The 72,089-nt window shown below is 36.8% G+C and overlaps 2 protein-coding genes across 3 annotated transcripts; one reads left to right on the top strand and one right to left on the bottom strand.

The window, feature by feature from the left end:
- Nucleotides 1-10,817: 10,817 nt before the first annotated feature.
- Nucleotides 10,818-12,827, top strand: LOC137947824 (3-ketoacyl-CoA synthase 1-like). The gene has a single exon (XM_068793619.1). The coding sequence runs from the start codon at nucleotides 10,879-10,881 to the stop codon at nucleotides 12,514-12,516; it is 1,638 nt and encodes a 545-aa protein (XP_068649720.1). The 5' UTR covers nucleotides 10,818-10,878; the 3' UTR covers nucleotides 12,517-12,827.
- Nucleotides 12,828-40,094: 27,267 nt separating this feature from the next.
- On the bottom strand, nucleotides 40,095-57,809 carry LOC137948546 (putative threonine aspartase). 2 transcript variants are annotated; one of them, XM_068794630.1, is made up of 11 exons: nucleotides 57,576-57,809; nucleotides 56,685-56,735; nucleotides 56,152-56,272; nucleotides 55,858-55,942; nucleotides 54,835-54,916; nucleotides 54,448-54,580; nucleotides 53,588-53,751; nucleotides 52,361-52,524; nucleotides 41,582-41,702; nucleotides 41,396-41,500; nucleotides 40,095-40,615 (listed from the first exon to the last, which is right to left on the bottom strand). In XM_068794630.1, the coding sequence occupies exons 1-11, from the start codon at nucleotides 57,732-57,734 to the stop codon at nucleotides 40,520-40,522; spliced, it is 1,281 nt and encodes a 426-aa protein (XP_068650731.1). In that variant the 5' UTR covers nucleotides 57,735-57,809; the 3' UTR covers nucleotides 40,095-40,519. The 2 variants fall into 2 exon arrangements, with proteins under 2 accessions (XP_068650731.1, XP_068650732.1); XM_068794631.1 differs by having other exon boundaries at nucleotides 40,528-40,615; nucleotides 41,396-41,513.
- Nucleotides 57,810-72,089: the final 14,280 nt, after the last annotated feature.

Here is a 72,089-nt window from a genome sequence, read left to right as displayed (position 1 = left end):
TGCACAAAAAACAGATTCTGAAATTTTTGCAATTTAATATATATAAACATTTTTATCCAAAGAAAACACACGAAGGTGAGTTGACATACTGGTTATTTGCGCTAAATTAGAAAAATTTTGTGTGAGTTCAAATCCCCGCGGGTGCAAAATTTGTATTTTGAGAACTGAGTCGGTTTGGTTCTCTCTCGCACCCAACGGATGTTACAGTGCGTCCAAACCTTGCTGTAGTGAACGGGCACTACAGCGTTTCCCATTGGGCATTGCGGCGTTTGCCAAGCACGCCCGGTCTTCCTCCGTCAGACCCCCCCCCCCCCCTTTCCCATAAGATGGCGTTGTGTCGCACGTCGTTGCAGCGTTTCCCAACAGACGTTGGGAGGGGGGGACTCTCTTTGGCTTCCACTATCAGACGTCGGCCGATGCACAACCCCAAGACGAGATCCGTAGAGAAGGTTTGCACAGCGCCGGCTCTCTGTGTGTCGCTCCTAATAATCTAACAGTAATGTATTGCTCTAATACCATTTGTTAGAAAAACCTTATTCTTAAATCCTAATCCAGAATTTACATCATGCCAAAATATTATAATTGGATCATTTCCAAACAATCACCTACTTTAGTGGAATTCTACGGTAATCGATACGAACGAATGATTGATTTTTTTATCTTCCTCAAATAAATCTCTTTATTTCCTCAATGGGACTGTCGTCTCTCTTCCGGATGGGGAGAAGAAAAACCGTCTGTGATTTAGTCTCTTGTGGACCATAACCATAATGTATCTTCTTATATAGGGTTCCCATAATTCCCTATGGTATTTACTCAATTGGCTCATATTCCTTAGTGGACTTAAAAAAATTAGTTCACTTAATTTCGACCCATTCCATTAAATAGTAAATATAATTGAATAATAAATATGTTGCCCAAATTAGAATAGGAAACGTGAGTTTCCTAACATTTTAATCTAAGAAAAAGTAGCACGGCCATGGAAACATCTAAACCATGAGGTTGGTCTAAGATACTGAAGAACTACTCGATGCATCATGAGCAACTCAAACCTTAAAAACCCAGAGACGCCGGCCGCCACACAACCCCGAGACGAGTTCCGTGGAGAAGGTCTGGACAGTGCCGGTTCTGCATAGCGTCCGCGCTCTGTGTGTCGTTCTTCGCAGAATTAGTTCAGAAATCCTCATAATCTAACAATAATGTAATGCTTTGATACCATTTGTTAGAAAAACCTTATTCTTAAATCATAATCCAAAATTTACATCATGCTATAATATTATGATTCGGGATAAATACCTGGATCCTTTCCAAACAATCACCTACTGTAGTGGAATTCTGCGGCAATCGATACGAATAAATGATTGATTTTGTGATCTTCCCCAACTAAATGTCCTTAGTTCCTCAATGGGACTGTCGTCTCTCTTCCGGATGGGGAGAAGAAAAATCGTGTGTGATTTAATCTCTTAGGGACTATAACCATAATGTGTCTCCTTATATAGGGTTCCCATAATTCCATATGATATCTACTCAATTAGCCCATATTCCTTAATAGACTTAACAAAATTAGATCACTTAATTTCGACCCATTCCATTAAATAGTAAATATACTTGAATAATAAATGTGTTGCCCAAAATTAGAATAAATTCCTAACATTTTGATCTAAGAAAAAGCAGCACTGCCATGGAAACATCTAAGCCATGAGGTTGGTCTGAGATACTGAAGAACTACTCGCATCATGAGCAACTCATATTATTTAAAAGGCAAACGATATTATTTAGAACGTAAGCCTCAAATCAAGTACTATCTGAATTCTATTCTGGCTTTTGTAATTCCATGTTGGTATCATCTCGTATCTGATACTCTCGAATTCACTAGCAAGACGGAGTATTTACCTTAAGACAATCAGCTTTCAGGTTCTGCAGCTGGAGAAACTGAGCATGGATCTTCCAGCCGTCTACACGCCTCAGAACCAATTATTGAGAGCCACATAAAAATGGGAACACCGAACAGCATGAGCCCCACGGGCACCATCCACAACTTCTTGTTGGCTTGATGGTATCGTTTGCTCCAATAGACCAGTATGAAGCTTCCTAATAGGCTTACGGAAATGTAGAAGAAGACCCAAGCAACCGAAGTCTTTGCGGCCTGCTTTTTCACCACAAACTCCTCTCCCATAGCCTAAGAAGACACGAAGCCACGGATAAAGTCGCCTCTCTCTTCGTTTTGAATAAATCAAACCGCCCAGAAGAGGAAGATTGTTGGCCTCCTCCAACCTGCTGTCTCCCCAGTTTGGGATCTCCGTTGATATGCAGAAATCAGTTATCTATTGCTTAAATAAATTAGATATGATTAGACAGTTTTTGTATTCTAGGTTAAGTTTTTGGTAGTGGTCAGTCAAGAGTCCACTAGATGAGTATAAAATAGAGTTCTGATGAAGGCTCCTGCTGGAGCAGTAAATTTGCCTCAACGGTATTGCATTGACCCACCATGAGAGTGATCGGTTAGCCAGCTATTTCAACAATAGTTTTAATAAACCTACTCACTTTGCCTTGGTTATTACCCATCCAAGTTAAAACAGTGGCTCGTGTGAGTTATCTGTGAAATAGGAAAAGGAGAGTGGCTCGTGTGAGTTATCTGTGAAATAGTAAAAGGAGACGAAGACAACAAAAAGAACTAAAGATTGGCTCAATATCTGAAGTAAAATATTTTGTTCAAATACAGAGACTTTTATCTTTGTAGGTCTCTTAAATGCATAATATACTTTTTGTGAAGACATATTGAGGATACATAAAAATGAATAGTCAAGATAAGTTAATACCATTTTTCGACACTTTTGGAGCCCGATAATTGTTCTAAAGAAATTACATCAAAGAGTTTGCTATAAGCAAATATCTATTGCAGCTCTGTGGTACCTTGAGTTATTGAACACATCACAAAACTAAAACATCCTCATCAAATGTTGTATAAGTTTTCCAAATATCTAGCCAAATAAATGGGATTAAATCAGGTTGTTGACCCATTTTGGCACTATAAGAAGACCCAATGAAGATTGGCAAAACTACGTAGCCAAGACTGCAATAAGAAATTAACATTTTTGTTGCAACACTATGATATATATGTCCTTCACCTATTTAAAGTTGTTGATTTCAGGATTTCATACTATTAAGATCTTCAATTATAGTTTTGGATGAAGAAGGAGAAGAGAAGAAGAGAAGAGGAGAAGAGAAGGAGGAAAGACGTGAGGACGGCTGAGAGAGAAAGAGAAACAGAGTGAGGTGGACACTTAGAGGAGAGAAGAAAGGGAGAGAATTAGAGTTGTAGAAATATCCAAATCCTTCCCCATAGCCTTTATTTATAGATATCAAGAGTACATAAATTATAAGTATACCCTTCACCCTAGAGAGAGTGAACAAGAGACAAAAAATATAAGATATTAACAATAATGATACCTACACTTGTCTATGTTTGTCAACACTCTCCCACAAGTTGGTGGTGAAAAAAATCGTATATCCATAGATTGGTATATACAGTGGAGAGGGTTTTTGAGTTCACTGACTTTTTGAACATATCAACAAGTTGTCTATGAGTTGAGCCATGTTTACGACTTATGATTCATGCTTGTAACTTTTCTCTCACAAAGTAATAGTCCACCTCGATATGCTTAGTTCTCTCATGAAAAAATGGATTAGAGGCAATGTGGATCGTTGCGTGATTGTCACAATAGAGTTCCATAGGGCCTTTTTGTGGAATCCTAATTCTACTAGAAGAGATTTAATACATAGAAGTTCACTTACTGCATCTGTTGTGGCTCTGTATTCTATTTCTGCATTGGGCCATGTAACCACATTTTATTTTTTACTCCTCCATGTAACAAGGTTACCTCCAACTAGTGTATAATATCCTGGAGTGAATTTTCTATCATTCAATGATCCAGCCCAATTCGCATCGAAAAAATTTTCAATATTGAGATGACCATGACACTTATATAAGAACCCATGTCTTGGTGTTTTCTTCAAGTACCTAAGAACCACTCCAATGCTTGTCAATGAGACATCTGAGGTTTATGCATATACTGACTGACCACACTTACTACAAAAAAAAAATATATGGTCTAGTCACAGTGAGATGGATAAGCTTGCCAATTAGCCTCTGGTACTTGCCCACATCAACTTCTTCTCCCGAGCCAGCAAATAGTTTTGTATTTGTCTCCATAGGGGTGTCAGAAGGGTGACCACCCATCAGTTTTTGTTTCTTCAAGCAACTCAAGAACATATTTTCTCTATGATAATATAATATCATGTTTGGACTGAAAAACCTCAGTATCGAGAAAGTACTTTAAGGAGTCCCAAGTCTTTCGTTTTGAATTTTGTGTATATCTTTTTTTTATTTGACTAATACTATCAATATCACTACTTGTCAAAATAATATCATCCACGTATATAGCAAGTAGTATGACTCATTTCTCAGTATGCTTGACAAATGCGGAATAGTCCACAAAGCAACCTTGTGAACCCAAATTGAATCATTGCTTGACTAAACTTGTCAAACCAGCCCCACGAAGATTCCTTTGACCATATAATAATTTTGAAAGGTGTCACACTAACTCCTCCTCAACCACATATCCAGGTGGTTGCTACATATAAATTTCCTCCTTAATACCACCATTGAGGAAGACATTCTTTACATTTAGCTAAAAGACATGACATCGAAAATCAAAAGCGAGAGATAATAAGAGATGCACCGAGTTGAGTTTGGCAACTAGAGAAAAGGTTTTCTCATAATCAATCCCATAACATTGGGTATAACCTTTAGCCACAAGGCTGACTTTAAGGTGAACCATTGTGTCATCTAGATTTTGTTTGATAGTGAAGACCCATTTACAACCCACTAGTTTTTTTCTAGATGGTAGGAAATAAGGTGTCGTGTTTGATTCTCGCAAAGGGTTTTCATCTCTTTGTCCATGGATGGTTTTCATCTTGGATTCTATAGGGCTTCTTGATAAGATTGAGGAATAGCAAGAGAAAAAAGACGCAAGAAACCGACATCAAGATGGTGATAACTGATGGGTGGATAAAAAATGAGCAATGGGGTAAGATGTAGAAGGTCGGGTGTAGGCCGTAGGTCCTTCCGAAGAGCAATGGGCCAGGTATCAAATGGAGGACCAAAAATAGGGGGTGGAGAAGGAGAGCTTACCTTAGAGGAATTTGGAGACTCCACATATATAGTGTCAACCAATGCTTCAAGGGGCAGGGTAAGTACATCAATACAGCCATGAGTTGTTGAGTCATCAATTGGAAAAATAGGTTTAGGAAACTCATTGGCAGCAGAAAAACTAGGTGGGGCACTAATTAATGGATAAAAGGGTTTTGTCTTCAAAGAATGTGACATCACTAGAAATAAACAGTTTTCGAAGAGACAGATCATAACACACATATCATTTTTTAGTACGAGAGTATCCCATAAAAATACATTTAATTTCCCTAGGGTCCAATTTAGTAGTATGGGGGAAAGTATCATGAACAAAATGGGTACACCTAAAACTCTCAAAGGAAGAGAGAATAGTTTATCACCAGGAAAAAGATGTGAATATAGTGTCTAATTACCAACCACTGAAGAAGGTAACATGTTAATAAGATAACATGTTGTGAAGATGGGATAGGGCCAGTAGAAATTAGGCACATGCATGTGTTGTAGTAGAGCACAAGCAAACTCAAGAAGGAGTCTATTTTTCCTTTCTGCCACCCCATTTTGTTGTGGTGTGTAGACGCAAGATGTTTGGTAAATGATGCATTTTTTCTGGCAAAAAGATATTGGAAGTTCATAGATAGATATTCCTTGGTATTATCAAAGTGAAGAATATTTAAGGTGGTATTAAATTGAGTACACATCATGGCACAAAAAGACTTAAAAAGCGGTAAGACTTCTAATCTTTCTTTTAATAAAAAATGAGCAGGAATTATGGGAAATTTGCAGCAATTAGCGCAGTCCAATAGAGTGATTAGTAGACAGCAGAAACAACAGATACAACCTTGGATAATTGTTTGAAAATAAACTTCTTACAGCAATGGAATCTTTGATCATCTTCCAAATGAGAGCTAACAAAAACATCAACTTTTTCAAAGATTGCAGAGAATCCCGACAAGATAATGTCTGAAAAAAATGTCTTCGCTAGCTATACAAACCAACATAATAAATCAGAGAAGGATAGAGATAATTGCGACAAAAGATAAATCAAACCAACCGAGTAGATAGCAATAATTGCAGGAGATAAACCAGCCAGCCGAGCAGAAGAAATCAGAGCAGTAGGAATGTTCTCATTGTAAACATAAGGGATACTGATGCCAACTGCAATCCCAAGTCGGGTGGTCAGGGAGAACAAAAGAGCCTTGGTTGCTATTGCTCTGGACTTGAACTTTGCTTGAACAATACACCCTCCAAGTCCCATGCCTTCAAAGAACTTATGAAAACTCAAAGATGAAACAAGAGGTTGAATTTCAGTGGGGCTCTCAGAAGCTCCAAATGAAATCCCAATTGTCACTGAATGCACCACAATCCCCAACTCCAGCACTTGAGAGATAACATGGTGACGGGTAAGATCTCTCTTGCGGCAGACGGCAAGGCGGACCCATGAGCATGGCCGTGAGCCCCATGTGTATGCATATGAACATGACCCACATGTTCCTCGTCTCCTTGCTTTTCTAGTAAAGCCTTGTTGAAGTGGGTCAGATTGAAATACCCAGTAGCAAAAGAATCCACCATTAATGTTCCAATGGCGAAAAACATGGCTATGAAGCCGCTGAATAGGAACTTTCCCCATGGAATCTCATCCAAACAGTGCAAATTCAAGTTCTAAAACTCATATGGAAAATGGTGATCCAGAGCAGTCGCTAGAATCGCCCCTACAACAAAGGCTTTGATTATGAAAAAGACATCTTTCTCTAAACTCAAAGTTGGGATCACTTGACCCAGAAATGACAAAGACACTATGATCGACCATATGGAAACAGTGGTGGCAATTACCAGCAGCAGAGAGATAATCAACCGGAGAAACCGAATTAGCAATATGAGCAAAAGAAAAAAAAAGTTCATGGAATCCTTAAACCATACATGTGAGTTCTGAAAATCAATGCTTTGATACCATGTAGATTTTCAAGACACCATGGATTAGCACATGGAGAAAAGGAGAGATGGTATGTTGGGGAGAAAACAGGAGGGAGAAATAGGTTATGGACTTGTGTCCTGACCCTTCCCTTGAAGATCTATTTATGGATGAATGAAACTATAATATTACAATTATGCCCATAAAACTTAAACTAGTTTCATCATTGCCATCTTTATGAGATGACTCTTTATTTACGATCATGCCACCACTGTGTGGGCCTTCTTTGGTCTATGGGCTTGAACCCATTGTCCAACATTTTCCTTTCTTTTTGTTTAGAATTTGAGAAAGTTTCAACTAGAACCAATAAAATCTAGTTATAAAGGACCAACTAGAACTAGAATCTAGCAGCAATCTCTTGGGGAGATTGGAATTTTAAAAGGTGTGTATTGAGCTACACGTGGCTTCAAGAGATGCAAAATCTTTTTTTTATATAATTCTAGCTATTAGAGTTTTAAATAGTGGATTTCCCAAACAAGGGTTCTTGGGCGGTGAATATCAATAGGGGAACATCGATAATAAAAATTCTCTTTGTCTCCTATGGTGTGTGCATGTTTGCTTTAAATTGAAATTGCATTGATGCATGATTTTTTCTCACACGCACTACTTAGTTTTAATTTGAAATTCTCAACTCACCCCCCTCTTGAGAAGCCACCTGGGCCAACATCAATCTGATCCAAGAGAATCATACCTAGTGTCTTGAAAAGTTTTGAAATTGTGAAGATAAAATTATTTGAACTTAGTGTGAAGACGAATGTTTGTAGTTTATTTCAACAAATGCAAACTTAGAGTTGTTGGATGAGGCCAGGTCCAACCCAAAAAATGACTAGCCAAGCCACTTATGAGGCCTATTGTTCAAATTTATAACCCATTGACTTTTCTTCTCATTTTTTAGTGTGGGATTTTTTTCCCACTCAACACTCCTCCCATCAAGGCTTACACATAAGGACTTGAGACATGGGCGAAAACCTTCTAAAGGAGCACACAGACTCCCACTTCATGAAGCTCACACACATAGAAACTGCCTACCTCATAGAATCCACAACATTGATAACTTGGAGAGCACAAAGTGGGTTTTAGCCCACACACACAACTTGCTCTGATACCATGTGAAGTTGAATCCAAGGCCCATCCCGAATTGACTACCCTAATCAGGAATTTTTTTTCCAACTAATAAAATTAAGATCTTTGTACTCACTAATATCTATGTAGAACTATTCTTTAATAAGAGTCATCCTCCTCCAAATCCTTTGATAGATGGTTTATTGTTATTTATTATTTTTTTAATTTATTATTTTTTATATAATTATAAAATTTTCAATAATTTTTAAAACTTTGTGGGAATTTTTTGTAAATATTAAATTGATTATTTGATATTTTTATATTTTTATATTTTTATTAATTTATATTAAATATTAAAATATCAATTTAAACAAAAATAAAAAATGATATTTTTTTAGGTTTTTCTAACGAAATTCAAATTTCACTCGAAAACAAAAAATAATACAAAAATTTATAAAACAGCCTATACCAGCAAATTTGTAATGAATTTAAAAATTCACTGCTAGAGTGTACTCTCTGCTAGCAAAATTTTAAATTCATTTTGAGAAAGTGTCTTCTTCGCCAACGAATTCATAAAATTGTTGGTAGGTATTTTAATTTTTGGCAGTGAAATTACAAATTCTTTGGCCGTAGTTTTACTAGTGGAAACGAGTAAGCAAATTCTATTAGCATTTTTCACTGGGAGCAGTTCTTCTAGTGAACTTTGGATTTTCTCCAAGAAAAAAATTGCTTGCAATTGGGATGTAGATCAATGGACAACAAGCAATGACAAAGATTAACACCAGGACGAAGAATTTGACTTGACCCTATTAAGTTGTCGAACCTAATAAACACCTTACACTGTGTCGGTACGCCATGGGTGTTGGAATGGGGGCAGAGCCCCCGCCAAATCCACGATATATTGACTGCTATTTTATTAAGGGTAGTTTAGAGATTTTACACTTGTAATCCGGTTACCCTAATTTTCTCTTTATATTTGGGGGCGCCGTTATTAGGGTTTTATCACTCGGAGTACTATCATCCGAAGAGAATCATCCGTTGCGGCCTGAGAGAGGTTAGAGAAAAATACTTGTAAGTGTATGTGATTTCTCTTATAAACTATTTCATCTTCATAGTGGATTATTGCAGTGATGGAATACAGGATAGACGTAGTCTCACCTTGAGGCAAACCTGTATAAATCTTGTTGTCTTTTTGTGCTTGTTTTTTCTTTTCTCCTGCGATTATTATTATTGCTCTTGTTAGTTGAAATTAGGGCATTTAATTCCTAACATACCCACCTTAAAAACGTAGTCTCGGGTTTTCTTCCTCACCTTGAGGGACATGGACGGGGTTGAGAAAAAAATTACATAGATTAAGGAGGTGATGGGTTATACCAAACCAGCCGAACCCAACCCGACCTTAACCCGGCAGAGAGTATCCATCTATGCCAACGAATTTGTAAATTTGTTGGTACAGATTTTAATTTCTGACAATAAATTTAAAATTTGCTAGCAAAAGTTCTACCAATTGAAACAAGAGAATTCTTCTAGAGATTTTTTTCGTTGGGAGAACTTCTCCCAATGCATTTTGAACTTCAATCAGCAAATAATCCATTTTTCTTGTAGTATCCTTATGAGTTATCAAGTTCTATTGTCTTTAAATGAAGGGATCTAAGATATGAGAAGAGAACATATGTAGATCAATGGACAACAAGCAATGACAATGATTAACACCAAGGAAAATCATAATTCCATGATCAAACCCAAAACAAAATGTCTTATACTTCATATATATATCTAGAGAGACACCAGATTAAACTACAAAAAGTAGATGTTTTTCTTACTAATTGTGGTGGTGGTAGGTTGGTTGGGAAGGATCGGGATCCGACCTTAATTCTAACCTGACCTAATTAACTTACATAGTTTTTTTAAAAATTATAATTATATAATTGAAATAAAAGAAAGAACATCTTTAATTTTTTAAATATTTTTATTTATTTATTTATAAAATAAATTTTTATTTTTATTTTTATTAGATTAAATGAATGATAGATTTGGTGATGGACCAAAGCGAGCTAGCTTGGATTGGCATTGACTAGTTTAAGAGGAAACATTGATTTATCCAAAGTCCTACTTGGGAAGGGCGAAGGCTGACCTTAATGAAGTATGGCCTTGGGAGTCCTATGCATCGTTAATGAAGAGCAACCATGCAGGGCGTGGAAAAGAAACGTTAAAGAGTACAGGACGATTGAGGAGTTTCAAGGATGAGCAGAAACAATTCATAGCGCGACGGAGCATTCATTCGGTTCCATTCAAAGTCGGGGCCCAGGATGGAAACCGCGTGGAAAGCTCGTATCGTACAGTGACCAATATCTGAGAGAAGCGAACAGCTATAGGCAACGAGCATCCACACGTACGTGTGTCAAAAGGCTTTAAAACGCAATTTCCGATTTTCTCTTTGGTGGTTGAACGATCTGCCCTTCTCTGAACTACTCCCATTAAATGGTGCCCATTAATCCAGCTTTCTTGTAGCCAAGATACACCCCTTCCATTATTTAAGATTTCTTTATTTATAGAGGGACGAAAAGAGAAGAAAAAGTATCTTTCGATCCATTTCAATGGTCTCTGCAATACTCTCAGAGATCGATAGATAGAGCGATACTTGTTCTTAATTCGTTATATGCGCTCTGAGGGAGAGAAAGAAGAGATGGAGAATATAGACATGGATAAAGAAAGCCTCACGGCGGAGATGGCGTTCAGGGATTCGTCTTCGGTGGTGATAAAAATCCGGCGAAAATTGCCGGATTTTTTACAGTCGGTGAAGCTCAAGTACGTAAGGCTTGGGCTTTGGTACATTAGCAGCCGTGCAGCGTATGTGGCGCTAGCGGGGCTGCTTCTGTTGGTGGCCCTGGCGGTACCCATGATCCGGCTCCGGTTCCAGAGGTTTTCAGCTGTCTGGAACCAGTTCAATCTCGACTTTGCTACCGGTTTAATTTTTGTAGCGGTAGGGATCGTGCTGCTCACCGTTTACTGGCTCAAGCGGCCGGGAACTGTGTACCTTGTCGATTTCGCTTGCTACAAGCCTGAGGATGAGCGGAAGACGAGTAACCAGGAGTTCCTGGACATGACGGAGAGCAGCGGGAGCTTTGAGGAGGAGACGGTGGAGTTCCAGAAACGGATAGCTAAGCGCTCTGGATTAGGGGATGAAACGTACCTGCCGTGGGGAATTACGTCCCGGCCGCCTAACCTCTGCATGAAGGAGGCGAGGCGAGAGGCGGAGGCAGTCATGTTCGGCGCCCTCGATGCTCTTTTCAAGAAGACTGGAGTGCGGCCACGGGACGTGGGGATTCTGGTCGTCAACTGTAGTTTGTTCAATCCCACGCCTTCCCTTTCGGCCATGATCGCCAACCACTATAAAATGAGGACTGATATCAAGAGCTTCAGCCTTGGCGGGATGGGATGCAGCGCAGGCTTGATCTCCGTCGACCTCGCCAAGGATCTACTTCAGGCGAATCCTAACAGCTACGCCGTGGTGGTCTCCACGGAGAACATCACCCTGAACTGGTACTTCGGAAACGACAGGTCGATGCTGCTATGCAACTGCATTTTCCGCATGGGTGGTGCGGCGGTGCTTCTTTCTAACAAGCCGCGGGACCGGAGAAGGTCCAAGTACCAGCTTGTCCACGCGGTGAGGACGCATAAGGGGGCAAACGACAACAGCTACCAGTGCGTGTATCAGAGAGAGGACGAAAAGGGGAATGTGGGAGTGTCACTGGCGAGGGAACTGATGGCGGTTGCCGGCGACGCACTGAAGACGAACATCACAACGATGGGGCCACTTGTACTACCCCTAACGGAGCAATTCAAGTTTTGTCTTACTCTGTGTCGGCGGAAGCTCTTGGATTCCAGAGTGAAGCCTTACATCCCAGACTTCAAACTAGCGTTCGAGCATTTCTGCATCCACGCGGGGGGTCGGGCAGTGTTGGATGAGTTGCAGAAGAACCTGCAGCTAGCAGAATGGCACATGGAGCCGTCAAGGATGACGCTGCATCGCTTCGGCAACACCTCCAGCAGTTCCCTTTGGTACGAGCTCGCCTACACCGAGGCCAAGGGCCGAGTCTCCCGTGGCGATAGGATTTGGCAAATCGCCTTCGGGTCCGGGTTCAAGTGTAACAGCGCCGTCTGGCGAGCTCTCCGGCAGATTCCACCGGCTTCCGCCTCCGGCAGCCCCGAACAGCCCACCACTGATCAGTGGCTCGGCAACCCTTGGGTCGACTCCATACACAAGTACCCCGTCGAGATTCTGACCAATGCATGAGATTAGACGTCTCTTTCAGCAATTCTTCTCATCCACAAGCTGTGATTATTTGCAGATCACAAATGTACACTATCAAATGTAACTATCTGCGAAGAACACAGATGAAATGGCTTTTTTCTTTTTCTTTTTCTTTTTCTTTTTCTTTTACCTTTTCTTTCTCCCTCTTAAACTTTCGAATTGCCACTGTGTTCGATTCTGTTATACAAAAGTAACTGTATCAAGTAATCGAATAAGGATTTATTCGGTAGCTATCCTAGTGAGTAGTGATCACTAAAGGTAAGAGACGGAACTTCATGTTTTTCACAGCTGAAGCTTTTGTTTCAAGGGACAGAGGGAAGGGGACGCTGCCCTCTCTTTCCCTTTCCACTGCCAGTCGTGTCAGTGGAGGGCGAGGAGGGGGCCGAGAGTGACTCTCTTCTTGGTAAGAATGGCAAGATGGCCTTCTGCCATATGAGATGGACTTGCCTTTTGTTCATGGGGAATAGCTTTCTGCTACTTCACGGAATTAGCAGATTTCTAACCCATCCTTGGGTTATCTAGGTGATCTAATTTTTCGTAAAATGCAGAGGTAATCGAAAGGAAGAAGTAAAGATTCTTAACCCAAACGGAGAATAGAAGAGATCAAATAATGAGGCAACGATTGAGGTAAGTAGGAAGGAATAAGATAAGTCAGATCAACCACTATTGCGTTGCAACACTGTTCCAGTCTACTTTTCTTAACCCACACGGACAGGACAACATTGCTCTTCTCATCTCTCTAGGAAACGTCTTAAAATTATATGTAATTTTATTAAAATAACTAATTTTAATAAAATATTTATCAAAATAAATCGGAAACTTAATTTTAAAAATACTCAACTTTGGTTAATTAACAACCCAGTCATAAAGTCTAATGGGACACATCAGCATTGATCACCACGTGGTGTCACTTTATCTACCACATCGCCAACCAAAAAAAAATCTGCCATGTCATTGCCGTCAGCCTTACTTTTTTCTCTCATTTTCTTTTTACTATTCATTTAAGTTCCTTGTAATTTATAATATATTTTTTAAAATTTTATTTTAGGTTTTAAAAAATCTTATTTGATGGTATATATTTTATTACCTTCTATTTATTATAATAAAAAATATATAATTTGTATATTAGTTATTAAAAATCTTCTTCTAATAGAATTAACACCTTTCATTATTGATTTAAGAAATTTTATAATTACAAAAAAATATATTTTAAAAATTTTAATTATTTTTTAAAAAAATTGGTGCTTTTTTTACCTTCTATTTATTATAATAAATATTTTTTAATAATTATTAAAAAAATCTTCTTCTAATTTAATTTTCACCTTTCATTATCTATTTAAAATAATTTTAATTTATAAAAAATTATAAAAAATTCTTTTAGTTTTTAAAAATCTTAATTTTTTGGTACATGCTTATATTACCTTCTATTTATTATAATAAAATAATACTTTAATATTAATTAATTAAAATCATATTCTAACCTAATTAACACCTTTCATTATGGATTTAAAATATTTTCAAATTTAAAAAAAATTATAATTTAATAAAAATTCTTTCAGTTTTAAAAAATCTTTTTTGGTACATGTTTTATTACCATATATTTTTTATTGTAAAAAAAATAAAAAATTATATTAATTAATTAAAAATATACTCTAATCTATTTTATAAGATTTAAGATATTTTTAATTTAACAAAAATAAATAATTACTTTAGTTTTTAGAAATCTTATTTGTCTGTACATATTTTATTGCCTTCTATTTTTTGTCATATAATATCAATTTTTTATTAATTAATTAAAAATATATTCTAATCTATTTAGCATTTTTAATTATGGATAAAAAATATTTTTAATTTAAAAACATTTTTTTAAAAATATTTTAGTCTTTGAAAATCCTATTTGTTAGTACACGTTTTATTACCGTCTATTTATTGTAATAAGATATAAAAATTTATCTTATATTTAAAAAATCATTTTCTAAGCTAATTAATACCTTTCATTATTGATTTAAGATATTTTCTAATTTAAAAATAATTTCAGTTTTTAAAAATCTTTATTGTTAGTACATATGTTTTTACCTTCTTTTTATTGTAACAAAATATAAAATCTATATATTATTTAATTAAGAAATTTTATTCTAATCTATTTAAGACCTTTCATTATCGATTTAAGATATTTTCAAATTAAAAAATAATTTAATTAAAAATATTTTAGTTTTTAAAAATCTTATTTATCGATACATGTTTTGTACCTTATGTTTATTTTCATAAAATTTAAAAAAATTATATTAATTATTTTAAAATCATCTTATAATATGATTAACACATTTCATTATCGATTTAAGACATTTTCTAATTTAAAAAAATTAAAAAATATTTTCTATTTAAAAATCTTATTTATCGGTACACGTTTTATTGCCTTCTATTTATTGCAATAAAATATAAAATTCGTATATTAATTATTGAAAAAGTCTTATTCTAATCTATTTAACACACTTCATTATTGATTTAAGAAATTTTTTAATTTAAAAAGTATTTTATAAAAAATATTTTATAAAAAGTATTTTAGTTTTTAAAAATCTTATTTGTTGGTACACATTTTATTATCTTCTATTTATTGTAATAAAATATAAGTTTTATATATTAATTATTAAAAATCATCTTCTAATTTGATTAACACCTTTTATTATCGATTTAAGAATTTCTAAATTTAAAATTTATTTTAGTTTTTAAAAATCTAATGGCTACTAATTACTTTACACCCGTCATCGTTATCATCCATCAGATGTTTGTCTACCATGGTATTATGTCCTGACATGGGATCGATCAAGCCATCGATGAAATCTAACTTTGGTCCCCTTAACTCAGGCTGGTTTGAACTCGAGTTGGATCAAAGAAAACTTTGAAACAACTACATACAAAGGCAAATTGAACACCTGTCTTACCCATCCCCTCCAAATCCACATCATAGGTTTCCTTAAAGCTAACTATTAGACACTGTGAACAAAGAAGATGTCGTCCAGATCTCTTTAAAGCGTTCTTTATATACTAACTATTAACAAAAACCACTGCTTTTCAATTTCACTCTCATCACTTGATATGTCACTATATGAGTCTCCCACAGCTTCACTTTCTTCACTCAAGTTCTTATTTACATAGCATCAGATATTTCTTCTCACACTATGTTTGTGATATAAGATAATTAAGTAAAGCATATGAATCATGGTATAAACTAAATCGATATCCCTTCACGGGCTCTTTGTCTTAAAACTTTTTTTTTTCAAGTAAATCTCCACAATCATAGGTTGATTACTTGAAGCAAAACTAAATAATGCAGCCAAACTTTGATCATCTTTCGCACCAGAGCTAGTAAAAGCTCCATGACCAAGTGGAAGTTTGGCCTTAATAATCATCGTGTGAGTATCACTATCTCAACTAGTGACTTTGTACATCCTCACTAATAACTCACTAAAGTTAGTCAAAACTACAATCCTTATGAATCCTGATTAACCTCCATCATAGCCACAAAAATTCCAAAATTCTCCTTCAATTTCCCACTGTGTCGACAAAGCACATGAACAACTGACGCCATATTATCTAAAAAATCTATATGCATTAGTAAGAGTTTTTTTTAACTTAATTCCCGACTTCTTAATAAAATAAATAAATGTCTAAAACATTCCACAAGGTAATGAATTGAACATTCTATAACACATCAAAAAATTTCATGAACAAAGTCATAACACTTCTAAATTTTACCAAGCTTACATTTAATTGGGTTCTAACTATTCAACCTAGTAACTACGACACACACAACAATGCATAAACAAGAAACAAAACCACTCAGTTTGGTTTGAATTGGACTTAACTCACTCTTCATACACACTAGTCCTATTTATGCAAAAAATTACCTAAGTCCAAACTCATCGAATACCCCTGGTAGAGCCTCGTATGACTAGTTCTATTCATGCAAGAAACTGCCTGAGTCAAATTCGTATGACTAGTCTTAGTGATGGGAAAAATTACCTAAGTCCCAATTCATCGAATACCCCTAGTAGAACTTCATATGACTTTGTAATCACTACGAACCGTACTTTTTTGGTGATGGGGGTTGGGTTTCGTTAGTTAATAGACGCCCGTGCAGATAACTCAACCTAGTTTGAATTAGATCAAACCCACTCTTCATACCCACTAGGGCTATTTATGTAAAAATATCCCTAAGTCCAAATTCATCGAATACCCATGGTAAAGCCCCATATGACTAGTCCTATTCATTCAAGAAATTGCCTAAGTCCAAATTCATATGACTAGTCCTAGTGATGCAAAAAAACTACCTAAGTCTAAATTCACCGAATACCCCTAGTAGAGCGTTATACAACTTTGTAATCACTATGAATTATACCTCATCAGTGATGGGGTTGGGTTTCGTTGGCTAATGGACACTCACGCAAATGACTCAGCTTGGTTTGAATTGGACTAAACCCAACCTTCATACCAACTAGCCCTATTGATGCGAAAAACTACCTAAGTTTCCAAATACCCCTGGTAGAGCCCTGTATGACTAGTCCTATTCATGCCAGAAATTGTATGAGTCCAAATTCGTATGAGTAGATATGACTTCGCAGTCACTACTAACCGTACTTCATCAGCGATGGGGATTGGATTTCTTTGACTAATGGATGCACGTGTAGATGACTCAGCCTCGTTTAAATTGGACTAAACCCACTCTTGGTTACCCAACCTACTCGTAATCGAACTCTTTACCCATCCTAGTAACTAGGGTAAACACAAAAAAAATATAAACTAAAAAAACCATGTGATGGATATTTATAATACCCAAATCTCCTCACCACATGGCAAAATCATTTCATAGAACTTTCAAAATATTTCAACAACATTCCATAGCACTTAATAAAAATTTTAAATGCAAAATCCATAGCAATTGAACTAGTCTTATTTATGCAAAAACACCTAAGTCTAAATTCACCGAATACCTCAAGTAGAGCTCCATATTACTTCCCAGTCACTACAAACCATAACTCGTCAGTGATGGGAGTCGGGTTTTGTTAGCCAATGGATGCCCATGCAGACGATTCAACCTACTTTGAATTGGACTCAACCCACCCTTGGTTACCTAGCCTACTCTTAATCAGACTCTCTACCCATTCTAGTAACTAGGGCAAACGCAAGGGTTGGAAGATAAGCTCGAAGTATAGTTGCATGATGTAAATTATCTTTGATTTTTGTTCATTTTCTTCCCTTCTTAGGGTAAAGGGTAATGATATAATTATTAAATTTTTCATAATTATAAATACATGAGGGGGAGATTAGGTAAGTCACTTAACCTAATCCTCCTTCCATCCTCTCTCAAACTCTCTCTCTCTCTCTCTCTCTCTCTCTCTCTCTCTCTCTCTCTCTCATGTTGATTATCTACGGTATTATTATGGGATCCTAAACCCAACAACAAGAAAACATAATAGAAAAAAACAATATGGTAGATATTTATAACACCCGTATCTCCTCACTACATGACAAGATAATTCCATTGCACTTCAAAAATTTTCAACAACATTCCAAAACAGTTATAAATTTTTAAATACAAAATCTATTGCAAGTGAACGAGTATTATTTATGCAAAAACACCAAGTGCAGATTCACCGAATACCCTTGTAAGCACCTCAAAGTGTTTTGAATTTTTACTTTTAGCACTTATTTTGGATGAATGAGAATTATGGGTTTGTAATTCATTACCTCTTATTTAATGGCATTAAGAGTGACATGTGGGTAGTTGGGAGGATCTGTCTTGTGCTTACTAATATCACATTTAACTTTTACGGATATCAGGGAGCATCAAGTTGCACAACTCTTTGGCTGGTCGTCTCAAACTCGATGTCCATTAAGATGAACGCGACACATGACAGACTAAAAGTAAGATAATTCTTCTTCAGACAGAGCATCTGATGTTACGGACAAGAAATGGCTTATATCCGGGAGGCCTCCATTTTCCCTTTCTTCTCTCGGGAACGAACAGATTGCTTCATTCATTGAGATACTTTTTCTCATCCCTACGACAATCCAAACCCACTGAATGACATTTATAGACCAAGTTGGGACCATTTAACACGTCTGGTTGGTGTGACTCTCTGGCTTTGCGCTGAATCTGATATGTAAAGTAACAGAGATTTACCATTCACGGGACAAACTAACTGGAGTGCTCAATTTCTTGGGTACTATTTTTTTACTTTAGAAAATCAAAAGCAAGAGACGATGAAAGCTCCATTCAGACTTTTTGAGCTTTACAGAGGAGTGATTAAATGAAACAGCTAAGGCAGCGAAGTGATTTTACATTGGATGATAACGGAGGCTTACCGATAGAAACGTGCAAAAGATCCTACGAAAGCATTCTTCCAGATATGAAGTGTAAACAGTGGGACGCGTGGTATTTATTGTCTGTTGACCAGCAACATTTATGAAACAATATCAAGCTGATCCATTTTCGAGGTAAGTTTGGGAGGAAATGAAAAAGCTATGATCTCTTAGCTGGTGGATGTAATTGAAATGCAGACAATACCTGATGCATGTCTCTGCACGCCTGATTCATTGCAACAAGAGCAAGGAAGTTGCTTATAACGGCTTCTTCCAGGTAACCACTCGGGTGCACTATTTAGGATTTCTAATAAGAACAGCTTCGTCAGGTTGCCATATATCTGATACTTCCAAGTGCTGCTCATTTTGTTTTCCTTCTTTCTCTTGTGGCATCTAATAGAGGAAAATGCTTGTAGGTCAAAGAGATTGGTGATTCATTATTTGTGCTCTCTGTGCAAAGAAGAGCATAAGAATGCTCTTGAAAGATTGAGAAAATTAGAATAAGTATTTTATTCGATGAAATGGTAAATATATAGCATGATATAAAACTTGATTTATCGACCAAGGTCACAAACAAGTAGCTAGAGTAGATTATGTTCAAACAACAGTCTCTTAACATATGTTTGTACATTAAAATAATCTCCATGATCTTGGTTTAATATCTTTTTCATCTTCACCCATTTTTCATTTGTTTCAAAGTACGATTTTTAATTAATTTTTAAGTTAATGATGTAAAATTGTCACTTGCTATAATTCATCTCTATTTTATCAATTCTCTGTTCAACTTAAAACTGAATTTTCAGTTAAAACCTTAGGAGGTTTAGAATTCTTTCTAGAAATTCATGGTTTAATCTTAACTCAAAGACAATACTTACCGATATTCTTAAGAGAAAGGGATTAGCAATAACATCCCACATTCTTGTACCAACCCACTGAGTCACCCATCATTCCCACGATATATCTACAGTTGATGCTGGGACAAATTTGGTAAACCTACCTAGGCCAATTCTATAGTCACAAATAAGGACGCTTCCTCACACACTGGATCCTATGAGGAAATTCAGCAGTTATTATAGCGACTGGGTCAACTGACTACTTTATCTATTGCTTCTCAAACTACCGAGACTCCTCCTTCTTTCTCAGCGAGTGCCACGATAGCTAGTACAGGTATGAATGCACTAAATGTGTCTTATTCCCTCCTCTTGGATCATTGATTTAGGAGCCTCTGCACACATGTTAGGTATGCTCTCTCTATTTCACTCCATTAAAAATTTATGGTTAAGATATTCCAAACCATTGTCAGTACGAAGTATAAGAACACATACACCAAATTGATTTTTTATTTCATTAAAAAAATTGAGGAATATATCAAATACTTTGGACTTTTCCCATAGGAGATATACCCAAGTGACTCTACTAAAATCATTAATGAACGACACAAAATACTTAAAACCAAATGGGCTAAGCACCCGACATGGACCCCATACATCAGAGTGTACTAATTCAAACAACTTGGTACTTTGACTAGAACTAAATGGGAAACTAGAGTGACGATGCTTTCCCAACTAACAGGATTCACATTCAAATAAAATATTGGCTGGTAGATAAGGAAAAGACTGACACAACTTAGTTTGTGAGGGATGTCCCAAGCGCAGATGCAACAAGTAAAAAGAATTTGTAATAGTGAGAGCTACAACTCTAGAAATGGATACATCATCCAACATGTAGAGTTCTCCCTTCTCATGTTCTGAACCAATCGTCCTCTTCATCTGCAAGTCCTGGAAAACACTAGAAGTAGGATAAAAGCTTACTAAACAGTTTAAGAAATTAGTTATATGGCTCACAGACAAGAGATTAACTGGAAACTTTGGTACAAATAAAACAGAATCTAAGGATATTTGTGGAGTAGTGAGAACTATAGCCTCCCCATGAATGGGAGAGGTGGATCCATCAGATAAAGTAACTCGACGATATGAGTCAGATGGATTTTGTGTTTCTCATTGTATTACCCATCAAACATCCTGCCCTTATACACCACAACAAAATGGGGTGGTTGAACGTAAAAATATACATCTCCTTGAGGTTATAAGGGCACTATTATTGCATATGGTTGTTCCTAAATCTTTTTGGGAAGATGCAGTTTTAACTTCGTGCTACTTGGTAAATCGTATGCCCTCATTTGTTTTGAGTGGTCAAGTTACTTTTCAGGTTTTAAAATCCAATTGTAAATTGTTTGGTGTGGTTTCTCGTATTTTTGGATGTACCTATTTTGTTCATAAGCTTGGAACTTCTGCCAATAAGTTGTCACCTCAGTCTGTCAAATGTGTTTTTTTGGGATATTCTTGTTTAAAAAAAAGTTACAAATGTTATGATCCTATTCGACGAAAAACATATGTGTCAGTCGATGTGACCTTTTTTTAACATACTCCATATTTTTCATCATCTACTGAGCTTCCTGTATCACCTGAATCTCCTTCAGACAGTCATGTTCTTATTGTAGTTTTGGATGTACCAGCATCATTGAGTTCTTCATTGCCTCTTCGTATTTATAGTCGTCGGTCTCGTACTCCTGCAATGCCTCCAGTAGTTACCTCTATAGAGCTCTCTTCTCATGATCCACCAGCTTCCTCATTGCCTACATATCTTGTTGTCTTTGATTTGGACCAACCTATTAGTTTACAAAATGGTAAATGATCTTGTACTTCTCATCCGATATCCAAATATGTGTCACTTGATTTTTTGTCCCCATCCTTCAAGTCCTTTGCTATGTCATTGTCTACTTCCCATACACCTCGTTCAGTGTAGGAAACCTTGTGTTCTCCATAATGAAAACAAGTTATGGATGATGAGATCAGTGATTTGGTGTCTCGGGGAACATGGCATCTATATTATCCAGCCGTAGGAGCAGCTATTGTGGGGTGTCGTTGGGTTTATACTATCAAATATTATGATGATGGCTCTATTGAACGGTACAAAGCTCGACTGGTAGCAAAAGGGTATACGTAGACTTTTGGAGTTGATATCTTTGAGACATTATCTCCTGTGGCCTGACTTACTTCGGTACGTATCTTAATATATGTGAAAAGAAAAAAAAAAAACCCTGCAAAAACTACTTATTTTTTTTCTCGTATGCCAATTGGGTAAGATGTTCTACCACTTGGAGATCGACAATTGATGATTTCACAAAATTTCTCCAAAGCTCACTTTGAATTTCTAGGTTCCAAGCTTAAGCAAGAAATTCTTTTCTTGCTTAGGGGTGGTTAGTCCAAAATGAACCAGAATGAATTACTCCCGCATTACTTAGTTCATTAGATTAAGTTATTAGTGTAGAATGAATTATACTTCTTTTGAATCACGTCAGTTCATTGACTCAGGCAAAAAATGGGGAAAGCTGATTCAGACCTTTTTTCCAAATCATTCACATGAAGCGCAGGATGCGCGTTTCTCCCTCCCCCAATTTTTTTTCCTCTTCTCCCTCTCCTCTCCCTCTCGACCTCCGTCGTAGAGCACGGGAGGCCGAGCCTCTGTTACAGAGCCTCTTGGCCTCCCGACCTCTCTTCTCTCTCGGCCTCCCTCTCTTCTCTCTCTCGGCGTACCGTCGAAGCGCCACCTCCGTCGCTGTTGCCCACTGGCCCGCCGTAGTCTCCCGCCATTGAGGAAGACGATGCGTGCCATGAGGAAGACGAAGTTTAATTTTTCCTAAGTTAGGAAAAATTAAATCAGCATCATAAAAAAATAATTTATATTTTTTATTTATAAAATAATTATTTTTATTTATTTAATATATTCATTTTATAATTACTATATTAAATTAGTGATTTAATATTCATAATTAAAATATTTTTAAAATAAATATTTGATAAATTGTTTTGGTTTAATTATCCCATTGCTATAAGTAATTAAACCAATGGTTTTAAATTTTGTGATAATATATTATTAATTAATAATACATAACAATATATATTATGTTATTGATAAATATATATTTATTTATTATAATAATTTTTTTATTATTGTATTAAATTAGTGGTTTTTACTATTAAAATATATCTTTTGTTATTAAAAAATAATTTAATTATTTATTATATTCTCTAATGTTATTTTTTATTTTTATATATTTATTTTTAATAATTTATTCTGGTCACACGTAATTATTGTATTAATTTATAATAAACTATAATAATTAAGTAATATAATATAATTTTTCATGAATTAGGATATTAATATATTTTAATATTACACGTTAAATCACTTATAAGTGTAGTAACCATGTTTATTTTGGTTAATTATCTATTTAGGTATATGTTCTATTTAAGTATATTATAAAACGTTACCTATTCTCTTGTTTATATCATACTTTTCATTTGGGGGCACTAACACTGGAATCTGTTTTCCAGTACACTTGAACTCGTCTACACTAACACCCAAGGATGAGTTGAAATTGAATTAATTTATTTAAGATGAATTGAATTCTTCACTTCGTTTCAAGTTCATTGTGGACTAACCCCCCCTTAGCTTGACGGGGATTTTAAAGCAACTAGATTGACTCATCAAATGGTGCTGCACTGAATGCTATGGAAAAAAACTTTAAATGCTTGACCTGCCAATGTTAGGACTCTAAAATATGTAATTGATTTATCATTACAATCAACAACTCAAGTCAAGAATTTAAGTATATATTCATTTTTTCTAAGTGATTTGGCAGATTTTTTGAGGTCCTTTTTAAAACCTAATGGCTTTATTTTAGAACAGTAGTTAATTTTTTGCCTCAAGCGAGTGAGTGAGAATGCGACAATGACCAAAAAACTTTCGAAGGCGATCCAAGACTTCAAAATCATCTTTGGCGATGGATTTGAGCAAGCAAGATCCCCAATTTTTCAGTTTTTAAAAGTATGTTGATACTATACTTCTAAATCTTAGTTTGTACTTCCACTGTGCCCAAAAAAAACTTTCATTTTGCTTCCTCTGTCAATTATCTTTTGCATGAATTAAGCATAGCAAGCCATTCACATTAAAATCATTGTGTACTTGCATAACCCTTGCTGACCACTTTTTCGCCTAACAATTTTGAAATTAATTTTGGTTTAGCAAATCGGGTTGAGGCTTGAATGTATCATTTGTCACTTGATGTATTTTAGAAGTGCTTGCATTTCCAAAACAATTTTGAGTGATCCCAAAAGAGTTTCTTACTTTGAAATCAAGTTTTTTTGGAATTTAATTACATTGCCATCATAAATAGGAGGGGGTGTGTTTATTTATGATTGAGTTTTGAAATCAGCATATTTGAGAGACATTGTATTTGAACATTATGCTAGTAAAACATGTATTATGACTAGTCAAACCTTGTAAAGATAAGATACTACAAGAAAAATAGTTTCTTCCAACATAATTTTTTGTCAGCGAATTTAAATTCTCTAGCGGAGATCCTATGTAGAAAACTGGGAGTTCATGATGTTCTCTCACCCCCAGCTTGAGGGGGAATGTTTGGAAGATGGGACCAAGCCCACATGACCAAGGAAGACCTACATATCCAAGTGTGTTGGAAGATAGACCCAAGCCCATAAGACCAAAGAAAGCCCACATATCCAAGTGTGTTGGAAGATGGGCCCAATCCAAAAAGATATGGACCCACCATGATCACACGAGCTAGTGGGAACCACCATGATCACATGAGGTGACATTATGAGTCTTACACAATAAGAAGTCTTATACAAGAAGAAGTCTTATAAAGCCATAATTATTATGGAAGAAGGTCTCACAGAAGAGTTTCAGTCATGTTAGTCTTTTATTTATATTGGGTTACTTAATTATGCCAGGATTTATCTTTAAGTGTTAGAGTTTGGGTGGAATTGGAACAAGGGTAGTTTAATTGTAATTGGACTCTACTACCTTCCTCTATTATAAATAGAGGTTCATGTACTCTAATTACAATAAGTCAATGAAGTATTTCTCTTTTTCATAAATTCAACATGGTATCAGAGTAGGTTCTGTGAGTTCACAGAGGTAATGTGATCCTTTTTTATTTATTATATCTAGCAGTTTAGGTTCGTATTTATCTTTTTTATAGTCCCTATACCCGTTATTTGCTTCACGTTTTCACCTCTATACGAAGTTTTTCATATTTAAATTATATATTGATGGAAATATATTCGAGTCTAATTTCCAAGGAAAAAAATATATTTTTTTAAATCGGAGTTATCTACAAAGAGAAATCGATATTTGAAGTAGCGAAGGTCAGATTGCAAAAGAGGTTCAAGCAACATCAGAAAATTTTGACTTCTGAGCTATTTTATGCTATGAAGAACGACTTTATATGAATAATTATATAAAAAAATATATGTAAGTCTATTTTATTACCTATTCAACCAATTCTCGATCTGAGTCTTTTATATGAAGATATTGATTTTGAAAAGAGTCAATGGTCATGCTAGAAAAAAGGGAAAGAGTACTTAGTTTGACAGATATCGAAATCTATCAGATTATATATCTCAATAGAAGTATATTTTATGAAAATAATTTATACTTGGATGAAAGATATTTAAGTATAGTTTCATAATAAGATTATTTCATGTCAATCTAATCTATAATAAGGATATATTCACATTGGAATAATTACTGGTCATACCGGTATCCAGTTGCATTGAAAAATCTGAATTTAAGCCGATTGTTTGAGTCCCTTTTTGAGTTGTTGTTATTGATCAACTATATCAGAAAAATATCTCACTTTGCCCTTTTTTGGTTACTACATCTAAGTTATTTGTTCAAGTTGGGAACACTGCCACTACCTCCCAACTTGATGAGGAAAGGTAGAAGAAGTACAAAAAAGAGCTATTTTTTCATATCTTGTGATAAGTTTTATGTGACCAAAATAATCAAGAAAGGGGGACCACAAAAGATGAAGCTTTTGCATCCAAGAAGAAATTTTTTGCAGCAAAGAAAATTGAAGATCAAGAATCCTGACTCGTAGTAATACTTGTGGTAATTATTGGTGATACCTGACTCGGTTCGAATCGATTCTATTTCTCTGTCTAGATTATTATTTTGAGGTATTCGCAACATATTCCTTGGTCAACATGTTATTTGGTGCAGATACTTGCATCGGATTATTTCATGGGTCTTTTTACAAGGATTTTATTATTTTGGTTCGTGTTATATAAACCCTGGCCCATTTCAACTACAATTATTGTGTCTCTTTGGATGATACATTATTATTGAACAAGTGGTGGCCTCAGCATCCTATCTTTTGTTTACCCATTACCTATTGGTTATTTGACAACCTTACTCCTACCATCCTTTATTTGACTCTCACATACATCTTTGGGCCAACCTTATGCGTGTTGCTTCGGTTGGGAGTTTAAGTCCATTGAGACTTATATATATATATATATATATATATGGATCTTTTATCGTCGTCTTGTGAATAACAGGCATTACCAACTTATCACGTCTTTTATTGCCATCTTGTGAATGATAGGCATTTATCGCCTATCACGTCTTTTATCGTCGTCTTATGAATGACATGCATTTATCACCCATTTCTACCTATGCGAGTCTTTGCCCGAGTTGGGATACCGTGATGGAGGAACTTATTACTACTTATATGTTACCCCCCTTAATTGGTATTTATTAGTCCTACCACTTGAGAGTTGTTGTCCTATGGAGGACACGGTGATGAAGAAGTTTTTACTACACTTCTGAGCACAATGTATAGACCCACTACCTGTGAAAGATATGAGTGCCACTACCAGAGAATGATAGGAGTGTACCCTACATCCAGCATGGGTTATGACTAGAGTATGGAGTGATGTCATACGGCTTGGAAGTTCTCTCATCCCCAGCTTGAGGGGGAGTGTTTGGAAGATAGGCCCAAGCCCACATGACCAAGGAAGGTCCACATATCCAAGTGTGTTGGAAGTTGGGCCCAAGCCCATAAGACCAAAGAAGGCCCACATATCCAAGTGTGTTGGAAGATGGGCTCAAGCCAATAAGATATGGACCCACCATGATTACACGAGCTGGTGGGACCTACCATGATCACGTGAGGTGGCATTATGAGTCTTACACAATAAGAAGTCTTACACAAGAAGTCTTACGGAGCCACAATTATTATGGAAGGTCTCACAAAAGAGTTTCAATTTAAAGGTATTTTAGTCAGGTTAGTCTTATATTTATGTTGGGTTATTTAATTATACTAGGACTTATCTTTAAGTATTAGATTTTGGGTGTAATTGGGACAATGGTAGTTTAATTTTAATTGGACTCTACTACCTTCGTCTATTATAAATAGAGGTTCATGTACACTGATTACAGTAAGTCAATGAAGTATTTCTCTTTTCTATAAATTCAACACTATATTCTAAATCTTAGTTTGTACTTCCATTGTGCCCAAAAAATTCTTTCATTTTGCTTCCTTCGTCAATTATCTTTTGCATGAATTAAGCATAGCAAGTCATTCGCATTAAAATAATTGTGTGTACTTGCATAATCCTTGCTGACCACTATTTCGCTTAGCAATTTTGAAATTAATTTTGGTTTAGCAAATCGGGTTGAGGCTTGAATGTATAATTTGTCACTGGATGTATTTTAGAAGTTCTTGCATTTCCAAAACTATTTTGAGTGTTCCCAAAAGATCTTCCTACAATGAAATCAAATTCTTTTGGAATTTAATTGCATTGTCATCATAAATTGGAAGGGTGCATAGCAGAGGTGTGTTTATTTATAACTGAATTTTGAAATCAGCATATTTGAGAGGCATTGTATTTGAACATTATGCAAGTAAATCATGTATTATGATCAGTCAAACCTTGTAAAGATAAGATACTACAATAAAAATAGTTTCTTCCAACAAAATTTTTTGCCAACGAATTTAAATACTTTAGTGGAAATACTTGTCCTCAACATTATTCTACTTGAGTCGCATATTCTATAGGTTTCATTGTAAACTAGCACATTTTGGCAGAAAAAATATAATACAAACATCTATGTTATATAATTTTGAAAAATCAAAGAGAATGAATTCTTGATCACCCATATTTACAATCAAAGCTATTTCAATAGTCATGCTCCCTCACCTAATTGAGGCACAAAATCAACTTATTGTTAGAAAGTTTAAATAGGTTTTACTTATTTTTCTAGGAAAGTTTTTCATACTAAAAAACTGAATTCTTAAGGTTTATTGGTCGAAGAATATAGATGTAATTCTTTATATAAAGGGAGAGGGATACGTGAACCCTAATCTCTCCCATTTGTTTCCCTAAAAATTTAACATGGTATCAAAGCATACATGGTTTTGAGATGGAGAAGGAAAAGATAAAGAAGGAGAAGAAAAAAAAAAGAAGAAGAAAAAGAAGAAGAATTAAAGTTCTATCCCATTAGTTACTATTCCCAATATCGATTGTTTCCATAGAGATTGCATTATTATACCACACTTTTCATATATCAAATAGTATATTTCTTGGAATATCTCTAATTCTTGTTTTTGACATAAAATAATTTTGGCAATTGGAGTTTCCTTCAAAGAGAAATCGATGCTTGAAGTAGCAAAGGTCAGATTGTAGAAATCTTTCAAGCAGCAAGAGAAACCTTCAATTTGAAAGATGATTTATGCTATTAAGAACAATAATTTACATAGAATTATATGTCAAAGAAGAGTATTTTTTAACCTACACCATTTCTTAATCAAACTTTTCTATAGAGATTCATTGGCATCAACATCGAAAGAGTCAAAGGTCATGATAGAAGCCTGTTCCATGCAAAAATTCAAATGTTATGCCTGATTTTTTCCTTCTCTTATTAAGATACATTTTCCCCCCTTTCCTATGTTTACAAACTCTAGTACAAGTTGTTGATCTAGGTTGATTCCCATCCATATTGTGTTGATAACAAAACTTGTTGGAAGATAGGCCAATGCCCACACAACCAAGAAAGGCCCACATATCTAAGAGTATTATAAGATGGGCGCAACGACCAAGGAAGGCCAACAAGATGGGCCCAAGCACATAAGAAGTAGGACCCACCATGATTACCATGAGTTGGCATCCTTATCACATAAGTTGGAAGATCAAGAAGGACTCACAAAGGCATCTTTATCTTATTGTCACGTCCTAGAAGAGTTCTAGTTTGAGTTATGTGTATCTTTTATCTATATTGAGTTATTTAATTATGCCATGACTTATCTTTAAGTGTTAGAGTTTAGGTATAATTGGGACAAAGGTAGTTTTATTGTAATTGGACTCTACTACCTTCCTCTATTATAAATAGAAGTTCATGTACTATGATTATAATAAGTTAATGAAGTCATTGAAGTATTTTTCATTTCAATAAATTCAACATGGTATCAGAGCAGGTTCTGTGAGTTGTCTTGGTCAACCCACAGAGATAATTAGATCATTTTTCACTAAACCCTCAACCCTAAGTCTAGGTTTGTAGTTATTTTTTTTAGTCCCTACATTAGTAGTTTTCTTTGCGTTTTTCACCTCTATAATGAGATTTTCATATTACAAATTATATATTGATGGAAAGATATTTGAGTCTAGTTTCCAAGTAAAAATTATTTTTTTCCACTCGGAGTTATCTACAAAGAGATGTAGATATTTGAATGAGAGAAGGTCAGATTGCAAAAGAGGTTCAAGCAGCAGCAGAATGCTTCACCTTCCGAGGTATTTTATGCTCTCAAGAACTAGACTTTATTTGGAGAAATATATATCAAAAGAAATATTTTTAAGCCTATTATTTTATCTATTCAACCAATTATTTATCTGAGTTATCTAAAAAGAGAAATCTATATTTGAAGCAGCAAAGGTCAGATTGCAAATGAGGTTCGAACAACAGCAAAAAGCTTCAACTTTCGACGTATTTTATGCTATCAAGAAATAGACTTTATATGGAGAATTATATATAAAAAATATATATGTAAGTCTATTTTCTTAAATATTCAACAAATTCTTGTTATGATGTTTTTATAAGGAGATATTGATCTTGGAATAGTCAATGGTCATATTGGAAAAAAAAAGGAGAAATAGTACTTAGGTCAACAAGAGGACAAAGACCGAAATATATCAAATTATTTATCTTCTAATAATTATATTTTATGAAGATAAGTTATACTTGGATGAAAGGCATTTAAGTCTAGTTTCAGAAGGATAAAATTTCATGTCAATCTAATCAATATTTAAAGTTATATTTGCATTGGAAGAATCAAATGTCATGTTGGCATTCTGTTGTATTGAAAAATCCGAATTTAAGCTGATTGTTTTGCGTCACTGTTTGAGTTGCTATATCAGGAAAATATCTCACTTCTCCCTGGTTTAAGGGATTATTACTATATCTCTGTTATTTGGTCTTATTGCTACATCTATGATATTTGGTTCAAGTTGGGATCATTGCCATTACATCCCAGCTTGAGGGAGAGAAATACAAGAAGTACAGGAAAGAGGTATTTTATTCCATATGTTGTTGACAAGTTTATGTTACCAAAAAATTCAAGAAAGGGGGTGAACAAAAGATTAAGCTTCTGCATCTAAGAAAAAATATTTATATCAGATTATGATTATTTCATGGGTCTTTCTACAAGGTTTATTATTTTGGTTCATGTTAATTTGGTCTTATTGCTACATCTATGATATTTGGTTCAAGTTGGGATCATTGCCATTTCATCCTAGCTTAAGGGGGAGAAATACAAGAAGTACAAGAAAGAGGTATTTTATTCCATATGTTGTTGACAAGTTTATGTTACCAAAATATTCAATAAAGGGGGTGAACAAAAGATGAAGCTTCTGCATCTAAGAAAAAATACTTATATCGGATTATGATTATTTCATGGGTCTTTCTACAAGGTTTATTATTTTGGTTCGTGTTATATGAGTTGGAAGATGGTCGTGTTATATTCATCTACAACTATTATGTCTCTTTGGATGAGACATTATTATTGAAGAAGAGGTGGCTTCAGTACCTTTTCTCATACCATAATTTATTTGACTCTAAAAAATATCATGGTTGGGACACCATGAGAGTCGATGCCAGGATTGGGAAACAATGTTTAATTTAACTCTAAAAAATATCACAGTTGGGATACCATAAAAGTCGGTGTCCAAATTGGGACACCATTATAAATAACCCCCCCCCCCCCCCCCCCTGTAATGGGTTTTATTACTCTTACCACTTGAGAGTCGTTGTCCTGTGGAGGGACACGATGGTGGACACTTCAAAACAATGCCAATAGACACACTACCCTACATAGGACGGAGTGTGCCCTACATCCAACATTAGGACTGGAGTATTGAGCAATGTCATACTGGCTAAGAGTGATTTTTACTCTCACTTATATTATGCCAACAGAGCCTCATGGAAGGACGTAACAACATGGGGGGGAATGTTGGAAGATAAAGGCATATTGAAAGATGTATCATTTTATACAAAAATATTCAATACATCATTTGCAGCAAGCTAGGAGTTCATGTTGTTCTCTCGTCCCCAGTTTGAGGGGGATTGTTGGAAGATAGGCCAATGCCCACATGACCAAGGAAGACCCACATATCTAAGAGTATTATAAGATCGGCAACATGACCAAGGAAGGCCCACAAGATGGGCCCAAGCACATAAGAAATAAGATCCACCATGATTACCACGAGCTGATTATCACATAAGTTGAAAGATCAAGAAGGACTCACGAAGGCATCTTTATCTTATGGTCACGTCCTAGAAGAGTTCTAGTTTGAGTTATGTGTGTCTTTTATCTATATTGAGTTGTTTAATTATGCTAGGACTTATCTTTAAGTGTTAGAGTTTGGGTGTAATTGGGACAAAGGTAGTTTTATTGTGATTGGACTCTACTACCTTCCTTTATTATAAATAGAGGTTCATGTACTCTGATTATATTAAGTTGATGAAGTCAGTGAAGTATTTCTCTTTTCCTTAAATTCAACAAAACTTAATTGAACTAATGATTCTAAATTAAGCATTTTAGATGTTAATCCTTCAAGAGACAATTTCAACGATCTTTACAAAGGAACCAACAAATTCATCTCAAGATCTCAAGCTCAAAGAAGTGTCAAGTCATCCTGAAGAAGCACCTATAAGAAGTTTGAAGAGTTGAAGATTAGAGTCAAGTCAAATAGAAACATCTCAAGAACTCTAGTAAGGTATGAGAATCATTAGCGAACCTTCAATCCAAAGGTACACAAGAGTATGGATCTTTAGGAGAAAATCTTTCAAAATCATGTTTAGTCGATGCATACTAATGGTTAAAACTTTCTAGAATACCTTGAGAAAAATGTTATCATGCTTAGAAGCCATTTCAGAATACTAGCAATTGGCATGATCATTCATACCACTGGTCATGATAGTCATATGAAGTGCATTTTGGCAAACAATATAAAGCATGATTGATCCACCTAGCTGGCTTGATTGATCATACAATATTTTGCCAAAATAAGCTATAAAGCATGATTGATCATCTGGATTGGATCGATCCATCATACTAAGTCCAAGCATAATGAACTATAAACCTTGATCGATCATACCAACTGGCTTGATCAACTGAAGAAAAGTATATAATAAAGGGACATAGAGCATGATGGATCATACCCCTTCGCATGATAGATCATATTGACTTCTATGCTGCCAATGCTATAGAGCATGATTTATGAATTGAGTACGATTGATCGATCAATCGTGATTTCTAAAAGGCATGAAAGCCTATTGTTCAATGCTATGATCAATCAAAAATCCTAAGTAATAAAAAAAGATATAGTTGTTACACACGATTGATCATTCATAGCTTTCAATATGTCTAAAACCTTTTTGAAAATGGCTAAATAATGGCTAGTTTGGTTGGGAATCTTATAAATAGCCCACCAAATGTTTCTTAAAGATTGATTTAGCATTTACATGCAAAAAAAAAGCATTCAATAACTATTTACTTGACATTCATACACAAACCCACTTTTGATAGAAAAAAGCTTGATTTTGCAGTTACTTCCAAATCTCTCAAAATCTCTTTGCACCCTAGTTTAAACAAAATTCATCAAATTATGTCTTATGCTCAAAAGGGTTGGAGACTTGGATCTCACTAGGAGAAGGCTAGTTCTCCCACTCAAAAGTGTGAGTTTTTTTTCTTTTGTACTTCACTTTGAATTTCAGTAGAGGTTTTCTAGAATCTCAAATCTAGAAAGAGAAGGCCCAATAGAGCTAGAATGTAGTTATGTGACTTTTTGGGAGAGTTTCTAACTGCATAATCAGGTATTATACTTGGATTAAAGAGAGACGAAATATCTTTGAGATTTTAATTTCCAATCACTAGAGCAATTAGTGAAATTTTCCCGAGCAAGGGTTCTTAGACAATGATTACCAATAGGGGAACATCGAGAAACTTTTTTTTATCATGATTGTTTATTTTCTTATTTGAATTAATCTTCATTAAGAGCCCAAATTTTATTTTGCATATCTCAATTCACCCCTTCTTGAGAAGCCACTAAGGCCAACAATTGGTATCAAATCCGGTCATTAAACATTTTGAAATCAAAATCCTACTTGATTTCATTAAAAGATTTTAATGGCATCTCAAGACAAAATGCTCCTTCCTAAAGGATAGTCTGCCAACTGTCCCCCAATGTTCAATGGGACAAACTATGGGTATTGAAAGGTAAGAATGAAATTCTTCCTTTGATCCATGGATTAGGAGATTTCATATATCACAAAGAACGAACCATTGATCCACTAAAAGTGGTTGCTGGTCAACTCATTTCCAAGGAGTATGGGGACTTAACTAGGGAAGATAAAGAGCAACTTAGAATAAAGTCTAAGACAATTAACCTCTTATTATGTGCCTTAAATCCTAATGAGTTCAATAGTCTCTACATGCAAAACAACCAAAGAAATTTGGGATAAAGTTAGAAGTGACCCATGAAAAAACTGCATAGGTCAAGGACTCTAGAATCAGTCTCTCGGTTGGCCAATATGTTGAATTTTCAAAACAAAATCGGGTGAATCAATTGTTGACATGAACTCTATTGAATTTATGGAAAAGAGAAATACTTCATTGACTTCTTGTAATCAGAGTACATGAACCTCTATTTCTAATAGAGAAAGGTGGTAGAGTCCAATGACAATTAAACTATTTTTGTCCCAATTATACCCAAACTCTAGCAAGTCCTAGTATAATTAAATAACCTAATATAAATAGAAGATTAACATGACTAAAATACCTTTAAACTGAAACTCCTCTATGAGACATTCTTCCATAATAATTGTGGCTTTGTTAGATTTCTTATTGTGTAAGACTTCTTATGCCACCTCATGTGATCATGGTGGGTCCCATATCTTATGGGCTTGGGCCCATCTTCCAACACTCTTGGATATGTGGGCCTTCCTTGGTCTTATGAACTTGAACCCATCTTCCAACACACTTGGATATGTGAGCCTTCCTTGTTCGTGTGGGCTTGGGCCCATCTTCTAACACTCTACCTCAAGCTAGGGGGTGAGAGAACATCATGAACTCCTAGCTTGTTGTAAATGATGTATAAGACCTTCTCATAAAAAATGGCAGTCCTCCATATCATCCAACACTCCCCCTCACGCTGGTGGTCTCTTCTATGAGGCCCAACTGGCATAAGATAAGTGAGAGTAAAATCACTCCAAGTTGTATGACATCGCTCATACTCCAGTCATAACCCATGTTAGATGTAAGGCACACTCCTATCATTCGCAGGTAGTGGGCCTATACGCAGTGCTCAGAAGTGTAGTAAAACTCCTCTATCACCGTGTCCCTCCGCAGGACAACGACTCTCAAGTGGCAGGAGTAATAAATGCCAATTAATTGGGGTAACATATATGTAGTAATAACCTCCTCTATCACAGTGTCCCAACCCGGGCACCGACTCTCATAGGTAAAAATGGGTGATAAATATCTGTCATTCACAAGAAGGCATTAAAAGACGTGATCAGTAGGTAATGCCTATCAATCACAAGACGACGATAAAGACCCATGGGTATATATATATAAAGTTTCAATGGACTTAAAACACTCAACCATGATGGACTTAAACTCCCAATCGAAGCAACACGCAAGAGGTTGGCCCAAAGAAGTATGTGAGAGCCTTTAGTTAACTGAATAGCTGATATGAGGCTAAGAGAAATTCGAGGAATAAACAAAACGTTGGACAAAGAATGAGATGGAGATGGATCAAAGAAGCCTATTCCTTGAACCTTTTTTTTAAGTATCAACAATAGAAACAAACCTATTTATAGTGCATGAAGATAAAGAGGACAAATTTCCAAATTTCCTATGAGATGTTAAAAAAATCAAGAGTTAACGATCCATAGTGAAGAAGTAGAACTTGAAATAAAGGAACACTTATCTATAGTGGCAACAGTAGCAGTAGGAATAGTCAAAGATGTGGACATCATGCTTTTTAATTTTGGCAATGCTTTCAATTGTGAGAATAACCTTGCCTTGAGAGGAGTCAGAAGTTTCTTTGACCTTATACTCATTGATAACATTAGCTTGATTAGCCTTGTAGAAATTTCATTTATGATGAAGCTTCCAACACCTTTTGACCAAATGATTGTTCAGCCACAATAAGTGCAATAAATGCTAGTGTGGCCTCTGAAATTTGTTGAATCAATTATGTTGCAGCCAATGCCATGATACAACCACCTCCTGTTCTTCCTCTGCCTCTTTAAGTATTGCCACCACCTCTCCCCTGATAGAATATGGTAGAAGTGTGTGTAGTCATAGGTTGAGAACCTGATGTCTTGGCTGGAATTATGAATATGGCAGCACATATGTCATCAAAAGATAGATTTGTAGTGGAGGTCAGAATTTGAGATTTAGTTACATTTACGATATGGTTTGAGATTTTCTAGACAAATAGCAGATATCAGGGCTTCTCTCTATTTTTTTTCTGAACAACAATGACTATGTAGTTAGGTTGGACAATTTTTCACTCTTGAAGAAATCCTCTAAATAGTGAAAAATACTCATGGAGATTATCCCCTTGCTTAGTAGAGTAGCATTCTTATAAAACTTGACTTTTAAAGATAGTCAAGAACATAATATAATTTAGAGAAAGTGACCCAATTTGATTTTGTTGTGTCTAAATAAACCAAATTGTATCTAATTGACTCTTCCATGTTGTTGACAGACCAGCTAATAGCCAAGAGTGTCTTCCTTCAATGACCTTTGGTGAGAAGCAACATCTTTATTAGAATAGGGTGGTTGCTTTGAGAGGTGGCCAACCAGGTATCGGGGAACTAAAATCTTTTAACACACTGGCCATGTAGCATAATTGGAAAGGCTCTTGAGAGGAATTACTATAATCTTCAAAAATCATGTTTCCCTAGGTCATTAAGGGAACTCGTTACTTGATCACACTTTTAACCACGTTTGACAAGAGACTAGAAATTGACAAGGCAAAATTAACCATAAATTTAAGAAAATTTACTAAATAGCAAAATGATTGGTACTTACTATATGCATGATGGAAAAAAAATGAACTTCACTAATGCATGTAGAACGTGAAGAGATAGGTTTTAAAGGAAAGTATGGCTGATAGCAATTAATCGGATGACTGCGATAGTCACTGATCGGACGACTGAGATAGTCGTCGATCAGACAATTGAGATAGTGTTTCGCATCAAATAGTTTTTTTTATATCAGATCAGCCTTATATATAGAGAGTTAACTGTTGGTGGAACTTATCAAACCCTAGGTTAACTGTTGGAGGGTGGGTCTGCGTGCCTCGCGTGAGGGGACATGTTGAGATTTCACGCTCGGCCCATCCTGGGTTAAGTACGCTAGTCTTCCGCTCCTAATAAGCCGGTCTTTTGGGATGTATTGGCTAGATACTTCAACACAATATGCATGAGATAAACTGCAACTCAACAGCAGCATAAGCTGTGAAGAACAAAAGACTGTTTTTTCTCTTCATATATGTTGGATTCATAGGAGATGATAACAGATGGAATCCATGCATGGGAGAGCAGAGGGATGTTCTTTAGGCTTCAAAAGAAATAAATAATACAGCAACCAAACCAGTGAAGAGATACTTATCTGTTTTAGAGGCAAGCTACTATATCGATTCCAGCGTTGTGTCTTTGATCAACCGAGCAAGTAATGATCTATATTCATGGAATCCTGAAATCATATCACCATTCTGATACCATGTTGTTTTCAGGATTCCATGGTTGTAATGTTTGTATCTTGAGGTAAAAAGAGGGAAGAAGAAGAAGAAGAAGAAGAAGAAGAAGAAGAAGAAGAAGAGAAGAGGAGAAGGAAAGAAGGAAAGAGAGCTCGAATGGGAGAGAGGATAGAGATCACTTGAGAGAAGAGGGGGTGAGGATTAGTGAGAGTGAATAACTAATCCTCCCCCTTAACCATTATTTATAGATGTTAAAAAAATAATAATTACATCCATACCCTTCACCCTCATAGGTGAGAATAAAAACTAAAAAATCATAGAGTATTTACATCAATGCCACCTAAGCTTACTTATGTTTTCTACCAAAGGGGAAGATGGTGGTCTAAAGATTGTGTGTTAAGGAATTTTAAATGCATCCAAATACAAAAAAGATGGGTCAATACCACTATATGATAATAAAACCATTCAAAAAGGCTCCCAAAATAGAAAAGACAAAGACAACAAATATAATTTGAACAATTTGCAGCAACAAAGAGTTTTGTTGAGAAGACTTCTCGAGCAATGACAATATTTGAATAGGAGCAACACAGAGCTACACTACAAAGGCTGCTATTTAATAGAAAAGATATTCAAATGGTGTGAAGCAATAGAGTGTTCTATTGTGAAAGATGTTGTTCTATCAGAGATGATATTCAAATGGCGTGATTTAATAGAGAGCTTTCTAGATGATATTCAAATGGCATGATTAAATAGAGAGCTTTCTAAATAAATGAAATATTCAAACAAGAGTTGTACTAAAAAGCAGCTAATGAATAGAAGTTCTAGAAGATAAATGGGTATTCGAACAAGGGCAATGCTAGAACAAACTCTTGCTACAAAGAAGTTTCATACACAACATGAATGTTTGAATAGATGGAAGTCTAGAACATTGCATATGGAGATTTTAAACCTCAAATAAACTTCCATATCTCATCAAATCTTGTAAGTAAGCTATCATTTTGATCAACAACTCAAAATTAGCAATGTTTGATTGATTTTCACTAGAGGACAGAAGATCATTTTTTTATTGATATTGCTATTTTTTGGAACATCGGGATTCCATCAACTTTAAGTGGATTTGGGCTAAGCCTTTTGTACAACAATTGATATAGTATTTCAAAAATCCTTCCAAGCTTCTAATCACATGTGTGCGCTCTTATCTAAAAGAAGAGATTTATCTCAAGTTTTCAAATTGAGCTAAGTACATTTGTTCTTAAGATCTTAAAATCAATTGATTGTATCATTTTTTGTTAGCTAAACTTGTGCTCTCATACTTTGAAATTGATTGGATTTGTTTAGCTTACATGTTAGCCTTGAGTATTTGATCGTTGATTCTCTTTTGAGAAGGCCTCAAGCAACTTTCATAAATCACCGATCTCACTATGTATTGACTTTGAAATGATTTCTAAAATTAAGTTTGAGATGTAAGCATCTTCATATAATCATAAATATCTGGGACTGGGTATATTCAATTGTTATTTTCTTATTGTAATGTTAGTTCTAGTTAAAGAGGTAATTTTGTATTATACTTATACACGACTGATCCAATATAAAAAGCCATTTGGTGCAAAACGGTTATCTAAAGCGCCCGATCATGATTGGTCAGCTAAGATAGCCATTGGTCAAACGGCTGAGATAGTTGTTGATCGGACGACTAAGATAGCCGTTGATGATGATCAGACGACTGAGATAACGTTTTTTATTTTTCGCACCAAATAGTTTTTCGCATTGGATCAGCGCTCTATACCTATAAACCCAACTATTAGCTTGTGTGAGCAGATTGGAGCTAAAAATTCATATATAGGTTTAGGTAAGTATACCTTGTTGCTACTAACTATAAGTCCTAAGTGTTAATGGGTGTTGTAATTCTTACCTTTTTCATCTCTTACTATAGATGTATTTTGGCTAATTGAATATAACCAATTAACTCTTAGGTACAAACACATTGGAGTGAATTAGCAACTAGAGTTTAGGTTGTAAACCACTATAACTCCTTAAGCATTTGTGGTTTGCATGGTTGTAAGTCTCCCCGCTAGGTTTATCTCAAAGTTCAACACTGAAGAGGACCTGATAGATTAGGTGTACAAGCATAGCAATTTTATGAGTTCCTCTATATGGCAAGACAATCAGAAGGTGTTGTTGACCTCTTTTATCTTGAAGGGGTAGGCTTTGTGTATGCACTTTGAATTGACTAAGTAAGACTTTGATGTGCCTTGTCCAAAATACGAACTGATTGATTCAATCAAGGGTATTACGCCAAATTGAATTGCTAAAAAATCACATAATAGCCCAAAAAAGGTTCAAGTAGGCCGCTTCATCAGCAGCTTAAATGCAAGGGTCATAATAGAATTTCAAATCCTCAAAGAGGAGAAGTTGCTAGAGACCATTGAACTTGTGTGCATGCACTTTAAGTGCTTCCAGCTCTTGGAGAAGGACCTCTATCCTCCAAGTTGATGCATCTCACCGTGGAGATGGGGACAATTCAAGGCCACTCAAGAAGCTAACTTTGGAAAATATTAAGCAGCTTAAATGCAAGGGTCATAATAGAATTTTAAATCCTCAAAGAGGAGAAGTTGCTAGAGACCATTGAACGTGTGTGCATGCACTATAAGTGCTTCCAGCTCTTGGAGAAGGACCTCTATCCTCCAAGTTGATGCATCTCACCGTGGAGATGGGGACAGTTCAAGGCCACCTAAGAAGCTAACTTTGGAAAATATTAAGGCGTGTGCATCTTTTATAACAAACAGCTCACCTTTACTGGTTCCATTTTTACCTATCTACGGTCTTATGAGAAACAAGGAAGATAAAATTAGAAAACACAACATAGCAAGAGAAAAAAGAGACAAAACAATAGCATTGTACTTTGAGATGGTTTGAGCGTGTCAAACAGACCGAAAACCCGGCTCACCAGTTTTCATTGACTTCATCAGGGAGGCTACAAAAAGTAGGGCTGGGGTTAGCAAACAAAATGAGACTTTCGAAAGAAATAACTGAGAGAAACTGACAGACCCGTTAGGGGGAGAAGTATCCCCTAATTCTGCTTTAAACTATCACTTTAGTTACAATAATAAGAATTCTCATAATACACCTCTTACTAATATCTAACTCGTCTCCAAAATACAAAAATAGCATAACCAGAATTACTTCTAATACCCTTCTAATGAATCTACATGAAATGCAAATTAAAAGAGTCGTTACCTGTAAGTACAATGACCAAAATGCCCTTGAGACTACATATTAGTCAACAAATAACCTATGTCTTACATTGTTCCCACAGTTTCTGTGAAATCTCTCCGAAAACCAAAAAGTTTTGAATTCATAAAGATTTCATAATTGCCATCCAAATATTAATTTGTGCACCCCAAAGGTTGTTTCCGCTTTGACACCACATCAAACACCAGAAATATGATGGATTTCAAGCTGCAACAGTATCTAATTCCAGCCAGTTATGCTGGGCGGGTCCTAAAACTAGAAAGATCAACCCTCGCTGCAAAATGGTTAACTGATGTACTTCCTGATCTAGAAGTTCGAAGAACAGAAACCTGCAAAAGATTTACAACATGAAGACAGCATTTAATTTTCTAGGCAGCAAAGTTACATGAAGACTTGACAAGCAACGTCTATCAAGTCACAAACTTCTTTAGCGCCAAGGATACAAGGTAATTGAAATCAAGCCATCTCATGTTCAAAGATCCAGTAGCATCAAGATCTGCAGCAATCTTATCTGTTCTAAGTTACAAATAAAAATACAGAGAACAACTAAAGACTTCCCTGAGAAATATCACAAAAATTACTAGCACATAGTAGATTACACCACCAGGTCCACTTGTTGAAGCAGGTCCAGTTGCCTAACAGGCTCAAGGGCCTGGTCTAGTTTTAAGGTATTGGTATATATCATTTCCATTAAATGTTTTGCTTCTCTTTTCCATATGCCTCTAGTACCAATGCTTTGTTCTCTCGAAAGTAGCCAGGAAGAGCTTCTCTTTTATTAAAATTTAACATGGAGAACTGTGCCCCTCATGAAATGACTCCTGGCAGGTTTCTCAGAGAACCTGCAGTACACTTCTTTTAAAATGGTGGGATCAAGAATTACAGGCAAGAGTGGACTCCCGCACTGTGACCTAGATGCAATGACTTTCTGCCAGAAACAACTGAATAATACACAAGAAACAGATCCAGATAAAACAGAACAAGAAACGAGTTGAAATACTTATTTGACATTGTCAACGCATAAAAGTTCTTTCAGCCAAGCTGTCTAAAGAAATTACCTGTGTTCTGTTAAAAAAAAATGCAATGCAGAAATTTAGTAAAATTCATGATACCTTTGGCCTATCCATTGAGCTCCCATAATAGCCTATGCCAAATGACAATGAAGTGTATGCAGCAACAACCTCCACTGCTTTCAGTTGTGCCCCATTTCCTGCATCCTAAAGAATAAAACTATTCCAGCAATGCAATAAGAAAATACATATAATGCGAAGTAAGAGTCAAAAGTACACACAGCTTACCTGCTTTATACAATCTGCCTGAACAAGTAACACGCCACCTCCATCTGGACCATGTTGATGACTATCATTAATGAAACAGCGCAGCACCTTCATGCAAGCAGAGGAGGGGCCTGCTTGTGACCTACAAAATACCAAAAAGTGTTATGAAATTGTTGGTTGATCTATGTAACTTAATCCAAAACTAAAACTGTGCTTTTTGTGGTTTCGGCAGAAAAATGAGTTGTCGAAACTAAGTACAAAATGCAAAGGAGTAACTGTAGCAACTGTTATCAAGTTGATTTGTATTTATGTATTTATGAATTGTATTTATGTATTTATGAATTATGATAAGAGAGGGCATTATTGTAATTTCCTGTAGATTATAACTTAACCTATGTATATCTATGTATCGGGAGGAAATAATGATCATCGAAATCAATCTTTGGAAAATCCTTTTGTCATGGCATCAGAGCTTCGTTCCGCGCCCTGATTTTTTTTCCGAGCTTTTTCGGCGCCCTCGGCGATCTCGGTTCGGTGTTGGAGAAATCGGTTCGGCGTTGTGCTCTCTGAGGTGAGTTATCTTTCCCTCTTTCTCGGTTCTCGATTTGTAGTGGATTTCGGAGGGTCTTGTGGGTTTTATTTCAGATTTCGGAGGTTCCTCTCTCGGATTTAGCGGATTTCGGCAGCTCCCCTCTCGGGTATTTCGTTTTTTGGTGTTCGACGGGAACATCTTCCTTTTGGTTTTGGACAATTCGTTTTTGGTATTGGATGGTTCGTTTTTGGTTGCGATGGGAGCAATGGTTCACTCCACGACGATTCTTCTGCTCGGTACCCGTGTCGCAGCATCTGCAGCGGCCCTTTCTACCGCTGCAGCCATGCAGGCGTGGCTCATATTGGCGTGGGTGCGCACAGTTGCTGGAAACCTTTCCTTGCTAGGTTTTGCAACACCTCTAATAATTTGTGCCCAAGCTCGTAGGGGCATCTCAAGTTCTAATCTCTCCTTCTGGAGTCATCTCTGGTGTGGAGTTCCCTCACCACTTCTTGTCATTGCAACAATAGGCTTATCATGTCCCCTGATAAGGTCGACTCGTTCCCTATCCGTTCCACGGGTAAAAATTACAGTGCCTGGGAATTTCAATTTCGTTTATTTGTTATGGGAAAGGAGTTATGGAGTCATATAGATGGGACTGATCCCGCACCTCGGGAGGCCGAGGCTTTGTCCAAGTGGACAGTCAAGGATGCTAGGGTCATGACCTGGATCCTTGGCTCCGTTGAGCCTTGCGGCCTTAAAGCAATGCAGCTGACATGTGTACCTTGCCCAAGTTTACCATCAAGACAACACGGCTCGGAGTGTTCAATTGGAGTATGAGATGGCTAATTTCACACAAGGAAGTCTCTCCATCGAGGAATATTGGTTTTCAAAACCTTTGGGCTGACTATGCCAACACTGTTCATTCTACTATTCCCATTATAGTTCTCTCTGCTATTCAAGCATTGCATGAAATCAGCAAGAGAGATCAATTCTTGATGAAGCTCCGTTCCAATTTTGAAATTGCACGGTCCAATCTAATGAATTGTCATCCTGTACCATCTCTAGCTGCTTGTTTCAGTGAACTTCTCCGTGAGGAACAGCGTCAAGCAACTCAGGTTGGCATTGAACATCGGGCTAACGTTAGTGCCCCTGTCACTGTGGCTTATGCAACCACGGGGAGGAATAAGGGCCGAGACATGCGTGTTGTTCAGTGTTATAGTTGTAAAGCTTTTGGTCATGTTTCTTGGGATTGCCCTAGAAAGTTCTGTAACTACTGTAAGAAACTCGGTCATATCATCTCCACTTGCCCCATTCGACCTGCAAGGAGGCCGGATACTGCTTATCATGCCTACGTTGGTGCCTCTAGTTCTACTGCATTGCCTGCTGCCTCGCAGGTTGTTCCTGCTGCACCTACCACTTCTGCCCCACCGACCATACTCACTCCTGAGATGGTACAACAGATGATCATTTCTGCTTTCTCTACTTTTGGGCTCTCAGGTAATCCTAAAGTTTCTTCTACGCCATGGTATTTTGATTCCGGAGCTTCTAATCATATGACCAATCCTGTGGTTTCTCTTTCCAATGTCCGCAATTATGATGGAAATCAGAAAATTAACACCGCTGATGGCAGTTCTCTGCCTATTAGTGTTGTTGGTGATCTTTCCTATTGTTTAACTGATGGTTTTGCGTCTCTTGACCTCTCCACAAATCTTATTTATGTTGGTCAATTGGTCGATAATAATTGTAATGTCCATTTCTCTCGATTTGGTTGTGTTGTGCAGGATCAAGTATCCGGGACGATGATCGCGAAGGGGCCTAAAGTGGAACGACTCTTTCCTCTTTATGTTTTCCTCCCACCATTAGTCCTAGTTTTCCTTTCCTTTCCTTTGCATGTAATGTTGTTAATTTTGGACCTAAGATGTGGCATAAATGTTTAGGCCACCCCAACACTGATGCACTTCGAAAATTATTTAATTCAGGTGTCTTGGGACATAAAGCGTGTTCTTCTCTTGATTTTTCTTTTGCATATTCATCATGCAAACTTGGCAAAAGTAAAGTTCTACCTTTTCCTCATAATGTCTCTCATGCCTTATAATGTTTCAATCTTATTCATACTGATGTTTGGGGGATTGCTCCTGTTGTTTCTCATCCGCATTACAAGTACTTTGTCACCTTTATTGATGACTGTAGTCAGTTTACTTGGGTTTACTTTCTTTCTACGGACTAAGGTTGAAGGTTTTTTAGCATTCAAGCGTTTTCTTGTGCTTCTAGAGACTCAATTCTCTGCAAGCATCAAGGTTTTGCGCTCTGATTCTGGCGGCGAATACACGTCTCATGAGTTTCAGGATTTTCTTCAAGGCAAAGGGATCGTCTCTCAGCGCTCTTGTCCTTCGACACCGCAACAAAATGGTGTTGTTGAGTGGAAAAATCGTCATCTTCTTGATGTGGTTAGAACCCTTCTACTTGAATCCTCTGTTCCTCCTCGTTTTTGTTGTGAAGCACTTTCTACTTCGGCTCATTTGATCAATCATTTACCTTGTCCTACATTACATCATGTTTCTCCTTTTTTTAAGTTGTTTGGCCATTCTCCTTCATATTCTGATCTTCGGACATTTGGTTGTGTTTGTTTTGTGCATCTCCCTACTCATGAACGACATAAACTTACAGCCCAATCAGTTAAGTGTGCTTTTCTTGGTTATGTTATCCCTCAAAAGGATTATGTTTGTTATGATCCACATGCTCGTCGTATACGTGTTTCTCAGAATGTGGTTTTCTTTGAAAATCATTTTTTTTTTCCATCTCATGTTGAGCAGCCATCTACCTCTTTATCTCTTCTACCTTGCTTTGATGATTCTCCGCCAATTGTGGAAAGGTTCAAACCTGGTTTTGTGTATGGCAGACGTAGTGGCCATGAGTTTGGTTCTACTTCCTCTGTGCCCCCTCACGATCTTATCCTAGCGCTTGATCCTCCTCCTGCTCCAGCTTCCACCGCTCCTCGCTGGTTTACTCGCCCTTTTAGGCCTCCTCATTGGTATGGTTTCTCCTCCACTATCTCTCTTGTCGCTACTTTATCATCTATTTCCATTCCCACTTGTTACAAAAAGGCCATGGCACATGAGTGTTGGCAGCATGCAATGCAAACAGAACTTTGAGCACTTGAGGAGAATCACACTTGGGATATTGTTCCTTGCCCTCCTCCAATTAAACCTCTTGGGAGTAAATGGGTTTTCTCTGTCAAACTTCGCTTTGATGGCTCTTTGGATTGGTACAAAGCTCGCCTAGTAGCTCTGGGCAACAAACAGGAATATGGGATTGATTATGAGGAGACATCTGCGCCAGTTGCCAAGATGACCACGGTCCGTACTATATTCACGATTGCAGCCTCTCAATCCTGGCCGCTGCATCAGATGGATGTGAAGAATGCCTTTCTCCATGGTGACCTCCAGGCAGATGTATACATGAAGCTCCCCTCGGGTATGACTACCTCCTCTCCTGATCAGGTTTGCAAGCTTCATTGTCCTCTTTATGGGCTTAAGCAAGCCCCCGGGCTTGGTTTGAGAAATTTCGTGGCACCCTTATTCTCCACTGGTTTACACAAAGTCAGTATGATTCATCTCTATTCTATCATAAGTCTGCCGCGGGCATGGTCATTCTCCTAGTTTATGTGGATGACATCATTATTACTGGCACTGACTCTGGATTGATTATCAAGATGCAGCAGGTATTACATGCTACTTTCCATATGAAAGATCTTGGCCAGCTCACATACTCATTAGGATTGGAAGTCCATCATCGGGCCAATGGTATTTTCTTAAACCAGCATAAGTATCTTCAAGATGTTATTACCTTGGCTGGTTTGGAGGACACTTCATCTGTTGATACTCCTATGGAGGTAAATGTCAAATACAGGAAAGATGAAGGGGACCTTCTAGATGACCCTACTCTCTATCGGCGCTTGGTTGGGAGTCTCATCTACGTGACCACTACTCGCCCCGACATCTCCTATGTCGTTCATCAGGTCAGTCAGTTTATGTCCTCTCCTCGTCATCTCCATATTGCTGCAGTTCGACTCATCATCCGCTATCTTCGAGGTTCTCCTACTCATGGGTTATTCTTTCCGACAGGCTCCTCTCTTCAACTTATTGCTTATAGTGATGCTGATTGGGCTGGGTGTCCAGATACCCATCGCTCTACTACAGGTTGGTGTATGTTTTTAGGTGATGCCTTAATTTCTTGGAGATGTAAGAAACAAGATTGTGATTCTACTTGTTTCTTCTAGTACAAATTGAAGCTCGTTTTACTCAAATTATAACGAGTAAAGTATTTCTCTTTTCTAGAAATTCAACATGATATCAGAGCCAGTTCTATGAGTTGGTTTGATCAACCCATAGAGAAAATGAGATCTTTTTTCTAACTTATCATCTCTAATAGTTTAGGTTCGTATTCTACCTTCTTTTTTTTCATTCATGTCTCAGTGCCCGTTATTTCCTTGGCTTTAGCACCTCCGTACTGAACTTTGCATATTACAAATTATATATTGACAAAAAGATCTTTGAATTTACTTTCCAACGCAAAACAAAAAAAATTGGTAATTAGAGTTTTCTATAAAGAGAAAATGATATTTGAAGCAACAAAGTTCAGATAGCAAGAAAGAAATAAAGGAAATAAGTAGAATCCAATTACAATTAAACTACCATTATCCCAATTCTACCCAAAGTTAAACACTAAAAGATAAGTCTTAGAACAATTGATCAACATAACATAAATAGAAGACTAACATAACTAAAACACGTTTAACTAAGACTCTTCTATGAGACCTCCTCCTGCGAGACTCCTCTAAGACTCCACCATACTAATTCTAGGTCTGTGAGACTTCTTACTGTGAGAGTCATGTAAGACTCTTCCATATCTGCTCTTCAACAGAAGGATATATATAGGGATACTTGAGACAACATCAGCATGGGTGCTGATTTTTGACATTTAAGGTGATTGATAAATTTTTTTCCAGATTTATGTCTTAGGGGCAATAGAGGAGGCAGTTTGAGGGGTATGGGAGATGCGTATCAATCTGTTTTTGGGAACTATGTTGAGGAGTATGGCTTTCGTCAATCTCTGTGGTTGATTTGGGAGGTTGATTGGATTGGTTTGGTTTGGCGTTGAAATCATGGATATGGCTTGGAGATGAATGGCTAAGAGGGATTTTCGAGGATGTTGAGAGGCTTGATGAGAAGTTTGGTGAGAGAATGATAAAGTCATTAATTGGTATTTATGTCTAATTGAAGCAGGTGCTTATTTGAAGCAATCCCAGACGGGGCATGGTCAACAATGACAGCAGGTAAAGTGATACTTTTCTCAGCAAGACCCAGATTTAACACTTCGCATTCATTCAAAGGCAGATTCTTGGCAGATTTTAGGGAATCAGAATTCAAATTTTGAAATGCCACCTTATTGTCTTCCATTACAAGATGAGCCAATGATGGGAGTGATAACTCATCCCAAGTCTCATCGATTTGAATGAATTGCAGCAGCTGTTGAGTTTGGAAAACTCATTCATGTCTATTTCGCCTAGATTTTGAAGATGATTTTTTATAATCATCCTGAGGTCGAACAAAGATGATGAACAGTTTCGCTCTAAGTGAAAGACTTAGTTTCATCCTTATTAATAGCAGTCTTGTTGGGAAAATTTGGATTCAGGTGTAGTCCATTCTTCTTTGTTGCTTGGTATTATCATCCTGTTAAAACTTAGGACTCCATGATTTATAATCAAAGTAGAGGAGGATTAAGAGGTGAGAAGAAGAAGAAGAAGAGTTGTGGAGAGAAGGTTCAGGAGGAGAAGAAGAAGAGTGACGAATTTGGAGAAGAAGAAAGAGGCTGGAAAATTAGGGTTATGGACTTGTCCAAACCCTTCCCCTTAAGTTGTATTTATAGATATCAAAAGCCATAATATTACAAGAATACTCTTCACCCTAATAAAAGTGAAAAAGAGACATAAATCATAAACTAATTACATCAGTACCATCTTTATGATATAACTCTTTATTTACCATCATGCCACCATTGTGTGGGCCTATGGGCCTTCTCCTTGGTTTGTGGGCTTGAGCCTATCTTTTACACACTTGGACGTGTGGGCCTTCTTTGATCGTATGGGCTTGGACCCATCTTCCAACACTCCCTCTTAACCTGGGGGTGAGAGCACATGATAAACGCCCAGCTTGCGGCAAATGGTGTATAGGATATTCCTGTATAAAATGGCAGTCGATCATATCTTCCAACACTCCCCCTCAAGCTGGTGGTCTCTTTTTTCCAAGAGACCCAACAGACATAATATAAGAGAGAGTAAATTCACTCCTAGCCGTAAGACATCGCTCCATACCCCAGTCAAACGGTCATAGTCAAAAATATTTTTTGATCAATTTCACATGAGGAAAAATAACCCTACTGTGGGGCACAGAGTCCACCCACTTTCTCAAGGTAGCCCAAAAAAATACCTTTTGGGTGAATAATAGACTTGACTCACGCTGGATATTGGGCACTCTCCTATCCTTGGTAGGTAGTGGTCTATAAGCATTGCTCAAAAGTGCAGTAATAAACTCCTCCACGGTGTCCCTCCACAGGGCACCGACTCTCAAATGGTAGGAGTAAAAATGCCAAATAAGGGGAATACAAGATAATCAACGAAAGATAATATTCTAGGGCTACCATGTGTTTTCTTCTACATCATAATAACCAATGCTGACCACAATCAGCAACCAAGAAGTCCATCAATAATAATGTCTCAATCAGAGAGATATAATAGCAACAGCTGAAATGAGCCTGGGCCCAAATAACACGTACCAAATATGCAGTTATAAAGCAGCGGATAACCAGTAGGCAGTAAAAGTCCTTAAGAGTAATATGGACATATAAGATAATCTGCAACAAGTTCATCCTTGAATAGGGAAGTTATGCACCAAATAATAAGTTGAGGATAATCCAAGGTAATAATTTAGGGTAATAATCAAGCCGGAGTCAAGCCAGTAGCAGATAGCAAATAGCAAATAGAAAATAGCAGATAGTAGATAGTAGCCTTGACAGTGAGTAAGTGATTCAAACCGTGTAATAGAATGCCAATAATAAGTTGAACCAAGTGTTGTTTGATAATCAATAAATTAAACAATATCCAAAGTGTTTATCCTTCATACTTCTCCTTCTATTTTCCCCCTCAAGCTGAGAGATAATGTCAATGACCCTAGCTTGAAATCAACAAATATTTTGCAAACTCAATTGCCAATCCACCACTTGTGTGATCAAGTAAAAGAAGGCTAGTATCAACAACTTCACTAGATCAAATATCGTAAACCAAGTAACTCAAGCTAAGCTAAATATTTCAAACTTTTCTTGCCTTAATTTTTTAGGCAAGGATACTAAATCAAATTCTTTGTAATCTTTCAAAATACCAACAAAATTTCACAAAAATCGTGGCTGGAAAAATCTTCAAAATAAGGTAATTTCCTCCTTCAATTAGTGCCAACTTAGCAATCAAAGAAGACACATTTCCTTACCTTTTTTTTTTGAAATCTTTAGGCAAGGCAATCTTTAAAAAATAAATCAAGGAAAGTTTCTGAAAATAAGATGTTCTTCTAAAGATTTTTTCCAGATATTGTTGATCAATAACAGCAATTCAAAAAGTTAAGCAAAACAGTTCGGCTTAAATCCGGATCTTGGCATTCAACAGTATACCAGCATGACATTTGATTCTTCCAATGCGAATATCTCCTTAAATATAGATCAGATTGACATGAAATTTTCTCCTTATGAAACTAGACTTAAATGCCTTTCAACAAAGTATACATTCTCTTAATAAAATATACGTCTTTTGAGAAAAATAATCTGATAGATTTCGGTCTCAGTAATCTAACCGAACTGAGTACTCTTTCTTCTTTGACCAGTATGACCATTGACTCTTCCGAAATTTATATCTCCATGTAAAGAACTCAGAATGAGAATTGGTTGAAAAGGTAAGAAAATAGACTTATAGATGTTTCTTTTGATATATAATTCTCCATATAAAGTCATGTTCTTGATAGCATAAAAAGACTCGAAAGTTGAAACTTTTTACTATTGCACAAAACTTTCTACTACTTTACCTTTGCTGCTTCAGATATCAATTTCTCTTTTCTAGAAAAATCTGATTTCAACGTTGGAAACTAGACTCAAATATCTTTCCAATAGTATATAATTTTCTATATAAAACATTCGGTAAGAGAGTTAAAAATCCAATAAAATTCATAAATTGGGAAAGAAGACTAAAGGAAAAACGAGAAACTCCCCTTGTTTCTTTTTTTCTTTTTCTTCTTCTTCTTCTTCCTCACCTTCTTCTCCAACTTCTTCTCCTTTTCTATCTCAGATTTTTGCCCACTCTAATACCATATTATAACTTAGGATTCCATGATGTACAATCAAAGTAGAAGAGGATTAAGAGGTGAAAAGAAGAAGAAGAGTTGTAGAGAGAAGGTTCAGGAGGAGAAGAAGAAGAGTGATGAATTTTGAGAAGGAGAAAGAGGCTGGAGAATTTGGGTTATGGACTTGTCCAAACCCTCCCCCTTAAGTTGTATTTATAGATATCAAAAGTCCTAATATTACAAGAATACCCTTCACCTTAGTAAGAGTGAATACGAGACATAAATCATAAATTAATTACATCAGTGTAGTCTTTATGAGATGACTATTTATTTACTATCATGCTACCACTATGTAGGCATGTGGGCCTTCTCATTGGTCTGTGGGTTTGAGCCCATCTTCCACACACTTGGACGTGTAGGCCTTCCTTGGTCTTGTGGGTTTGGGCCCTTCTTCCAACACATCCACCTGATGATAGACTCCAAATTTTTCTGCAATCCTCTAGAATACCATCTCGGACCATAGTCCAATTGGTAAACCACTAATATAAAGCCAGATACAAAGTGGACCAGTTTGGCGGGAATTGCACCATTCAGAGATCAATTCACAAGGGACTGTTGAACCAGGATTCCAAGAGGATAGAATTGCATTGCAATCCTCTGCATAAGACAATTTGATGAGCCACCTATTTCCCCTCAAAAAGGAGATTTGAGGTGAATAAGCTACTTCCCAATGTTGTGAAATCCAGTTACCATGCTCGTTATATTTTTTCAACTTCCACTTCACCGTCGCCAGAACAAAGTTGCACAAGTTTCTCCTCCAATCCGATAGCAATCTAGTAGGAAGAAGAATGTTGACATCTTTCAAATAGTTCTCATGGAATCGGTCAACATTTTGGATCGTATAGTTTTCCTCGAGTGATTTTACATTCCGCTCAACCTCTATTTTGGAATGTCGAAAGAACAATTTGAGAGTTACCACCCAAACTTCTTTGCTTCCACCACGATTAACATCTTCTGACGTAATAGCCTCGAATTGAAGACTAAAAGAATGTCCCACCCTAAATAGAACCTATATGAAAGATTATTTCTCACCATTTGGGACAAAGAACTTTAAGTGTTGACATTGCTCCATACCCAACTCTTCCATCTTCAACCGTTCGTTCATAATGAAACATTTGCACAATCTTCTTCAACATCTTTCTCCCAATAATCTTTTGTTTTCTTTTTGCCAATACTTGCTAGCATTTTTCTTCGTCTCTTTCAACCATTAAATCAAAACCACCACCTCATCCGCCCGCCAGTCAACGATGTAGAGCAGCATCTTCCCCTCGACCACCAAGCACCTGGTGTTGCTTCCAGTCGTCGCATTCCATTCTCTCGCCATCAATGAAACCTCAGTAACAGAAATGAACTTGTGCTTGCATCCAATATTAGAAAATTTTACCAATAAACAAAGAAAATAAACAGAAAATAATAGAATTAGTACCAATAAATGAAGTCCAAAATTATCTAAAATCCAGAAATCTTCTAGATCAACTAGAGTGCATTTTACAGTCTCTACTAGTGCTATTAATATATATATATATATATATATATATATATATATAGCATAGAGTATTATCTAATATCCAGAATTTTTTCTAGATCAACTAGAGTGCATGTTTACAGTTTCTACTAGTGCTATTAAAATATACACTAGTTGTTTTCAAACATCTAGTAAAAAAGATGGATCTTAAAAAAAATAGTGAGTGCAACAGAACCCGTTGAACTAAAAACAGGCAGCACCACATGCTGCCAGCCATGGCACTTCAGACCCACAGGAGTTCAGACATTTTACCAGTAAGGGAAGTCTCAACAAAGGATCTCAAAGAAGGATCTATTACTCACAATGATGATGATACGCAACACTCGCGTGCTGCAAAACCTTTCATCAAATATTCCCCAGCACCAGAAACACAACAGCCAACTATAAATGGAGCACCAAAAGGATCTTTTGAGGAAGCCCAACAACCTGAGCCGTACATGGCTGCCAAGCCAACACGACCAGCTACCTGTAAGAACCAACCTCATTAGGATAAAACACAGTCACAATTATCTCAAAAAAGCGCTTCTGGAAAGGCAAACTTTGAGGAGTTTTGCTCAATCATTTCAGAGCTCAATTGTATTGTTTTTTGGTATTCTTTGCATATTAAATGACTTTCTCCTTTCCAAAACAAATAAAAAATCCGCCTTCAGCTCTGTTCTAATTTAATGTATTGGCTATCTATTTTCTCACATATAATTGAACCTACTATTGATTGTATACAGCATAGTATTAAAAGTACCTTAAAAAATCCTTTGTCACCATCTTCATTATGCCATGAATAGTTAGTAATCTCTCACATATATAGGTTTGTAACTTCAGTGTGATTGTTCCAGTATATTCTCAGAAGAACATACACTAACAATTTACACATATTTATTTGTGAGATAATGTAAAATGATTGACATAAAACCTCAAGAAATATAGAGGATATTTTTCATAAGAAAAGTAGTTATACAAGAGAAATTAATAGACAGCTCCATATTAACACCATATATGAATATTTCTTTTGGAGCAGAGAGTCTACCTGAATAGTTTAGACATCCTATGCTCCATTTTTTTTCTTGATAATAATAAAAAAGAGAACTGAATGTCTAAAAAATTCAACTATCTCCACCAAAAATATTCTTCTTTCTATTGCTAGGTCTTTTTTGGTAATTTTTGAACATAACAGTAAACGAAAATTTTAGCCAAGAACTAGTTAACATTGTAGTTAGAGCCTCAAGATTTCTGTAGCAACATACTAACCGCAGAATGGTCAATACATTGTGGTAAACTTCCCTTCTAATTTGGAAGATCATGTCTAGATAATAATAGTTATTGCATATTTTTTCTTTCTGAGAGAAAGTTAAGCATAAGTACATAATATATAAGGTTTTCCAATATTAAAATTCTATGCATATATAATACTAGTTACACTGATAAAGCGGGTTTCTGACATATTAAAGCTCCAAATTAGAAAGCAAAAAATTTTTAGATGCCAATCTTGGAATGGTGCTATGTGAGAAAGAGGAAGGTAGAGGTACCATAACCTTCAAAGCAATACCACCACTTGAAGCCCCTGCAGCTACATGCCCCCTTTTGTCTATACAAATGACTCCTACAGTATCCGAGATACAATCTCCTTCTAATGCATTCTTAGAAGCTGTTTTCCTGCCCCTTCCATTGATCTCCTTGGTAATATCATCATGTCCATCTAACAATAAAATGATAAACAACCTTAAAAAATGCTGGAAACCATCGTAAGGGTGAGCCAGTTGCCATGAACCTCCTCCAGCTGGAACACAAATGTTGTTCACTCTTATCGGGAGGTAGACCTACTCGAAATAGCCCATCCATTGCATGAGGAAGCATGCAGAACAGAAGCATTCAATTGAAACATCCAGTTGTGAATGTGACTGTATAAGACTAAGGTCACAAGCTAATAACAGGTAATTAGACTGACTGAAAGTAAAAAATGACTAGGTTTCTTTGTTGATGATACATTTTATTGTAGAGGAGCTAAGTTGACAAACTCACACATTTTTTCTCAATGTTGATTACACGTGCACATACCCCCTTAGCCACTGTCAAGACTTCATCTTAAGACCTCATACTTGAACACCCCCCCCCCCCCCCCAAATACACACACACCATGGAACAATTGAACCAAAGGCCCAAGCCACATCTTGCGCCAAGGAAAAGCCCATCTATTAATGTATATTGAAGCTCAGAAATGGTTGAATTCAAGAAGAATCATTTCCCAGCCAGAAACAGGTTTTGGAAATACAAAGAATCAGACCTAATAACAGAGAAATCATAAAAAATAACCAACTGCAACCATCAGAAAGGAAGGAAAGAAAATTGGAAAAATAAATAAGTAAAAAGAAAGGGACTGAAAAAATGTACACACCTCTTTCTTGAGAAGAAGCATCTGTCATCAAGCTCGGGGACTCCACACTGGAAGAATGAACTTCCCCTTTGGCATCCTCAAGCATTTGTTTGTACCTCAGCCAGTGTCCTTTTGCCTTCTCTGTAACCAGCCACTAGTTTAAATTACAGCCTAGTAAGTACGAATCCCCGGAGGTTGAAACATTTGTAAAAATAAAAAGAAAGAAAAAAGAGGTAAGTCGTAATAAATCATCAAATGTTTTTTAGTAGAAACTTGGCTTGACCTGAAGGAATGACAAGCATAGTACAGAAAAATGCATCTTTCAAAAAGAAGAAGAAAAATGAAAAAGGAATTACATGTTGGCCAAGTTCGAAAAAGATTAAAAAAGGGAGGAAAAGTGAAAAATACCGAATCAGCTTCTTCAATTGTTTGCAGTACAGCAATGCCCTTAGATTTGCCCCATACACGTGCACCTTCACCAACTAAAAATCTAGAAAATAAAGCCACTGTGAGAGAAACCAATTGAATGGAAAGAACAAAAATCTGATAAAAAAAAGCATTTCAAAAAAAAAAAAAAAAAGAATGAAAGTCTGATCATTTTTTCTGTATTTGTGAATGATGAGCGTATCAATTTATTTAAAACCCAATAGAGTCGCAAGAGGAAGCCTGCTTATATTTGAAAATGTTATTACAAAATGTTATAGCATTCTAATCAAGATTGAATGTTGGAAACTATTACAAAATGCCATCTAAAGTCACTCATTTTTTAAAAGAAAGACATGTCAATTTAAAATCAAAAACACTAAATACTTTAACAAAAGTCTGAATGGTCAAACATGAATCACATAAACAACAAGAGTGAGCAAAAATAAGGATTGTGACTATAGAACCATGATAAGGGTAGATCTCATAGCAGAGGAATGGTAGTCTCCTAGTGGCTCAATGCTTAGGTGAAAAGTGTACAAACAGATCAAACTTTGGGTAGCACAAAGACTGCACTTTTTTTTTTTAATGCAGAAACCCCGTTCTCTGGTGAGACTTGAATCCAAGACCTCACACTAGAATACCCCTCATGAGGCCATTGATCCAAAGGCCCAATCCACAAAGAAAACACTCTAATTATTTTATATATCATACTCCCAACAAGACTAGAAGCACAGATGAAATGAAAATCTGATCCCAGAACATGAATTCAAATCCTAGAGCAAGATCAACTGCCTCAATTACTTCATCATTCATGTCAATAATATAACCTAGAAGAAAATAGATAATGTTTTAACCTAAGTAAACATGATAATGTCTAAGGGGCATGGGAAGTAATCATTTCTCAGCAATTAAAAAAAGGGTATCACTTCTCAGCATTCATTCAGTTGATAGTACTGCTTATTTCTCCCTGTTTCAAATAGAACCATGACATATGGCGATCAGTACAGTGGGGGTATTCGCCCAAGTAACATAGGTCCCTTCATTTGTTCCTTCAGCAAACATGACGCGACCTGGATGGCATTCTGCACACCTGCTCTACAAATGACAAGTATGATCTCAGTATAGTAGTCAATTAGATTCAATGACAGATATCTCGTATCAAATCAAAAGAAAATGTTATAACATTCAAATCATGTTTAACATGATACTCTCAACAAAGTGATCTACTAAAACATGTTATAGCATTCAAATCATGTTTAACATGATACTCCCAACAAAGTGATCTACTAAAAAATGTACCTCGTACTGCTCCAACAGCTCCAAATGCCCCAGAATGGCCATCCATAATACTCGCATCACATTCCACATGACCATCCTCCGTCAAATTTGACCCTCGGCCTGCATTAGTGCTTGGGTCATCCTAAGGAGGAAAAGAATTGCATTAAAAACAACTTAAATAAAATTTCTCCAACTACCACAATCAGCTATAACAAAAACAACTGCATCGCCAAAATTATCAGATCACCAGTCCTAGACCACCAGTACTAAACCACCAGCAGACATTTTTAGTTCATAACTTGCTCTAACCAGCTCTATTACTTTGTTAAGTCCCTGATGCAACAAAACTTGGTCAAGAATTCCTTCTGAGTTCAATTGTTGTAAAGCCTTCATATATTATTACAAGTATTAAAAAGGAAGAAATGAAGGGACTTTCAAATTGTAATAGATAAAGTTTTGAAACACTTAAACAAGTAGTACTAAAAGTGATCCTCATAGGAACAACAATAAAGAAAGAATTTCTACCAAGTTAAAGACCAAGAGACAAACAATACCTCCAACACTTGAATGGCTGCCGTAACAGCATCAATACATCCACCAGAGTTCTAGAACAGAAAAGCATAACAAGATGTATCAAATAAAAAAGACAAAATAAAAGCAACAATTTTTCATTCAGGACTGCTTTTAAAAAAAAATAAGGGCTTAAATTTGAAACCAAAATTTTAACTTATATTTTCATAGAATGATTCAGAAACAAAACTATCCGATGACAAGGTACCATAATACAAATTGAAATTATTTTTAATTCTTGCTCGTAACTTGGAAGTATTACTTTGTTTATGCTAAAGAAAAACATTATTTGAAACCTACTATACAATAGTTCAACATATGAAAGTAACGATTAATGAGAAAATCATAGAAATAAACACCTCTGTAGACTAAAAGCACCAAAAAAACCATTGAAACACAGAACACTTCTTTCTTTCTTTTTTCTGAAAGTAATATAAACTATTATAAATAAAATTAAAAGTGCATTGTATATTGGCCAAAGCATGCAACCAGAAAGGGTAAATGACGTCCATGATTGGATAAATCATCTATAAGATTTCCGACAATTAAAATAAACCACAACTACACATATCTGGAAGTAACATTTACAAGTGAAGTAACATTCATAAGGTAAATTTTGTGTATGAGAAGAAGTGACTAAAAAACGAACAATTCCAATAAGCACATCATCGCCGGAAAACCAAAAAACTTCTTTTTGGTATGAAAACAATAATAACAAGCTCGCTATGGAAACGGACGTGAAATTCAATTGATCATCACCACGGAAAATTATTTAATAACTCACAGGGATAGTTATTCGTAATTTAAAAACGAAACAACTATTTCGATCTTCTGTTTTGCTCATAAAGATTCAAAGAGAAATGAAAATAATATACATGACAAAGAACAGATGCAGCAGCAAGACAGGCTCGTTTCATGGCTTTTCTCAGTGATTTTTCGTTGGATGGAGAATGAAATCCAGCACCAACGTGAAGTGCGACAAAGTATCTGCAATTTTCTACTGCTTCCAAACTCTTCTCGTCCATTTCACTCATTGTTGTTTACTGCGGCTAGGCAGAGAGGACGGCAGAAGAGCGGGAATCAGGACGGAGAAGATAGAGAGTGGCAACGGCAAGAATAGTGAGTAGCGACAATGTCCTAACTCGAAACTCGAGACAAGTAAAAACCAGTTGAACTAATTGAACCGGTTTAAACGGATTCAACCCCTTACCCGGGTTAATAGAAGATCCAGAAAGGATAAAAAGCCGGTTGACAACGTTGGTTAGACCTACTAAACTAGCCGCATCACAGGTCGGAACAGGAGAGCTGACTCGCAGACTTGCTTCACTTCTCTCTCATTTAACTCGAACGAGGAGCTACCGAGGGTTTTGTGTTGACTCAGCGTCGCCCGATCTTGAGTCGGCTCAGGCAAGTCAGGTCAACTAGCTAGACGACTCAACAAGAAAAAATTCAAAAAACAATAAAAAATTAGAATAGAATCTTTGTTATGGTATATAATATTACATATATAATTATCTTAAATATTGGAATGATTTGTGATACATAAATTTAGTGTATTAGGGGTCTGTCATGACTATGTACTAGGCTTTTGCAACTCGGATCAGAACCCCACTGGGTGTCGGCCACTCCTAAAGCCAAGCCTGATATTTCTACTAAGTGACTCATCCAAAGAAAATTTTCAAAAAATAATTAAAATAGGGAAATTATTTTTATAGTGTATAATATCTTATGTAATTAGATAAATATCATAATAGTTTTTTACGAATAAATTTAGTGTCGAATTAAGGCCTTTTAGAAGTGGGATTGGTATTCAACTCGATGTTCAATGATCCCAAGCCCCAACTCAATGTGCAACAATCTCTAGACATGACTTAGCCTTGCTCAGTTGTATAACTTTTTATAAGGAGATTTAGCCAAAAATCTATTTCAAATAAATATAAAAAAATAAAAATTAGTATAGAGTTGTATAATTTAATGCATAATATGTTTGCATTGTTAGCTAAATATAATAATGATTTTTAGTTATAAATTTAGTGTGTGAAGTGAACTCGATGTTTACTATATTGTGGGGTCTCAAAATATAAAGTGATACGCCAGGCAGTATTTAAGCTCAATACATCAAAATATAAAGTTATACGCCAGGCAGTATTTAAGCTCAATACATCAAAATGTCAAACTTTGACAAATATAAGCTAAACAAAATCTAATGCAACTAAATAATTCACCCTCATAATATAAAAAAATGATGAATTATGATGAGAGTCAGAATTTGATAGATATCCAAATAGGTAATTTATAGGACCCTAGAATATGAAGATGTATAACCCCCCTTCAATTGATTATAATGATGAAAATTCCTCAAATAATGGGTTATTTGTTGAACTATAACTATCCACTTACTAAGGTGCATCATATTGACCATAATACATAGGAACTTGGTACATATGTTGTCCTCCATATGAAGGATATGTGTAAGTTTTCTCTATTAGAAATCAATTTGAAAGTGTTACATGTGATGCCTCTTGAGTTAACGAGACACTAATATCTACATCACAAAAATTATATCTCCCTTGTTACTGAGAATAAACTTAACCACCCTCTTTGGGCACATACTCGGCAACCATTACATCAATTTGATGTTCTTCATTTGTACCAACCACACTTTTGTTGTCTCCATCATCATTAAAACTACAAATGGGGTTTACTTCTGGCATACTTGAAGTAGTGTTATTTGACCCAGACCCTATATTGCCATTATCTTCTTCATTATCTTCATCATCCACGTCAAATTGTTAGTAAAACTATTGAAAAACTCTATCTATCATAATCCAATATTGGTTTTTGAACTTCAACAATCCAAGGAGCCAATTGACCCAAACCCTATATTGTCATTATCTTCTGCATTATCTTCATCATCCACATCAAATTGTCAATGAAGCTATTAAAAAAATCTATCTATAATAATCCAATAGTGGTTTTTGAATTTCAACCGTCCAAGGAGCCAATGGGTCATCTTCTGTAAAAATATAATCCAAGTTGATCAAATCTCAATTGTTATCATTATTATTTCTACCATATTCTGATAATTGTTTATTTCAGGTCTTGAACTTCATGTTGTAATAAATACATACAAGAACATTTAAGTAATTCATCTTTAATCAAATTTTCAATTTTGTATGGATGGTGGCAAACATACTCGTTTATTTTGATCCAGATGATGCAAGTTTGACCCATAATTCATCTCGCTATCTATTATAGATTTGGATTATTAGTCCCAAAATCTATCATCATCATCCACTAGTCAACTATTTAAAAAAAAATCATAGATTAATGATAGCTACAATAAAGTAATATATTGTTCAATAGTAATGACTGAACATCAAATTTACATTCCTGGATAGTATTCATCTATTGCTCCAATTGTCACCCTAATATCAAACAATCACATTTGTTGCTTGTATAACTTAAGCTTAGCAATATTATGAATCAGTATTATTATATCAAATGACTTTTGCATAATAACATCTCATACTGGTGGTCTACACTTAACAACCGTATCTAATTGTTGAATTTTGAAAAATATCTTAGGGTTTAAAAATTCATGCAAATTATGGTAAAATCTATTTTTTTAATGTTTATCTATTATCTCTTAATTATTTTTTGTACTTTTTGGGAAAGTTGATCAAATGGCTAATTTGGCTTGGTGAATAGTATTATGTACAAATCCTATTGACAACACATTCTCACCGTCAACAAACTTAAGCACTTTCACTGAAGGTGACAATATCAAAATTACCATATCGATCTTTTTAAAAAATACTGGTTAGCAAATACTATAAGCTCAATTTTTTTTGCCCTAATTTTTATGACCTTGTTTCCAAAACCATCATAGATAGATTACCAATTCTTTGAGCTAAACAATGTTTTTAAGTCAGTCTTGCATAGAAAACACGAATGTAAATTTGTTTTAACATGTATTACTTGAATACTAATTAAACTACTTACAGTTTATAACATACGTATACTTTCAATATGCAACTCTCAAGTGCGATGAAATGAGTGGCAAACCTAGAAATTCCAAGATGAATTATTTCTAGTTCTCTTGTGTATGTTTGGATCCTATCTTGCTGTCGTCCATGATTATAAATGAAAATTGTTATTTATTGCACTTCACAATTGCTTCACGAGGTCATTTCAATTTGCAAAAACTTTCAATCACTAAATCAATACAATGTGCAACACATGCACTCCAATATATAGTCAAACTCTTTATTTGCAATAGTTTGCCAACCAACTTGTAATTTGATGCATTGTCTATGGCAATGTACACAATATTATCTTCATGAATTTCATCGGCAACCTCATTTATCAATTGACACTTTTCTATTGGCTTTAGCCGATTTAATAAATATTATTTCTTTGCTTAAACTAACAAAAAAATTGATTAAACTTTTTCTTAGTGGCCCAATCCAATCATCACACATTAAATTGCTTCCCCACATTTGCCAATCATCCATAAATCATATAACATATGATCTCTTTTCATCCATTTTCCCATGCAATAATTGACCTCCCATGATATTGTTATGAACTCAATAGCAGGCCGAGTTAGTCAGAGGCGTCGTGGCTGAGTTATTTAGTATTTAGTTAATTAGTTTTCTTTCAATTTACTTTTACTTTATTTTTATTTCAGTTGAAGAGTTAATATGTCGTAGGGGCATTATTGTAATCTTTTATCTTGAACTTGTGTTGGCGCCAACCTTACTTAGGGGGGAAAGTGGAATGGGAAGAGACAAGTCTGATTTTAGCCTAAACAGGGTTTGGACTTCTCCTCAACGAACTCTAGGGTTTGGAGTCCTCCTCAATGAGCTCTAAGGTCTAAGTTCCCTTCAAAAATCTGATTTCTTCTCCTTTCTCTTTTTCTCTTTCCATTGTACCGAAACCAAGGGTAGCCACTGCAATGCATAACTCGTTCACTAAGCTCTAGATTATCCTTCCCAGCACCGTGTTACAAGATCCATGATCCGGGATCATAACAGTTTGGTATCAGAGCAGGGTAACATGGGGGATACATCCAACAATGAAGAGCTAAGAACCATGGTCAAAGAGGTACAAGGCACACAGGCCAAACAACAGGTGAGAATGACAAATTACAGCCAACAGCTGGAACAAATTCCAAGTATTAACCTGCAACTTGAGAGACTCTCAGGTATGGCTTCGGATCTTATGGCTGAAAGAAACACAACCCCAGACCGAAGGGGGGAGGACAACTTGCAAAATAGAAGGGGGGAGCAATTTGCAGGGCGCACTAGTGTCCACGGACAGCAGGGTGGAGGCACATTACCCAGGTACACAAAGTTGGATTTTCCCACTTTTATTAGGTCAAACGACCCCTTAATTTGGTTTTATAGATGTGAGAATTTTTTTTCAAATCAAGGGAGAACTGAGTTTGACAAGGTGGGACTGGCCGCTTTCCACATGCTCGATGAAGCGCAACCATGGTTTCATCAAGTAGAATTGGAGGGATTGGTGTTGGATTGGGAGGAATTTAAAGAGTTATGCACCATAAGATTTGGGCCTCCAACACACAGCAACCCGTTGGGAGATTTGGTCCTATTGAGACAAATCGCATCCGTGGAACTTTATCAGAAACAGTTCCAAGAAAAATTGGCTCGAGCAAGCAGGATGGTTAGAGTCAACCAACAAGTAAATTTATTTATAGTAGGCCTTAATGAGTCTCTAAGTGTTGGAAGATGGGCTCAAGCCCATGAGCTCAAGACAAGAAGCCCACACGTCAAAGGAGTAGCATATGTGTAAAATATGGTACTTTTCATAAAGATGGCATAGAAGTGTAAATATGTGTTCCTTTTTATGTCTTTTGTTTTATCAAGTTGTAGCCCTAAGGGTATTGTAAAACTATAAATAAAGGCATTGGCTAAGAGGTAGGGCATTGAAGCACTCTCCTCTCTTCCACAAATTCGTCCAGCTCTCATTTTTCTTGTTGATGCAACCCTCTTTTCCCTTAATCCAAACTCTCTTCTTCCACATTCTTCTTCTTCTCTTCTCCTTCTCTGTTCTCCTTCTTCTTCTTTCTTGTTGATCTAAAGTTACTTTCATGATATCCTAAATTCTACATGGTATCAGAGCAAGGAGTTTAGGATCTCTTCATGGAGTTACTATGAAATCTGTTCAAGAAGTTGTAAAAGGAGTGCAATCATAAAGAGATAAGTTCATCATCTTCTTATTTACGTTTTTTTTTTTGTTTCCTTTCCTTATTTACATACTCCTTTTTACTGTTTTTCTTTACTTCTTGAATTTTGAGTCGCATCAAGTCAAGATAAATCTTTATATGTTGTAAAGATTTATTTCTATGACTAAATTGATGTTATAATCTTGACTCCTTGTAAATCAATTACAAGAGTGATCAAGATCACTTGCTGTTTGCATCTTATTAAGATTGATGGGTGAAATTTAATTACCTTTATGTAATTTGGATCCATCTCATTTGAGGTAGAATTCCAGCACATGTTGTTGTATCTTCTCCTACTTTAGGTTGCTCATGGGTTTGTGTTATGTTGTTGGATGCCCATTTTATGTTTGATGAAATGCCAACAACCATTTACCCTTTGCAGTTCCGTTTTTTATTTAACTTCAACAATTGAATTTTTTCTTATGTTGAAGTCTCCCATGAGCTGAAGATAAATCTCTTCCAAGTGTCTTGGTTTTGTCGTTAAATCTTCTCTAAATTTTTGTCTATTGCTCATTTGTGGTGGAGTTTGGATTAAGGCATAATCGATTGCATCTACTTTCTTCTCTTTATTCTTATGAATACAAGAGAAGTTGAGTGATGGCTAGATGTTATTATCACTTTCTAAAGGCACAAATTTTTTGATAATTTGGTGCTTGCCCTTGTGAAAGAAATTGGTTCTTGTTTTCTTTTGTTGGTGATTGATTTGGTCTACGGGTTCTTCAAATTACATAGAGTAATTGTTCTTTGAAGAAGGCCTTTTCCCTTGACCTCCATATTTTACTTGCCTCATCATGGAGATTGGATACAATAGTAATAAGAGTGATATACTCCGTATTACTACAATTCCACTTAGAGGTCTCTCCAATTACATGAGCTGGTCACAATCAGTTCGAAGGGTTCTTATTACTTGTGACCTCTTGAGCCACGTTGTTAACTTTTCTCCTCCGATTGATGAAGAAGATGTGTCCTACCACAAGTGGGTTAAGGATGATAACATGGTGATAAGTTGGCTCATTAATAACATGGAAGAGCAGGTGGCCAACAATGTGGTCCACTTGGAAACCGCCAAGAACATATGGGACACTTGTGCCAAGTTTTACTCAAGCACTTCTTCATTACAAAAAATATATGATGTCTTACAAAACATGCTGCATACGAAACATGGAGATAATATTCACCAATTTTTGGCAAGGTTTCGTGGTCTTCTTCAAGAATGGAAACTAGCTCAGCCATATTCCACTAATATTGTCATTCAAGAACGACAAAGAGAAGCTTTGGCAGCAGCCATTTGCTTATCGAATATTAAACCATACCTTGAGGTGGCCAAAACTCAACTTCTAAGTTCTTCTGCTCTTCCATCCTTCGATGATTAGTGTTAAATTACCTAGGATACCGGATCCATCCCCTCCTTCTGGCAATCGGGGAACATCTTCCTCATCCTGAGGACGGGGCAAAAATATGAGAGGGGATCGAACTATGAGAGGGGCTGAAAATAGAGGTGGTAGAACGGGTCAGAATTCTTTCCGTACTGAGCCTCAACTTTGCACTTATTGTGGCCATCAGAACCACCTTGTGGCATCATATTGGAAACTTCATGGCAAACCTGATTGGGCCACAGCTAACCCAGTCTCAGTTAACGTTGAGAAAAATGAAGATAAGGCTGAATCATCATCCGGAAATGTGACTCTTAGGACTGAGGACTATGCTACATTTCAGAAAATGAAGTCCTTCATGGAATCATCTATTCCCTCATTATCTACTGTTGCCACTACTATTGCCTCAGGTATGCTTTCTTCCTCTTCTTCCTCTTCCTCTTGGATTATCGACTCCGGGGCCTCCGAGCATCTATCAGGTAACAAACACTTGTTGTAGTCCTTATATCCTTGTTATCCTCATAAATTCGTTACTATTGCTGATGGTACCCAAACCAAAGTCCTTGGCAAATGTTCCTCCTCTCTTACTTCATTTATTCCCCTTCAAGATGTTTTGTTTGTTCCTCAATTTCCTTTAAATTTGCTCTCGGTTAGCCAATTGACCAAACAATTAAATTTCTCTGTCACCTTCTCACTGTCTTCTTGTGTCTTTCAGGATCTCACTATGAAGCGGGTGATTGGTGGCGGCCATGAAAAGGGGGGTTTGTACTACTTCACTCTTCCACAATTAGCTGCATTATCGTCCACTACATCTGAGGCCCAACTTTGGCACAACCGACTTGGTCATCCGTCTACCCCTTCACTTCGTTCTTTGGTTCCATCTTTAAAAGGACTTTCTAATATCAGTTGTGAGGTTTGTCGATTAAGTAAACATGTCAGGAGTACATATTCTCCTCATCTTAGAACTACAAGTACTGCTCTTTTTGAGCTAATACATTCTAATGTATGAGGCCCTTTATGTGTCTCAAATATTTCCCAAGTTAAATATTTTGTCTTTTTTGTTGATGATTTTACTCGAGTGACTTGGTTATATCTATTTAAAGAGCATTCTGAAATTCTTCCTTTGTTTAAAATTTTTCATGCTATGTTCTTAACACAATTTGGGAAGAAAATTCAAACCCTTAGATCTGATAATGCTAAGGAATACATGTCTCATGACTTCAAATCATTTTGTGAGAGTAATGGGCTTATTCATCAAACATCATGTGCCTATACTCCTCAACAAAATGGTATTGTTGAAAGGAAGAATTGTCATCTTCTTGAAGTTTCCTGGGGCCACCTCTACTCCATGAAGGTACCCTATTTCTATTGGCCTCATGCTATACTTACAACATGCTTTCTCATTAATAGGTTACCTTCATCAGTCCTTCATCATAAAACTCCTTATTTTGTGTTATTTAATGGTGAAGATATTTTTTCTCTTCCTTTGAAAGTGTTTGGATATACGTGTTTTGTTCATGTTACATCTCCATATAAAAATAAACTTGATCCTCGGTTTATGAAGTGCATTTTTTTGGGATACTCTCGCACCCAGAAAGGTTATGTCTGTTACAATCCTACCCTTTGGAGGATGTTTATCTCTAGGGATGTGACTTTCTTTGAGGACACTCCCTTCTACTCCTCCCATGATGATCCTCCAGGTTGGACTTGTCCTTCTACTACTCCTTGTCCGCTTGTGTCGTTCAATCTTGAAGTGGATCCATCCCCTGATGCACCGACCGTACCTTCACCTGTGGAGTTGTCGGATCCACCCGAGGTAAGTCCTTCTCCTCCTATGTATGGGCCTGAATTTGATACTCGGCCTATTGCTTTAAGAAAAGAACGTCGCTCCTGTACTACTTCGCATCCTATCTTAAATTTTATGTCTCACCATCGCTTGTCTTCCGAGTGTTTTCAATTTCTTGCGTCCCTTTCTTCTACTTCCATTCCACAGTCGTATCAGGAGGCCCTGAGACATCCAGGATGGAAGGCGGCTATGGATGAAGAAATGCACACCTTATACGAAAACCAAACCTGGTACTTAACATCACTCTTGAAAGGTAAAAGACTGGTCGGTTGTCGATGGATTTTTTCGGTGAAACATAATCCGGATGGATCTGTTGCTCATCTTAAAGCTCGATTGGTAGCTAAGGGCTATACGCAGTGTTATGGGATAGATTATGAGGAGACCTTCTCTCCTATTGCAAAATTGAATTCGGTACGCATCATCTTATCTATTGCTGCTAACTCCTCATGGCCCGTCTATCAGTTGGATGTTAAAAATGCTTTTTTTAAATGGTGATATCAGTGAGGAAATTTATATGGTTCAACCACTTGGTTATGTGGTTGAGGGGGAGTCAGTATGCCGGTTAAAAAAGTCTTTTTATGGGCTTAAGCAGTCCCCTTGGGCTTGGTTTGATAAATTTAGTCAAACACTCCTACGGTTTGGTTTTCATTGGTGCTCAATTGATCATTCCGTATATTATAAAGATACGGTCAAAGGGAAAATATTATTGGCCGTATACGAGGATGATATTATCTTAACCGGTGATGATGCTTTGAGCATACAAGAGGTGAAACAGATGATATGTCAGGAATTCAAGACTAAAGACCTTGGTATGCTTAAATATTTTTTGGGTATAGAAGTTCTTCAATCCAAACATGGGATAATATTGTCTCAAAGGAAATATGTCTTGGATCTCCTCGAAGAAACATGAATGAAGGGTCGTAGACTAGTTGACACACCTATGGATACAAATGTAAAATTATGTGCCACAAATGAAGAAGATATTGATATTGGCAAATATCAAAGACTCATGGGAAAACTGATTTATCTCATGGTAACTAGGCTAGACATATCATATGCTATAAGTGTGGTGAGTCAATTCATGTACAACCAAAAATTACCCATTGGCAGGCTTTAGAGAGAATATTACGTTATCTAAAAGGAGCTCCAAGAAGAAGATTGATGTATAAAAAACATGGGCACTTCAACATAGAAGGCTTCTCAGATGCAGATTGGGTTGGATCTCCTGATGAAAGAAAATCTACATCAGGATATTGTACTCTTGTTGGGGGAAACTTGGTTACATGAAAAAGTAAGAGGCAAAATGTGGTTGCAAGATCTAGCGCCGAAGCAGAATACAGAGCTATAGCCCATACCGTTAGTGAACTTTTAAGGATTAGGACTCTTCTTACCGAACTAGGTTTTTATAAAAGGGGTCCATGAATCTGCATTGTGATAATCAAGCAGCCATTCATATCACTTCAAATCCAGTTTTTCATGAAAGAACTAAACATATTGAGGTGGATTATCATTTTATACGCGAGAAGTTTCAAGCAGGAATAATCTCTCTCAAACATGTATCATCTCAAGAGCAAGTAGCTGATATTCTCACTAAACCTTTTACATATAAAATCCTATCATTTATATGTGGCAAGCTGGGTATTTATGATGTCTTTTCTCCTCCAGCTTGAGGGAGAGTGTTGGAAGATGGGCTCAAGCCCACGAGCTCAAGACAAGAAACCCACACGTCAAAGGAGTGGCATATGTGTAAAATATGGAACTTTTCATAAAGATGGCATAGAAGTGTAAATATGTGTTCCTTTTATGTATTTTGTTTTATCAAGTTGTAGCCCTAAGGGTATTGTAAAACTATACATAAAGGCATTGGCTAAGAGGTAGGGCATTGAAGCACTCTCCTCTCTTCCACAAATTCGTCCAACCCTCATTTTTCTTTTTGATGCAACCCTCTTCTCCCTTAATCCAAACTCTCTTCTTCCATGTTCTTCTTCGTCTCTTCTCCTTCTCTCTTCTTCTTCTTCTTATTTCTTGTTGATCTAAAGTTCCTTTCATGAGATCCTAAATTCTACACTAAGGTTAGAGGTGGAACTCCACTCACCTACTGATTTGGCTCGAGCAATGAATTTAGCTCGAGCACGGGAAGCAAGACAGAAAGTTCAAAGTCGGAAGACAACAACTCACTACCCTAATATAAATGAAAATTAACTAGTTTGGAAATGGTTTGACTGCAAGGCAAAAATCCTCTGTTATAATTGTGATGAACCTTATAGAGCAGGCCACCAATGTAAAAGGTTGTTCTAGTTGGAGTTAGATACATTGGAAGAAGAAGAACCGCATGAGGGTCCTCAAGAGGAGGCTGAACCAAAAAATTTCTTTAAATGCAATTGCTGGATAGAAGTCAGCCAAAACTATGCAAGTGTGGGCAAGGGTTCTATATCAGGAACTTGTGGGGTTAGTGGACTCTAGAAGTACCCACAATTTCTTAAGCTTAACAACTGCAAAACATCTTCAACTTGGGATCCAGCCTCACCCAATTGCCACGGTTTGAGTTGCCAATAGTGAGAAAGTCCCTAGCTACGAGGTCAACAAGATAGTAACATTTTCTATTGGTAACACTCATTTTACCGTTGAATTTTTTGTCATGCCATTAGCCGGATTTGATATGATACTTGGAATCGAATGGTTGCAAACCTTGGGCCCTATCTTGTGGGATTTCTCTGCCTTAACTATGACTTTTGTGTTAGAAGGAAGCCAAGTAATGCTAAAGGGCAGTCAAGCTGAAGTGGCACATCATATCTACCTAGTACACAAATAGGAACCACCAGGCAACACCTTTGAAAATTTACTAGAAGAGTTCATAGACTTGTTTCAGAAGCCTTTAGGGTTGCCTCCATTGAGGCATTGTGATCATAGAATTTGTTTAAAATCCGGATCAGATGTGGTGGTTGTTAGACCATACACGTATCCACACCTCTAGAAAGATGAAATAGAACGACTGTGCCAAGCCATGCTGAAACATGGCCTTATTCGCAGCGGTCGTTCCCCATTCTCTTCACCAGTCCTACTAGTTAAGAAACATGATGGCACATGGAGATTTTGTGTGGACTACAGGGAGCTAAATGCAAAAAATAATCAAAAGACAAGTTTCCCATACCAGTTGTGGAGGATTTATTGGATGAATTGCAAAGTTCTCAAATTTTTACCAAGTTGGATTTATGATCGGGTTATCACCAAGTCAGAATGCATCCTTACGATATTGAGAAAACAACATTCCGTACTCACCATGGATATTTCGAATTCGTGGTGATGCCATTCGGGTTATCCAATGCACCTTCCACGTTTCAAGCTTTGATGAATGAGGTATTTTGTGACTATGTCTAAAAGTTTGTGTTAGTCTTCTTTGACGATATTTTGATTTATAACACATCAAGGGAAAAGCATTTGGTAGACTTACGACTTGTTTTCCAACTCCTCTGAGCACATCATCTCTTCTTGAAATGCTCTAAATGTTCATTTGGGGAACCCCAAGTTGCATATCTTGGCCACATAATCTCAGCAGAGGGTGTAACAGTGGACCCAGAAAAAATTACAGTAGTCGCCAACTGGCCCCAACCGCACAACATTTCAACATTAAGAGGATTTTTGGGGTTAGAGGGATATTATCAAAATTTCATAAAAAAACTACAAAACACTGGCCATTCCCTTGACCAATCTTCTCAAACATAATGCCTTCAATTGGAGAGTTGCAACTACGAACTCCTTCAATGCGCTCAAGCAAGCTTTAGCTTCTACCCCAGTCCTGCAATTGCCTGACTTTGAGGCCTTATTTGTGGTAGAGTGCGACACTTCCGGGGGAGGTATTGGGGCGGTTCTATAGCAAACTCAGCATCCCATTGCATATTTTAGCTGCCAATTAGTTGAACATCACCAGAAGTTACCCGCTTATGAACAAGAGCTAATTGGGTTGGCCAAGGTTGTTCAACATTGACGACCCTACTTGTGGACGCACCTTCCTCATCCGCATTGATCATTACAACCTCAAATTTTTACTAGAGCAACGCATCTCTACTTCTCCACAACAGCACTGGATCAACAAATTAATGGGATTTGACTTTATGGTGGAACATAAGTCGAGAAAATTGAATAGGGTGGCTGACGCCTTATCCCGACATCTAGATGAACAACACCAAGAATATGCCATTAGTCAGCCAAAGTTTATCTTGTTAGACTCCATTAAAGAGGACCATCAGACTACTCCAGCACTCCACGAGTTGTCTCATAAGATGTTATGGTCCTGGGTTAAGTACCTATGTCTTCCGCTCTTAACAGGCCGGTCTTTTGGGTAGTATTGGCTAGGTGCTTAACATTTGGTATCAGAGCAGGCGCTACGTCCCGACTTCGAGTCCCAGCGGCCGCGTGTGCAGGTGGACCGCAAGCCCCTGGCGTGACCCCTGACCCGGTCGCGTTGCTGTGTTAATGCCGCCGTGGTCGTCGGCTCGGGCGGGCGGGGTGTGATGTTATGGTCCTGGGTTAAGTACCTATGTCTTCCGCTCCTAACAGGCCGGTCTTTTGGGTAGTATTGGCTAGGTGCTTAACATTTGGTATCAGAGCAGGTGCTACGTCTTGACGTGAGGTATAAAGTGGGGTTTCATAATTGGATCCTTAAAACAGTCTCTTGCTGGAATTGGTGCATTCATAATTAAGAAAAGGAAACTCCTTTTCAAGGGGAATGAATTCAGTAAAGGGAAAGGGGTTGTTCTTGAGTAAAAATGTTAAACACCTAGCCAATACTACCCAAAAGACCGGCCTGTTAGGAGCGGAAGACATAGGTACTTAACCCAGGACCATAACATCACACCCCGCCCGCCCGAGCCGACGACCACGACGGCATTAACACAGCAACGCGACCGGGTCAGGGGTCACGCCAGGGGCTTGCGGTCCACCTGCGCACGCGGCCACTGGGACTCGAAGTCGGGACGTAGCGCCTGCTCTGATACCAAATGTTAAGCACCTAGCCAATACTACCCAAAAGACCGGCCTGTTAGGAGCGGAAGACATAGGTACTTAACCCAGGACCATAACATAAGATTATGACAGGGACAATGGACTCCAAGTGGGATATCCGGGACAACATTATACTGTAAGACAATCACATCTATTTACAACACTCCTCTCCCTTGATTGCAGTAATTTTATCCACTTATCATGATAGAACTCATGAGAGCGTACACAAGACGTTGCAGCAGATTAGGGTCAATTTTTCCTGGCAGGGTATGAAGTCCGTAATTGTTGATTACGTGACCTCGTGTCATGCTTGCCAATGCAACAAGGCCGGACATTTATCACCAGCGGACGTCTTTCAACCACTCGCCCTTCCCAGATAGGTTTGGGCTGATATTTCCATGGACTTCATTGATGGCCTCCCCAAAACTTCTGGCAAATCAGTCTTATTTATGGTGGTTGATAGATTTTCAAAGTACTCTCACTTTATTCCATTGGCTCATCCGTATACAGCTTCTAGAGTAGCTCAAATGTTTTTAGAAAATATTTTTTGTTTGCACGACATTCCAGAGTCCATCATGATGCAATCTTTACCATAAAATTTTGGAGAGAGTTTTTCCGATTATGCAGTATTAAACTCAAATTTTCATCTTCTTATCATCCACAATCCGATGGGCAAACTAAAGTTGTTAACCACACGGTGGAAATGTACATACAGTGTTTTGTGGGCGATCGCCCTAAACGATGGATAGAATGGCTTCCATGGGTAGAATATTGCTACAATACGTCTTTTCATACAACTTTGCAAGCTACCCCTTTCAAGGTCCTCTACGGCAAGGATCCTCCATGGTTGCTTTCATATATGGCTGGCTCCACCAGAGTTGAAGCTCTTGACCAGGCACTGCTGGACCACGATCAGGTA

This window comes from Aristolochia californica, unplaced genomic scaffold, assembly GCF_029961685.1.
Source record: "Aristolochia californica isolate CCGP_79_NKW_82.1479 unplaced genomic scaffold, dmAriCali1.0.hap1 SCAF_13, whole genome shotgun sequence".
NCBI classification, from domain to species: Eukaryota; Viridiplantae; Streptophyta; class Magnoliopsida; order Piperales; family Aristolochiaceae; genus Aristolochia; species Aristolochia californica.
This window is presented reverse-complemented; position numbering and strand designations above follow the sequence as displayed.

Bases quoted from the DNA above. Each gene is read 5' to 3' on its own strand.
- LOC137947824 (XM_068793619.1), top strand. From the start codon at position 10,879: ATGCGCTCTGAGGGAGAGAAAGAAGAGATGGAGAATATAGACATGGAT.
- LOC137948546 (XM_068794630.1), bottom strand. From the start codon at position 57,734: ATGAGTGAAATGGACGAGAAGAGTTTGGAAGCAGTAGAAAATTGCAGA. The intron at 56,736-57,575 runs GTATATTATTTT...TTTCTGTTCTAG, and splicing joins CTGCATCTGTTCTTTGTCAT to AACTCTGGTGGATGTATTGA. The intron at 54,917-55,857 runs GTACTGATCGCC...TTTATTTTCTAG, and splicing joins CTTGGGCGAATACCCCCACT to ATTTTTAGTTGGTGAAGGTG.